The sequence below is a fragment of the Ictidomys tridecemlineatus genome, chromosome 3 (genome assembly GCF_052094955.1).
Source record: "Ictidomys tridecemlineatus isolate mIctTri1 chromosome 3, mIctTri1.hap1, whole genome shotgun sequence".
NCBI classification, from domain to species: Eukaryota; Metazoa; Chordata; class Mammalia; order Rodentia; family Sciuridae; genus Ictidomys; species Ictidomys tridecemlineatus.
Genome location: NC_135479.1, coordinates 24,814,363 through 24,884,908, shown reverse-complemented (window position 1 = coordinate 24,884,908; position 70,546 = coordinate 24,814,363). Strand labels below are relative to the sequence as shown.

Here is a 70,546-nt window from a genome sequence, read left to right as displayed (position 1 = left end):
GGGGCCCAGCTGTCACTTGAGTAGCTGAGCTTTGGGGCCTGGGCTGAGGCCAAAGCCTGGAGTGGAAGTCAAGGCCCAGAACAAGCACCTGTCAGATGGCTGCCACGGTCCCTGAAGCTGGGCTGCAAGGGCCCTGAGGGCCCCAGCGTCCTGGCCTGCGCCCACTCCACCTACCTGCACATAGTTGTCCTCGCAGTAGTCAGCCACCCGCAGCAAGGCGCTGTGGTTGCCTCTCAGAGCCTCCCGGCCCGTGGGGATCTCAAACTCTTGTAGCTGCTGCAGCTCCGCCATCGCCCCCAGCCTCGGTGGGGCTCCCCAGGGAGCCCGCTGGTTTTGAGCCTCACCCTGCCCTTGATTGGTCGCTCTGTCTGCCCTCCCTCTTACTGCTTTTGGTTTCCTCTGCGTGAGAGACCCAAACCTGCTCGCAAAGGGCAGGCAAGCTCATTCCGGGACAAGAGGAAGTCAGTCCCTGCTCCCTGAGCCTGTGCCTCTCTGTCCCCAGCCCAGAGGAAGGGGGAAGCCAGGGGGGCCTGTTTGGGGGCCCAGCCCCCAATCCCACCCAGAAGAGGAAGCCAAGGTCCAGGAGGCTGTGATTGCTCCCTGGTCCTGGAGAGGAAACTGGTCGGTGGGGGGATGGGGTGGGAGACTGAGGAGGAAGGGGGCTGGTCTGCTATGGGGGTGTGGATTTTCCACTCATGGAAGAGGGGAGGAAAGGGCAGAGGGTGGGGGCTTCCTTGGGAAGCCCTGGGATGAGTCACCAAAGGACAGGGGAGTGGAGGGTGGATACGATATGGAGATCAGTCATAGGGGGGGGTGGGGGGTGGGGACTGTGGACAGTGACAATGAATAACAACCCATGCAGCAGCAAGAGAAATCAGGGTTAGACACTAGGAAGACACAGCCAGAAGTTCCTGGAGAAGTGTTACCAAGCCTGCGAAGGGTCAGGTGAGATAAAGTTTTGGCTATAGAGATTCTGTGTCTGATGGAGGTTGAACAAGATGAAACTGACTGAGTGTGACACCTGGTGTGAGGGACTCAGAAATCAGACAACAGGAAGGATTTCGATTTGAGACAACACGAAGTTAAAGTTCCAGGTTAACTTGTGGATTGGGGGCAGTAGTGATGGACAGAGCATGGAGCCTCCCTCTAGAGCCACGGGCTCCATCCAGGTCATGTCTTCACAGGGGAGCTGAGGGCTGGGGATGTAGCTCAGTGGTAGTGTGTTTGCCTAGCACATGTGAAGCCCTGGGTTTGATCCCCAACACCACAAAAAAGTAAACAAGAGGGGAGAAGTTGGTGAATTCTGGGATTCTGTCTAATCCTCAGTGTTTGGTGGGGTGTGGTGGCACACGCCTGTAATTCCAGTGATTCAGGGGGCTAAGGCAGGAGAATTGCAAGTTCAAAGCCAGCCTCAGCAATTTAGCAAGGCCCTAAGCAACATAATGAGATCCTGCTGGGGATGTAGTTCAGTGGTAAAGGTCACTAGAGGGGTGGGGCTGATGCAGAGTCCCTTGGTTCAATTCCTAGTACCCCGCCAAAAAAAATTCTTAGGATTCACAACTTTATGTGGGTCTTGGAGTGGGCATGGACCTGCCCCTCTCACCCCTAGTCTGTCAGCCCCAAGGCAGAGAACAAGAGGAGAATGCATTGGTTCCTTAACAGCTTCTCCTTGAGAGAGTCTCTTGCATTTGACAGGTGTCAATCAGCGGCATGTGCTGGGAGGATACCAGGAGAAAGACCAGGATGTGGGCCCCTTATCAAGGACTACAGTAGATAAGGGAGACCCACACCTAGGGCTCAGGCCAGGAAACAAGGACATGGGCACTACTAGGGTGGCCATCACCCCTAGGCCTAGGCCTGTATTGTACACGAAAATTTTTTTATGGAATGAATGAATGAAGAGTGAGCCAGGAGCCCCTGCAAAGTGAAATTGTTGGGAGTCAAAGGAGGACACAATGGCTTCCAGATGAGGGGAGTCAGGAGCTGGTCTGGATCTTGGCCCCTGGGCAAGCAGAGCCTGGAAGCAGCTCAGAGGTGGGGGACGTCAGGCAGGGGCATCTAGGGCTGGGGGCAGGGAGCTGGGGAAGGAGAAGGCTGGGGTGGGGTGGGGCTGATGCAGAGTGCCAAGGACAGAGCCCAGAGGCACACACTGAAGGTGGCTTCTGTTCCCTACTCTATGGGCAGAATGTCAGCCTCTCTGCGCTGGTGTAGCAGTCTTGGAGGCTCAGGCGGTGCATGGGCTTAGAACCTGAGCCTATGATCAGCTTAGGCATCAGAGATTTGGGTTTCCAGACCATCTGCTTTATCCAAAGATTTTCAGCTGATGAAGAGCTAGGAGGCTCAAACACCATCTTGCCTGGGTCTTGGAGAAGTGACTTGGAGTGCTCTTCTCGGCAGGTGAGGGGGTTGAGGTCTTACTGGGCGGGGATCTAGACTTAGTATGATCGAGGTTAGGCACCAGGCAGGTCTTTTAGATTACCCTGCAGTGATGATAATGATGACATTGTTATCAGTGATAATAATAAGGAGAAATGTGTTATGTTCATTGTGTGCCAGCCAGTGTATTAAATGTTTCATATGCATTAGTTCCTTCTCCTTCTCCTCCTCTTCCTCCTCCTTTTTTTTTTTTTTCTTCCTTGAGACTGAATCTCCAGGGATGGTATACCCTGATCCCAGCCCTTTTTATTTTATTTTTTTATTTTTGTGAGACAGGGTCACCCTAAATTGCCAGGGCTAGACACAAACTTGTGATCCTCCTGCCTCAGTTTCCCAAGTCACTGGGATTCAAGGCGTGTGCCACTGTGCCCTGCCATATGCATTATTTTTCTGCTTCTCACAACAATCCTGTGAGGTAGGTACTATTATTATAATACCTATTTCACAGATGGGGAAACTAAGATTCAGGGAGATTGAATGTCTTGCCTTAGGCATGCAGTGAGGAAGCAGCAGAGCTGGGCCCCTGCTCCTAACACTAGGCTGTACTGTCCCCTGCCAGGACTGGAGACAACAAAAATGTTTACCTGGATCATTTTTGTGGAACAGTATATATGCTTCCCAAATCTTCCTTGCTGAAAGAAACTCATTTCTTTCTTCCTTCTCTGTTTCCTTCTTAGAAGGTCCTTATGCAAAAGCAAAGACTGTGCCTCCCCTATCAGACTGAGGGCTTCCTCTCCTTCTGACCCTACACTCAGGATGGGACAGTGGGTGGAGGGATGGAGTGAAGACATATCTAACAATGACCTGACCTGAGGGGTGCTGCAGGGGAGAGGATAAAAGTTGAGGTACGGAAGGAGTTGGAAGAGCTGATGGGATCCGTAATCCTGATTGCTGAACCCTTTCCAGGGCCAGGTCTCTTTAGGGCAAAATGGCGCAAGATCTCAGTGAAAAGGAGCTACTGAAGATGGAAGTGGAACAGCTAAAGAAAGAAGTGAAGAACACAAGAGTTCCGGTGAGCCTCCTCGTCCCTCCCTCCTCTCCTTTTCTCTGTTACTTCCTGTTCTGGATGGATCTGTGATATGAAGGAGGAAGTGATGATAAGGGGACAGAGGGGTCTTTCCTGGGTAGCAGAGGAACCAGGAAGTGCCTCTGGGCTGGGGTAGGATGTGAAAGGAGGCTGGATTTGATCCGTGGGAAAGGTGCCACAGTCCCCTGGGCACAGGAGAGATGACCATGGAGCCCTATGTGTGTCCAGGTCTGTCTCCAAGCTGGGTCTGGCCAAGCATCCCAGAAGGTCGGGTCAGGGTTTGAGGGCCAGGTCAAGGCCTCCTACCTACCTGGCCCTTTCACCTTTCTCCTTTTGGGCCTCCATCCCTACCTGGCCCAGAAGCCTGTATCCCTGGGACTGACCAAGTCATGGATCCTGAGGTATGATCATATTTTGTGTCCTCACAGATTTCCAAGTCAGGAAAGGATATCAAGGATTATGTGGAGGCCCAGGCAGGGAACGACCCTCTTCTCAAAGGCGTCCCTGAGGACAAGAATCCCTTCAGGGAGAAAGGCTCCTGCATGATAAGCTGATGGCTCTGGGCACCTCCCCCTGCTTGTCTGTCCCTCCTCAGCCAGGACCAAGTGTTCTGGGAACCCAGAAAACTAGTGATTGTTCACCTTCTCTTGTCACGGAATCAGTAAAGATACTTGAATGAAAGCGTTGTGAATCTCTTCCCTGGCCCCACCTTCCTCCCTGTCCTCCTGCTGGGTCACTGAAGACCCCACTTTCAAAACACCCTGAGCTTTGCCTGAGGAAGTACCCTGAGGCCCCAGAGGACAGTCCTGGGAAGCATAAGCTACTCCCCAAACCCCTCCATGCTTTCCCTTCCCCCTCTTTTAGGGAAAAAGCTTTTCCACATGGTTTGGGTTGGGAGCTGGGGTTGGGTGATCCTTTCCCACATGTCATGTCCTGCCTGTCCTGTGATCCTCTTTCTAGTCATTTAGACCCCCCCCCCCAATGGCCTGATGACACAAAGTTTTTTGTTTTTTTTTTTCTTTTTCTTTTTGGCACTAGGGATTGAACCAAGGGATGCTTTATCACTGAGCCACATCCCCAGCCCTTTTTATTTTTCATTTTGAGACAGGGTCTTGCTAAGTTGCTGAGTCTCCGTAATTGTTGAGGCTGGCCTGGAACTTGAGATCCTCCTGCTTCAGACTCCCAAGTTGCCCAGATTACAGGCATGTACCACTGTGCCCAGCCGACAAAGAGTTTGTAAAGTTGTGATTTCGTGATTTATTTAAAATTGCTGAGGGTCTTATGTGCTGAGCACTAGGGTTAAAAGTATAAGCAGGACGAATATGGTTCTATCTTCATGGAATTTGGTGAAGACATGAAACAATTTATAATTAAATCAATAAATGCTACAATGGGAAAAGTCAAGGGCAGTGCAGGAACAACAGTGGATGGACACTCAGGGCAATGAACAAGGTCAGCATGGATGACCCTGGAGGGACTATAGAACGAGGCTGGAGAGGGAGATCAGGGTCAAATCTTGAAGGGCCTTCCTAAGAACTCAGTTAAGAACTGTGTGTGTGTGTGTGTGTGTGTGTGTGTGTGTGTGTGTGTGTGTGTGTGTATGTGTGCCAGGAATTGAACTCAAGGGTGTTTAAACTCCTGAGCCACATCCCCAGACCTTTTTATTTTTTATTTTGAGACAGGGTCTCACTAGGTTGCTTATAGCCTTGCTAAGTTGCTGAGGCTGGCTTTGAACCTGTGATCCTCCTGCCTCAGCCACCCGTGAGCAGCTGGAATCACAGATGTGCAGCATCACATCTGACCAAGAACTTTCTTCTTCATTCGAAGGACAAGAAGAAGCAGAGCAAAGTATTTAAGCAACCAAGGGACAGGCTTCATCTATCAGAAGAGGCTGGATCATGCCAAGGGCTGGGGACACATGGTGGGTGAAAATGACTATCTGAAGGGACTACAGACAAGCAGACACCCAGGGAACCGTGTGCATGTCCTGTGCATGGAATAGGATGGAGCCCGCAGGAGAGCTACCTAATCCAGCTGAATGAGTGCATTAGATTCTGGCAGGGAGGGCAGGAGAGGCCTCCAGAAGGAAGTGATGGGGGTGGAGGGTTGTAAATGAGTGGCCAGATGGCACTTTGGCTGAAGGGGCAGTATAAGCACAGGCATCGTTAGGAGAAAAAGTATAATTGTGGTTTGAATGGAAACAACTAGCAGGTTGGAGTTGGAATATCAGGAGAGAGGCCCAGATTCTCAGGATACGCTGCTAGAGAGGTGGGGCTGGAGGTGACCAGGGGAGGGTCTCACTTGCTGATCTCAATAGTCTTATCTGCTGGGAGTGACTTAGTGGCCTCAGAAGGAGATTTGCTCTTGACACGATAGAAAGGGGAAAGAGGGAGGGGCAGAGAGGCAATTAAGGAGGTGACCATTCCATTGGGGAGAGGTGAGAAAGCCTGAATTAGGACAGTGGCCATGTGGCAGGTTGTTGGGTGGTAGGTTGAAGAGTTGGAAATAAAGTTTTCAGATCTCGATATCTTATCGAGTGGTGAGTTTTCAAGGATGGTATCCAAGCCCCTGGCTTGGAGAATTTACTAGATAGGATTGAAAGCAAATGTCTGAAAACAAACCAAATGTACACCATGATTGTAGGTACAGCTGCAGTCTCAGCCTCCCTTCCCCACAGCCTGAAGGCAGAGTAAGGGTAAGTTCAGGTGAGGTCATGGTCAGAACCCTGTATCTCCACTTCACGATAGCATCCTGGCTCCATCTCGCCACTGTGCAACCCAGAGTGAGTTCAGTCAGCCTCAATATACCCAGTTGAAGAGAAGGAAAGGAAGAGGACTGAGAACAACATTTATTGCAATAATTCTTATCTCAGAAAATGGGAAATGGAAATACTCCATATGGTTTTCCATTAAGAAAGGAGAAAGAGGCTGCTCTCTTCCTCTCCTTTTCTTCCCCTTTGGCATCCCCCCAATAAAATCTCTTGGTTGGAAAAAAAAAAAGAAAGGAGAAAGAGATGGGGCTGGCCTCATGTTTTCATAGGCCACGTGGCTATGCGTCTTTCTGCCTACCTGGCCTGGCCCTTCTCCTTCCTTCAGGCAGAACCTCCTCGAAAATGGGTGCTTGGTCCCAGAGGTGACTGTAACTTTCTTCCTGAGAGGTTGGAGCCCTCCTGGAACTCCGCACAGAGAAGTGGTTTATTCAGCTTGCTTTCACTCAGAGTGGCCCAGATGATCTCTGGCTCCTGCATCCCTTTCCTGGTCACCCTGAGATATGGTAACAGCCTGAATCTCAAGACAGGATATCAGCCCAACACTCTGACTCCTTTCCTGTCTTTTTTTTTTTTTTAATTTGTTTGTTTATTTGCCATCAAGAGCCTCAAAATGCCAAGTAGAGATCTCAGCCTCCATTTGAAGGAATTACAATGCTGTGTCCGACAGCAGCATTCCTTCCTGCCATGCCCACACCTCACTCGGCAGGGTGAGGATGGAACTGACCATTCTAAGAGTGAGCCATTTTTTTTAGAAGGGGAGGGGGTGGGGGTTCCGGGATCCAGGGGGCACTTAACTACTGAGCAACATCCCAGCCCTTTTTATTTTGAAACAGCGTCTTGCTTAGTTACCTAAGGCCTTGCTGAGTTGCTGACTTTGAACTTGCTGGGACTAAAGGCGTGTGCCATCAAGCCCAGCAAGAGGGGGCCATTGTTGTCATCCAAGACATCCATCCCTACCTTGATCCCAGAGATCCTTCAATATTTTAGGTGTGAAAGGAAAGCACCGTTTAGGGCCAGAAGTGTAGTTCAGTGGTAGAATGCTTGCCTAGTGTGAGCAAAGCCCTATGTTTGGTCCTCAGCACTAGGGAAAAAAAGAAAGAAAGAAAGAAAGAAAGCACTGTGTGTTGTCACTGGCTCAATTCGGAACACATCCAGCAGATTTTCAGACAGCACCTCACCTGTGCAGAGCAGGGTCTCCCAGCTGGGCTGGTGGCACCACATTGGGTCTTTTTTGTGGGGGCAACAGGTACCAAGGATTGAACTCAGGGGCACTGGACCACTGAGCCACATCCCCAGCCCTATTTTGTATTTTATTTAGAGACAGGGTCTCACTGAGTTGCTTAGCGCTCTGGTTTTTGCTGAGGCTGGCTTTGAACTCCCAATCCTCCTGCCTCAGCCTCCCAAGCTGCTGGGATTATAGGCATGCACCACCATGCCCGGCCACACTGGGTCTTTACCAGGCCATCCTATAGCTCTCTAGGCCACCTGCTTCCAAATGCTGGACTCATGATAAGATTAGTGAATGCTTTCAATATTACCCACTTTCTTTCTTCCTTTCCTTCCTTTTTTTTCTTCAGTGATTTTATTTTGAAATAATTTTAGATTTACAGAAGAGCTGCAGAGATACCATGGAGAGTTCCCCTATGTCCTTCAACTGTTTTCCCTGATGTTAGCCTCTTACATAACCATGGCACTTTCATTAAAACTAAGAAATTAACACTGATCCAATGCTATTAACTAAGCTCTAGACTTTATTTATACTTCCCCAGCTTCTTCACTAATGTCATACTTTTTTTTCCCCCAGGACTCACACTACATCTAGTGCTTTGCTTCTTTTGCTGGGAAGAGTTTTTTGGCTAAACATAGTATGGCCCAAGATGCCATGGCCATTAGAAGGCATTCCATAAATCTGTACATGTTGGTGTTGGCAGGAACATAACACAGAAAATGCAAACCCAATTTCTTTTTTTTTTTTGGTACCAGGGATTGAACTCAGGGGCACTTAACTACTAAGCCATATCTCGGCCCCCCTCCATTAAAAAAATATTTTAGCTGTAGATGGACATAATACCTTTTTTTCTTATTCATTTATTTTTATGTGTTGCTGAGGACCAAACTCAGTGCCTCACAAGTGCCAGGCAAGTGCTCTGCCACTGAGCCACAACCCCAGCCCATCGTCCCAGGCCTTTTTATTTTTTATTTTGAGACAGGGTCTCACTAAGTTGCTTATGGCCTTGCTGAATTGCTGAGGCTGGCTTTGAACTCATGATCCTCCTGCCTCAGCCACCCACTGCTGGGATTACAGGTGTGGGCCACTGCACCCAGTTAAACCCAGTTTTTAAATAAGTGCCTACTCCAATGAGGACAATTTTCTGTTCCTTCCAGGGAATTGGCTGGTTGAGCTGAGGTCTGATACTGTAAGAGTGGCTCATGGCTGTCACCACTGCTGGCTCAATAGGTAGTGGTAGAGCCAGGGTGGCCATAATGAAGAAAATTCCAAACTCTTCTTCCCATGAATAATCTCCTTTCCTGCTTCTCTAGAGAGCTGTTTAGTTTCCTGAGAACTAGCCAGCCCAGTGGTCACCAGGTCTCTGAGTTAGGAAGAGACTCCTCTGCTGGGTTCTTCTGGGAAACATCCACAGTACAAATACTTTCAGTCTGTGGACTTGCCTTAAAGTGAGTTCAGCCTCAATAGCTCTCCCCAGGTCTCCTGTCTTCTGTCCTTCAGTTATGCTCCAAGACCTTGATCACCTACCTAACCAGAACCTTAACTGCTTCCCAGGATTCAGATAGGAAGCAATTCTTTTCTCTGCTGAGTGCTGGGGCAACTTAGAGAACAGCAGTTTCCAGAGAAATGGGAAGAATTATGATCCAGCCACTCAGATCAGGAACTGAATTGGGCAGGTAGAGTTACAATGGAGAGGTGATAACTAATTAGAATAAATTTTAAAAGTTAAAAAAAAAAAAGAATGGAGAGGTGACAACTGAAGAAATCATCAGGGAGTAACATTTCCAACATCTTTTTTTTTTTTTTTTGGTGGCATTGGGGATGGAACGCAGGGCCACCATCTTGAGATTAAATAGAGGACAGAGAGAACACCTTTATCAAGGATGCCTTTACAAACTTAATCATTTCTTCCTGGATGACTGGGTGAATGGTGATGTCACTAAGTGGACCTCCATCCCCACCAGGTGATTCTCTGTGCCTCCCGTGGCTTCTCCTCCCTCCTCTAGGGCCCCCGTTGAGAATCACTGAGGGGTGGTAGCTGGCACTGCAAGAGTGGCCGAGATTGCTCAAGAGGGCTGTATGTGTGACAGGGGCCAAGAATAGAACTTGAAGGAACCCCAGCGGCTGAGGCTGGGTGGAGGGGGAAAAGAGATGAAGAGGACCAAGACGGGAGGGCTGGAGGTGTGAGTGAGCCAAGCAGAGACCCAATAATCGACATTTAGATGATCCCGGTCAGTAAAATGATGTCAAGCCAGGAGGAAGGAGGAAAACAGAAGGAATGCTCTTGAACTCTGGAGTTCCTGGTCAAATAATACAGAGCCAAGTTTCAAATTCCCTATTACCTTCCTTCCACACCCTACTGGGGACTCCCAGGACAGATCCCTCAGTGTCACGGAGGGGAGAGGGACAGCAGAGTGGTTAGAGTGGCCTCAGCTCGTGTGCAGATGAGGCAGTCTCACCCAGGAAGCTGGAAGGGGAGAGATGTAAAATGTTAGGAAGTAACATTTCTTGTTTGTGGGACAGGACTGTGTCTGTGTGGCACCTTGGTGCTGTGGGCAGAGGATGATTAATCCACCATGACATCAGGCCTGAAGAAGGTCCATTGTTGCCCTCTGCCCCACCTCCCCGATTCTCTACCTGAGCTTGATGCCTGGGACAGACCAACCTCATGTGTATTCCAGCTGTGGGGTTGCACAGGGCCCCATGCTTAGAGGGGCCTATGCTAGAGGGGGGTGGAAAATGCTCTACTGTCACTGTCTGGAAATTCTCAATAAGTTTTAAATAAGGACCTTACATATTATATAAAGTATATAACTATATAATGTAATATATGATATGTCTGGTCCTACGTAGGGGAGATAGATGCCCCAGGTGGATGGAGGTGGCAGGATGCTTATCCAGGGACTGGGTATAAGGGGGACTTTGGGTCAGCATGAAAATGACCCTGCTCCTGGGCTCCTCCAGCATTTCTGACAGTGTTCTTGGGAGAGGGAGGAATGGGGAGGTGGATACTCCATGGGACCCTCTGATTTCTGACTCTCCACAGACCAGGGAAATGGAAGGGGTGCATGACTCATCCTCCACAGTGTCAGGGCTGAGGAATTAGGAACCAGGAGGCCAGGAGAGCAGAGAGCAATGAAGAGTCTCACAAGGATTTGGCTCTTCCTGGCCCCTGCCCCCACCTAATCATGCTAATTCCAAACCACACTAATTCCTGTTGATTCTACCTTCTAAAGCTCTCACACATTTATCTGTTTATCATTTTGCTCCCTCTGCCTTGCCCTTAAAGATCCATGACCAGCTCCCAACCCCACTCATAGTTCCAGAGCCTCCTGAGAACTCCCCTCTGGCCCGCCAGCTGCAGCCTGCTCTCCACCTGGTGGCTAGCGTGTTCTCTGTGGCTCCTTTGCTTAAAACCCTTCTTGACTCTCCACTCTATAAGATCAAGTCAAGGCTCCTAGGGACCAAGGAAATCCAGGCCCTACCCCGTGGGGCCCCTGCTCACCCTAACCCCTGGCCTCCGAACTCATTAACATGGAGCACCTTTCAATTTATTGACAGATTCATGCATTAAACACCCTTTATCCTGTGACTTTTCTTTATCTGGCTAATTCACATAGTAAGTCACAGCTAAGTTAAGCATCCTGTGAGCTTCCTCTGGCTCCCTGAGTACCCGAGACTTTGTGACTGCATAGAGGAACTCAAATGGTAGATGGTTCCAAATTCAAGAGGTGTAAAAAGGATGCAGTAGCCAGGCACAGTGGTGCACACCTGTAACCCCAGCGGCTCAAGGGACTGAGACAGGAAGATCACAAGTTCAAAGCCAGCCTCAGCAATTTAGTGAGGCCCTAAGCAACTTAGTGAGACCCTGTCTCTAAATAAAATATAAAAAAGGGTTTGGGATATAGATCAGTGGTTAAGCACCCTGGGTTCAATTTCCAGTTTAAAAAAAAAAAAATGTCTGGAGGGGGTGCCGCAGACAGTCCCTTTCTCTTCTCTCTCCCTCTGGTTTCATTAGAGAAGCTAATGTTTCCAGATTCTGTTGTAACCTTCCAGAGATGTTTTGTGCAAACATAAGCCAATCCAGAGAAACACTCCCTATACAAATGGCACACTTATATGCTATTCTGAGATTTTTGTGGAGGTTTCCTTTTTGAAAGCTCACCTTGCTGGATTTCACCTACTTTTGTGCCCACATATACTCCTGAATCTACCATTGTATGCTGTATGTTAGTCTTTGTTTTCAATCAAGATTTCAAATTCCTTGGGCTAGGCTTGTGGTTCAGTGGTAGAATACTCTTCTCCCATGTGTGAGGCACTGGGTTCAATCCTCAGCACCACATAAAAAAATAAGAAATAAAAATAAACAAATAAAAAGATTTCAAGTTCCTTGAGGGCAGGGATCAAGTCTTGCTTTATTTTGTATTTCCTCAAACCTGGTGGGTGCTTGACTAACTGGTGTGAAACTAAGCATTCTGTAACTCACCCTGCCCCCTGGCACTGTGCACCAGGAAGTGTGAGTGTTGTACACACATTATCTCATGTACAAATGAGCAAACAAAGAAGATGAAAACTGGACAGCACTGGGAACCCAGCAGAAGGGAGAGTCCAGACTAGGCACAGACCTGGCTGGGCTGTTGGTCTTGGATGTCAGGTGCTGCCCTCTGCTGGTGACTCTGATCAGGGACGACGTACTGAAGGTACTTCTGGGGCTCCTAACCAAAATAGAACCTTTGGAAGGGGCTTCTTTGGAAGGGACTGTCTGAGGAGAGAGAAAAAGAAAGAGGAGAGAGGGAAAGGTAGTGGGAGAGGGAGAAGGAAGGAAGGAGGGAGGGAGGGAGAGAGAGAGGGGTGTGTTCTCCCCTCAGCTATTGGGGATAGAAAAAGAAGGAGAGCTTCAGATAATCTGGAGCTAGGAGGAACAGGACAGTGGGGATGATAGTGAGCTCCCAAATGTTTTGCAAACTGTGAGCTATAAGATCAAATTGGTAAGTTGTGAGATCGATAATATAGATAATATTACATGTATAAGGGCATATATTATTTTCTTAAACTTTTGTTTCTGTTTTGTCTCTGTGTATATGTGTGTACAGGCTTGTGAGATGAAAACAGATGATATTATTGAGGGTTTTGGTGCAAATGAACAAACAAACAAACAAAATGGTGAAAGTCCTGGGAGAAAGAAATGATGAAAAATCTCATGTTGAGGAAAGCCCTGAGCTGGGGGTGAGAAGTCACAATAGAAAGGAACTTGGCAAGAAGGCAACATATCTTTTTTGGAGCCCAATTTCCACCTTAGAACAGAATTTTCCTACAGGCACACTGACAAAGTGTTTCTTTGAGCCTCCCTAGAAGATTTCCAATCACTAGAAACCCAGTATTTCTCAAGACTGATGTGTTGATGGACAACTTGAATTGTTAGAAAATTCTTCCTATTTGCCCCTTAAACTTGCACTCCAAAGCAAGATTCATCTATTTTATTGCATGTAGTTGTTCATTTGTTTTTGTTGTTATATAATATCAATTTATGCATAGGCATTCTACTACTTAAGGACATTTAAGTTCTTTTCTTTTTGGTTTTTATATTGCCAATAACATTCTTAAACATGCCTCTAGGTGGACATGTACACGTATTTCTGTATTTGGACTGGAATGAAATTCTAGGTCATAGGGTATGGGCATCTCCAACTTTAGTAGTAAATGTTGAAGTGTTTCTCATCAATATACTCTTGTGAGGATTAAAATTATTCCATGTTCTTGATACCTTCAGGTTGTAACCTGGTGACTGTGTAGTGGTATCTGGTTGAACTTTTAATTTGTATTTTTGTGTTGATGAATGATCCTCTGCATATTTATTTATTTATTTATTTATTTATTTTTGTGTGTGTGTGGTGTTAGGGATTGAATTCAGGGCCTTGTGCATGTGAGGCAAGCACTCTACCTACTGAGCTATATTCCTAGCCCTGCATCTTTTAATATGTATTTTGGTTTTTTGGGTTTCCAATAGTGAAGTCCATTCAAACCTTTTGGTACTTTTCTCTTGGTTTTACTATTTTTCTGTAGGTCTTTTTTCTTATTCATTTTTAAGGACTTCTTTATAAGTTATGCATTAAAGTATCTTTCCCTATTCTGTGTCTTATTTTTTCAATTTTGTGTGTGTGTATGTGTGTGTGTGTGTGTGTGTGTGTGTGTGTGTGTATATATGCATTGGGGATTGAATCCAGGCTTCCGGTGGCTTGCATGCTCTACCACTAACGTCCATCCCCAGCTTTTTCCACTTTCTTTTGTTAAGAACATAGAGTATCACTCTAGTATGATGAAGTTTAGCAAGCCTTCAGAACCTTCTGTATCTTTTACAAAGCCTTTTCTTACCCTGAGATCATAAAGATATTCACATACCTGGTCTTTCAAAAGCTTTATGCTTTTTCTTGGAATTGAAGCCTATACTTTCTGGGATTTATTGCTGTGTTTGGGACAAGTTAAGGAGGAATCTGATATCATATGGGCACAATTGTCCTAGAACCATCTATTTAAAATCAGGTCCTTTCCCCCATTTCTCTGTTGTGCCACCTTTTAAATAAATCAATTGTCCAACTAGGAGGGGCTGTATTTTGATTCTCTTCTATTCTGTTCCATTGGTATATCTATCTATCGTTACACGAATATCACACTACCTTAATTCCTATGGTATACAGTTGATAATAAATTTTACTCTCTGGCACAACAAATCCGCCCACCAATCATGCTTAGATATTTTTTAAAGCTGGGATCGCTCATACACGCAGATCCATTCAAACGTTTAAGGAATGTGTGGGTCGGGTGGGGAGGAGGGGTGCTCAGGGGAGAGATGGGGAGACCAAGGATCCTTTGTTTCCATGGCATCCTCCCAAGGGTGGGAACAGATAACCACAGTGCCAATCACCCTGGAGGGAGATCATAAATGCGTCAACCAGCTCCCTTGTCACTTATCCCACAGAGACGAATACTTTTCAAAACCCAGTTACTAATCCAAAGAAGAAACACTCTATTACATCTCTTCCACACTGACCTAGAGGTACGCTCTTTCCCGCAAATTACATGCGCCATGTCCGCATCCTCAATTCCGCTCCTGGACAGATTCGCCTACAGGTGTGCCGGACCCTGCTGGGGATCCTTTAGAGATTTCCGTCCTCCGCTAGGGAGAAACATCCCATGGATATGAGACCGGCCACCAGAGACATCCTGACGGGGTTAGATGGGGTAAGCTCATTCTCTACGGACCTGCGTTACAACTGAACGACACAGACAATCTCGTAGGCTGAGCAGGGTCAAACTAGGTGAACACTGTCTCCCCACACCACCGTACACCAGCTTTGCGGAACCAGAGCCTGGTTATTGCTTGTGACCAATTGGAGTCCCCCGAGCGCCGTTTCCCCGCCTCTGGCTCTATCCGGCAACTTGATTGGCGGCTCACAGACCCCTCGCGTATAGAATTTGCACAGTAGCCAATAGGAGAAGGAGTCAGGCGGCTCTCGCTTAAGAGTAGGCCTTTGGGCGCGCTGATTGCTGCCAGGCCCCGCCTGGAGCTGCAGCTTCGGGATCTTTCGGGTTCTTTCGGCTATTCCCCTCCAGGGTAAAGTCACGTTCAGTCTCCGATCAACACGTTTATTTTTCACGCCCGATTCTCGCGCCTGCGCACTGTAACACCAATGATGGCCCTGAAATGAAAGTGTGTTGAGGGGGCGGGGTGTGACCCTAAACAGAGGTCCACCAAGTCTGGGAGCGCAGGGAAAAGCCCGAGGTAGTCCCTGCCGCCCGCGGTCCCCAAAACAGAAACTGTAAGACCAAAATGTCTACTGAGGTCCCACCGAGATTTGAACTCGGATCGCTGGATTCAAAGTCCAGAGTGCTAACCATTACACCATGGGACCTGCTGGCTGCTTTAGGCGGCCGGGAGTCTTCTCAAGCCACGTGGCCTGCTAGGCGGCTTTTCCAAAGTGCCACCGCCTAGGCGACTAGGTGCTGAAGCCCAGGACCAGACTGGGTGTAAGGAAGCGCAGCAGGGAAACCTTCCATGTCCAGACGTTCCTGAGCCGGGAGTGTCATCTTTTCCCGCTGCTCTTCCTGCATTCCTTCAGGGATCAGGCCCTGCGTCCCAAGAGTCCAGAGGCCGTGAGTTGGCGGCGTCGCTGGGTCGGACTGAGTCAAGAGAAAGCCCCTGGCCGAAGGAGCGGCACACGCAGTCTGATCTTCGTACTTTTTTATTTTATTTATTTATTTATTTATTTATTTACATCGCGACCTCTGTGTGCGGGACGTTTTGGCCCAGCGAGGAGGGAAGCGGACTGGTACGTTAGTGGGACAGCGGTTCAAACCCCAGAAGCACCTGCGATGGGCGAGTGCGCCTGGCTCCTGGGCTAGTATCATGACGCCAGGATAATAAGATTTGCATTTATGCGCCTTCTCCACTTTTGCTTGCGCTTTCAGAGTCGCTCAGAGGGACTCTTGCCCGGCCCTCCCGCCCAGCAAAATGCTCACCTGATGGCCCTGGCTTTAATCGCTTAGGCTACGACAAGATCAGTTGAAGAAGACACTCCCCCCCCTGGCCTGGCCTTTAAGAGATGTAAACACGTTTCTGCAGATCAGTCTGGCAGCAGATAGAATTTCGTGTACCATTTGACTTAACAATTTCACCTTTGGACTTGATCGTATTGGGCATAGTAAGACTAGTGCCAAGATATACGTTCAAGGATCTTCTCAACTATGGTGTTCATTATAGTGTCAATTGGTAAATAATGAAAATATCTATGTAATAAATACTGTGTGAATTTTAGGGAATATTTTATTGTATTGACATGAAAGACATACGTGCCCAAACAAACCAGACAGAACCAAAAATCTATTTACCAATTAGCATATATAATAAAATCCCACTTATATAGAAACAGAAAGGCTATACACATGTGTAACAAAAAACCTGCCATTTATTTTGCTGTATGATGTCTGACTCACTTTCTGGAAAAATCTGATTTTGTGTGGGTCAAGGTGACAGCAGGGCTGTGCCCCACGGTAGATATACCCACTCTCTGGGCTTCTGGCACTCAGAGCAGAAGTGCATGTCCTCAGTGTGAGCCACCCAGATTTGTAATCCTGATGCCTAGAAGCAGGGGTATTTTAGAACTTATTCTGCTGGTGATGATGGCTGTGGCACCCAAGGTCCACAGGGCAGTGTGAGCAGCCATGCCATGTCCACTGGAAACACAGCTGGCATCTTTAGGAGACTGCCCAGTATCCTGACCTTAGCTGGTGGGTTCCTGGCTGCCTGGGTCCCCTGAATTCTTGCCCATTTTCCTGAATTTGTTTTTTTAGTCTTCCTCTGATGGTTATGAGTGATCTGATATCTTTCTATAAATAAATCCCTTTTCTGCATAATTCTTTATTATGTCCTTTAGTCAAGAACCCAGTTAGCCCAAATCTGAAAAGCTCTGTTGATGATAGTTATCACTGAGAAGTAAATTTATGAGGGTCTTTATGTTTTATGATTGAAAACATTCTTATAACTTATATATTTTCAAAATAAACATTAAGGATTTTTCCTTTAGAGGAACATCCACCCCCCCCAAAAAAAAAAAAAAAAAACTATAGCAAGGAGTGTTCTTCTATTAAGACTGGGGTTGGGGGCTAGGGTGGTGGCTCAGCGGGGGAGCACTCACTTAGCATGTGCAAAGCCTTGGGTTCAAACCTCAGCACAACATAAGAATAAATAAAATAAATAAAGGTATTGTGTCCAACTCCAACTAAAAAAATAAATATTAAAAAAAAAAAGACTAGCGGGGAATGTCTACCTTCTCTGAAGCTCAGCTTCCCTGTTTACTTCTTTCTTACAAAGCCTCTGTGAGTACAAGTGAGAGTGCATTACCATTAATTTCTCAGAAGCTATTGTAGAAATCCTGGGGTGGGGGAAGAATAGAAGTTGAGTGGATTAGATAAAGGAGAATGAAGGGAAGAGTGGGGGATAGGGATATAAAAGACAGTGCAATGAATCTGACATAATTTTCCCATGTACATGTATGAATATACCACAGTGAATCTCAACATCGTGTACATCCACAGAACTGGGATCCTAATTAGAATAAGATATATTTCATGTTTCTAAAAATATATCAAAATAGATTCTACTGTCATGTATAACTAAAAAGAACAAATTAAAAAAAAGAAATCCTAAAGAGCCAGGATTATATCCTTTGACAATGTATTAGACATATTTATTCCTTTATCATATTTAAAGATGACCCGCACGCTCACTTTTTTACCTACTTACTTGCCCTAGTTCTTCCTTTGCCTTCCCCCCACCTTCTTTCTCAGCTTGAAAAAAAATCTTCCCAGCTCAAGTGAGATAATCACTGAGATTCCCCATCGTACGTTCTCCAGGTAGCATAAAAAGATCGTCTCCCTTAGATTTTTGTCTTTACTCGCTGGAGTTAATAGGTAATTGTGTAAACAACAAGGCTGTCCCTGCCAACCTTCCTCCCTCTCCACATTGCAGGACTGAATTCTTAAGGGCTGGCTCTAGGGTTTATTGGTCTTTGAATGTGGCTTGTGCCTTTCCAATCTTGGTCACTGAATCACTCCTTAGGGATTCAGGAATCCAGGGGCAAGAAGAAGCCTTCCAGTTTTGGGATTCAGAGACCTTTTACATCACATAAATTTATTTTAAATAACATGGAAAATACAAAAACAAACTCTAATCTTCTTTCCCTAGCATTGCTAGTTTACTTGAACATAAATCCATTATGTATGACATCCTAGAGATGGCAGAATATTCCTGGGATTAGCAATTTTTAAAATATTCTGTTAAGGGCTGGAGATCAAGTGCAGTTGTAGAGTGCTTGCCTTGTATGCACAAGGTACTGGGTTCAATTCCCAGCACCACCTAAGGAAGAAGCAAAATTCTACCAAGTTTCTTGCTCGATAAAATTGCACTTTGGAATAGTTGAAGTATTCCTATTGACTTACTCTCAACCTATCCTGCTCTATGTCCTCACCACCTAGGTTAGGTAATATATGCTACAAATAACCCTATTTCCCTCTTAGAGCCCTGTTTGAACTAGACAAGCCAACAGTGCCTCCTTGTGCTTGGTGACAAGGGACGCTCTGAGTCTTCCTGGACAGCCTGGCTTACTCCTTTTTTTTTTTTTTTTAACAAAGCATGAATCCACATTTCATTTTCTTAAATGTTTTCACTTTATCTTTTAAAAATAATTATGTTGGGGAGGGGGGGAGTGTGTATGGAGAGAGATGGTAGAATGAGATGGACATTATTACCCCTATGTTTGGATATGAATGCACGAATGGTGTAACTCTATGCCATGTACAACCAGAGAAATGAAAAGTTGTGCTCCGTTGGTGCAAAAAAATAAAAATAAAAATTGCCACAGTCTGGCTGGGCACAATTCAGGAGCCACTTGTCAAAAGAAACTAACTTTATTTTTAGAACTACAAACGCCAAACAAAACAGCTCCTTTAGGAAAAAACCCTCAGAGCCCAACTGCCACCACCAGCTTCCACAAACCTCTCACCCCGACACCAGCCTATCCACCTCCCACAATCCTCCCGCTCTTGAGGCCGATTGGCTGGGTTGTGTGGGCGGAGCCAAAAAAGTCCCCCAATGAGCAGCTCCGTGGAGGAGCCAATCAGCTAGATGTTGCTGGGGCCGCTGTGAGCCAATCATCAGCTGGCAGTCTGAAGGGCAGGGAAACAGCCCAATGAACATCACCGCAGAGGAGCCAATCAGCTAGATGTTGCTGGGGCCGTTGTGAGCCAATCATCAGGCGGCAGCTGGAAGTTTGCTGGCAGTTTGCTGGCAGCTGAAAGTTTGCTGGGGCCCCTTTGGCTGTGGCTCTCAACAAAAATTATTTTTAAAAATTATGTTATCTTTTTAGATTATATAGGTGAAACATTTATAATGGTAAAAGTAGAAAATGCAGAAAGGCATATCTACCTCTTTGGCTAGAGAGCTGGGATCTTTGCAAGCACAAAGGCACAGCAAGGGGACATATGCAATTATACAGATTACTCAATTACATTATGAAAACCTTGATTATCTCTTGGCAAAATTTAAAGACGAGAGAATTAGAATTAGTGCCTAACGTTGAGACACTAAGCAACTCAGTGAGATGCTGTCTCTAAATAAAATACAAAATAGGGCTGGGGATGTGGCTCAGTGGTTGAGTACCCCTGATTTCAATCCCTGGTACCCCCCCCACACACACATACAAAAAAAATTATAATAAAAGAGCTGTGTGTCAACGTCAATCCACTATGAAGGCCATTAGACAGAATAGGGCTAAGTGGAAGAGGTAGGGTGGAGGGTTACAGACCTCTTGGAATGTTAATGATCCTGAAACTGTTGCTAATATCTGGACAGTAAGTCTATCAAGACTGTTGAATTTGGGGCAAGGCTTGTGGCTCAGTGATAGAGCGCTTGTCTGGCATGTGCAGGGCCCTGGGTTGATCCTCAGCAGCACATATAAATCCATAAACTAAAGGTATTGTGTCCAACTACAACTAAAGAATAAATATTTTTAAAAGACTGTTGAATTATGGGAAATGGTAATGAGAGGGAACAGAGAGATGTGACTAGCAGGAGCATGAGGTTAAGGGAATAATTCTATAAACTTGGTATACTCTGCTGACTCACACGTACTTTTACTTTTAAAATGCAATTTAGCGCAGCCCTGCCTGCAGGATATGTTACATTCCTCAGCAAACTACCTGTAATCAGCAGGAAATGCAAGCTCCAACGCTTGATAAGAAAAACCTAAATTACCCTAAAGTGAGGGACTTTGGGACTTTTGCAACCCTTCCACAGACCAGATCCCAGAACTCAGGGAAATAGGAATAATCCTTCCTCACTGATAAAAAATCTGTAAGAACAGGTTCTATTACTCATTTATTTTATTTTTTTTTTTGGGGGGGGGCCCTGGGGATTAAACCCAGGGACTCATGCATGCTAGGCAAGCACTATACTATTGAGTTGCATCCCTAGTCCAGGACTGGTTCTAATTAAAACTGGTCATCATGGGCCAAAGTGACCTAGAATTGTCATGGTAGTAGGGATTTTAAAGTCTGATGTCATCCTACTGTCTGTCAAAAGTCAAGAGATGGGGTCAAGTGCTGTGGCACACGCCTGTAATCCCAGCAGCTTGGGAAACTGAGGCAGTAGGATCATGCGTTCAAAGGCAGCCTCAGCACCATCAAGGCATTAAGCAAGTCAGTGAGACCCTGTCTCTAAATAAAATACAAAATAGGGCTGGGGATGTGGCTCAGTGGTTGAGTATCCCTGAGTTCAATCCCTGGAAACCCCCTCCCCGCAAAAAAAAAATCAAGAGATGAACCTGGGTGAGACTCTGGAAACTTTCTTGGGACCCCCAATAAAAACTGGAGGGTAAGAGAGGCAAACTGTCTCTTTTTACTTCAAGAGGACTCACTCTCTTTCTTGAGAGTGTCCCCTTTTCCCCTGTCCTATCCCTTTTCAGAAACTCATGCCTTTCACTCTGAGAGACATCTGAAATCTTCTTGACATGACTGCAAAAATTAGGATGAAGGAGGGCTTTTTGTGCTCCGACTGGCAGAAGTCCCCATGCCCAGTAGGGAAAAAACCAGAATAACTGTATGTTTCAGTGATTTCATGCAGTGTTTAGAATGGTCCTGTAAGAGAGACAAACTTTATGCTGAAGGTGTCCTCTTTTAAGGTTTTAATTCTGATCAGAGTGCCTTGAAATACCAGTTTCCTGGCAGGCTTATAACTGAGTCTTGCAGACCGCAAAAACTGACTCTGCTTCAAGAGAAAGTTAGCACCAGCAGAGAAGGGGACTTCACAGGAGAATAATTTAAGCAAGAGACCAGCCTGCTGATTGCAATGTCTTAAACATTTTCTGTCCACAAAGAGGAAAAATGGGGCAAAGAGTACAAGACAGAGGCCATTCAACTGAGCATAGGTCATGCCTGTGGTTATGAGAACAGATAGATATTCTGGTCTTGGAAGTGCACAAATGTCTGGAATTGACTGAAAATGACAGGGAATCTTCGGCTTCCTCAATAACCTGACTAATTACTGTGAGTTTTTACTCCTTCTGTCACTTCCAGGCCCTTCAACATCACTAACAGGAAGGAGATAGGTGGTTATAGGACTCAGAAAGGTCAATCTGCCCAATGCCCACCAGATGTGGACCTGGAAGGTGAAGATCAAGGGAGCGCTTCCCAGGGAGAACCTGGAGCTGCCAGGTGGACTGGCAAGCCACCGCTCCACTGCCAACGCTTGAAATCCCTTCCTTCCCTGTGGATCATAGGACACTGCCATCTGCCTCACCTCTGGGCTTTAAATTATTTGAGATAGTTTAAGACAGTTTGGACCAAGTTTCTGGTGCTTGAAGGTGAAAACATCCTCAAAGATAAACTTATTGTTGTAGCATTTTGTATTTTGTATCTTTCAAAAATCAAAAAAACAGCAGGGCACAGTGGTGCATGCCTATAACCCCAGAAGCTGAGGCAGGAGGATTGCAAGTTCAAAGCCAGCCTCAGAAAAGCAAGGCGCTAAGCAACTCAGTGAGACCCTGTCTCTAAATAAAATACAAAATAGGGCTGGGGATGTGGCTCAGTGGTTCAATGCTCCTGAGTTTAATCCCCTGTAACTCCCCTCCTCAAAATGAAAAACAACCATGTTAATTGTAATGCATTCTGCAGTCATATATAAAATTAGAATAAAAATTTTAAAAATAAATAAAACAATCATGTTTGTATAAATATATCAAAATAGATTCTACTGTCATGTATGTCTAAAAAGAACAAATAAAAACAATAAAACACTAAAAAACATCAAAAACTATATGGTATGGAGGCACATACATGCCTATAATCCCAGCAACTCAGGAGACAGGAGAATGCCAGCCCCGGCAACTTAGTGGGACCTGGTCTCAAATTTTAAAAAAAAAAAAAAAAAGAGTGGGTGGGTGGGAATGTAGCTTAGTGGTAGAGTGCCCCTGGTTCAATTCTTGGTGCCACAAAAATTCCAAGCTGGGCATAGTGACACACATCTATAATTCCAGCACTGGGGAGGCTGAGGCAGGAGGATCACTTGAGCCCAGGAGCTAGAGATCAGCCTGGGTAACACAGCAAGATTCCCCCAACTCTCTTTCAAAAAAGGGGAGGGAAGAGAGAAGGAAAGGGGAAGAAGGAATAAAGATATGAAGGAGAAAAAAAAGAAAAAGACCATAACCCCGTAGCCAGTAAGTAAGATTCTTCTCTTTGAAGATCAAAGTAACTGGAAAAAGAGAAAAAAAAAAAAAAAAGAGTAGTCAGGAACAGCGAGGGCAGGCCTGAGCTCTCTTGGAGGCCCACACAATCATTTGGATATTTGTATCTAATTTGTCTTGGAATTTGGAGTTTAGTAGAAGGATACTTCTGTCATCAGTTTGGTCCAAGCTGTTGGTTGTATCTGAAATTCAAGGCTTATGTGGCTGTTATTATGACCTGATTTTTGCTTCCAAACCACTGGAGGAGAAAATCTTTTGTTCCTTTGTTTTGAAAACAAGCACACATCAGAAAAGCTGTGTTATTTCGGATACTGGTTATTTGCAAAAGGAGCCAACTCAAGTTAGGGTAAGCAAAAAGAAACGAAAGGCATGGTGTCTTCCAAAACCCTAGGGCAGTAAGATCCTTCCATTTGAAAGTCAAAAAAAGTGGGTAGGCAGACCTCATCCCTGCTGCTCTCAGTACAGCTGCTGAATTCTCCTCTAGTCACAGAATGGCACCTCTGCCCCTCAGTCCACACAGTGTCCAGTGCTCTGCAGCTCCTAGGTGTAATGTCTCCAGTGCAACCACCCACCAGCCAGATGTGGTGTTTCTCAGATTCAACTCCAATTCCAAGAAAAGACCATCTGCTCAGACACAGGATCAGGATTGTGCCTCTCTTGTCATATACGTTGGAGCTGAAGAGTGAGTCACACAGTTCATGGTAGCTTCCTGGAGGGGGGAATTATTGGCTCACAGGATAGGCAGCTTCATTTTGACTATTCCTCTCGACCAGATCTTGGGATAGAGAAGAAAATGTGTCTGAACACGCTGATACGTTAACTACAGCACGTCAAAGGGCCCTAGTGGGAGATGTTAGAGAAGCTATAATTGCCATAAAGGGCACAAGGTTATCACTTAAGTCAAGAATGTGAGTAATCAGGAAGCAGACATTTATTATGGAACTAGGCTTGGGATAAATGAAAACCCACACCCTTATGTTTAAATATTTAAAGCTATAAAAAATGAAGCTAAAAAGCTATTAAAATTTATGTTCTATCCTCTTACCTTTGTGGTAAAATGGAAAAAAAAATCTGTACTGGGAATCGAACCCAGGGGCACCCTTATCACTAAGCTATCTCCTCAGCCCTTTTTTATTTTTGAGACAGAGCCTTTATAAATTGCTGTGGCCAGACTTCAACTTGGGATCCTCCTGCCTTAGTCTCCTGAGTGGCTGTGATTACAGGTGTCCCCACCATGCCCAGCTGAAATGGAAAATATTTTAAATCTGTGGTTTAGGTGATCAAAAGTAGGCAATAGAATTTAATTATTATTGTGCGGGCTAGGGATGTGGCTCAAGCAGTAGTGCACTCACCTGGCATGCGTGCAGCCCGGGTTTGATCCTCAGCACCACATACAAACAAAGATGTTGTGTCTGCAGAAAACTAAAAAATAACTAGTAAAAATTCTCTCTCTCTCTCTCTTTAAAAAAAAAATTTTTTATTGTGCATATCTGGGGGTTTAATTGATGGGCTGTTGATGTTTAGATGAGTAAGAACAACACACATACACGCATATGTAAAATTTATAAATGATTATATATTTATCCCACTCAGTTTAACTTCCTTGCTTTCATTTCAGCAACATCCATAATTATATTTTTATAATCAAGGTTTTTTTTCACATAACTCTAAAAATAGTTCTAGTCTAAAGCAAAAAGCCACAGCCCGTGGGCCACAGGCAGCCTGTGGCTTGTCTTTGAATGGCCCCTAGAGCTCTCAGAATGGGCTCTACAATGTTTTAACAATAACATAAGACAGCTTATGTGGCTCAGAAAGCCTAAAATATTTATTATCTGGTCCCTTACAAAAATGTTTCCTGACCCCCTAACCAAAAGCAAGGCTACTCAAAGTGTGGTCACTGGTATGATCTCTGAGCTGTGAAGCTGAATGACAGTAGGGAATATGTTCCAAGACCCCAGGGGATGCCAGAAACCATGGTTAATACCAAATCCTTCATATACTATGCTTTTTCTTATGCATAAATATCTATAATAAAGTTTAATTTATTAATAGAACTCAGAAAGAGATTAACAATGATAGCTAGTAATAAAATAGAAGTTATAATGACATACTGTAATAAAAGTAAATGTGCTTTCTAAGTATCTTAATTTCTCACTGCTCTTAGCAATTATTTTCAGACTGCAAGTAAACATAGAAAGCAAAAACTCTGATAAGGAGCCCACCATACATCCGTAAGAACGTAAGCACAACTCTTAGTTGAGCTGACATTTTTTCATGGAAGACTTTCTTGATGAAGGAAGCTATATACTAATTAATTCAGACAAGGGTTTCTTATCTCCTGTGGACCAGCACTGAGCAATAATTATCTAAGGAATTAAAAAAATTAAGTGTAACTATGGTCCTAAGTCTACAGAATTGACCTCGAGGGTTAATTGAAGCAACTCTAGGAAATTTAGAACTTAGCATTCCTTTTCACATTTTTAGAAATTATTTTTCTTCTAGAATATTCAAAGTTATCCATTAAAAGAATTTACAATGAACAAATATCACATTTAAAAATCTAAATTACTTGAAGCCAGGTGCAGTGGTACACGCCTGTAATCCTAGCGGCTCAGGAGGCTGAGGCAGGAGGATTATGAGTTCAAAGCCAGTTTCAGCAAAATCGAGGCACTAAGCAATTCAGTGAGACTCTGAATCTAAATGAAATACAAAATAGGACTAGGGATGTGGCTCAGTGGTCGAGTGCCCCTGAGTTAAATCCCCAGTTACACCCCCCAAATTACTTGAATAACATCTTAAATATACTTAAAAAGAATATTATTAAAATATTTTTTATAAAAATAAGATTATTGTAATTTTACCTTGTAGAAGAAAATCTAAGGCACAACAAAAATTTAAAGTTTATTTGAAGAAGAGGCAATTCACATAATCATATGTTCGTTGGCTGCTTGTGTAAGGGTCTGGCAGAGCGTTGAAGGGAGAGACCAAACAAGAGACCAGCTTCATGCAATTGCAGGGGGAAGTTTTATTGAACCAGCATGCTGGGGCTCAAGGCTCACTCAGGAAGGGAGAGCAGCCCAGAGCCCAGAACAGAGGTCAAGCAGAGCTTAAGTACACTTTTTGGAGAGGGTGGGGGGCTTTGCATACATCAGAACAAATCATCTTGAGGCGCGGGAAAATTGAACAACAACCCTGAGCCATGATTAGTACATTAATTGGCGGGAACAGTCTGGGCAGGGGAACACATTTAAACTGATTGGTTTTGTGGCCTGGATGCTTACGTCTGAGCTATTTGGAGCCCTTAGCTAATAAACAACCAGGAAATCAATGGAAATATTTACTGGGCAGTTCAGGTATTGTTCTAACAGCTACAGAGATTATAGGTTCTGGGGGTAGCAGAGGAATTTTAACAATACCTGGCCTATTATTATTATTTTTAGCCCAAGTCTTTCAATTTAGAAACCTTACAATCCCCAGTCTTTTACACTTTAACTCAGACTCTTGCAGCTTAGAAATTTTTCCTTTACACTTGTGGTTAGCCAAGGTTAAGTTTTGTTTCTGTCTAATGTAAGCATTTACCAGAAATGACAGAAGTTTCACTTGTATTTTGCAGTGTAAGCAGCATTATGGCCGTCTTTAAGATCCAGTCGGTTTTGTTTGTGCAGGAATTCTTCAGGCCTGGTATCCTGCTTGAATAGCATTCAACAACTATCTGATTGCCAGTCGAGTTTGGTGTCATACCTCATGAATGATACATCTATACCTACACACACTCATAGTCCTTACCCACCAGCTGGTGCATCAATGTGCATCTTATTAGGAGTTGTTTTTTGGCAGCCCTAACTACCAGGTCCACTGCCACCTGAACCAGGCTACAAACTCCTCAAGTCAAGGCTGCTGGTCATTCACTTTTTTGGAGTCCACAAGATAGAACCAAATAAAAAAGATGTGTGGATGATGGTGAAGCTGGATATGATGTTTCTTTCTTTCTTTTAACATTCTTTTTAGATATACATGACAGTAGAGTGTATTTTGACATATTATACATACATGGAGTGTAACTCCCATTCTTGTGGTTGTACAGCATGTGGAGTTACGCTGGTTGTGTATTCACATATGGACATAAGAGAGTATGTCTGGGGCTGGGGATGTGGCTCAAGCGGTAGCGCGCTGGCCTGGCATGCGTGTGGCCGGGTTCCATCCTCAGCACCACATACCAACAAAGATGTTGTGTCCGCCGAGAACTAAAAAATAAATATTAAAAATTCTCTCTCTCTCTCCTCTCTCACTCTCTCTTAAAAAAATCAGAGAGTATGTCTGATTCATTCTACTGTCTTTCCTATTCCCATCCCCCTTCCCTTCTCTTTATTCCTCTTTATCTAATCCAATGAACTTTACCCTCCCCAACACACATGATGTTTCTGATTGTCATATGATTTGCATCAAATAATCCTCAAGGGTCCAGCAATTGTTCTCTTGACCCAGGACACCAACCAAGATATTCTTTTATGTGAAATCAGATGTGATGTTGTGATATACTCCTATGTGAAAATGCTTCATAAAAGGGAAGGCATCATACAAATAATTATTGTTATTAATGTAGTCTCCGTTGCCCTGATCATTGAGAATGACCCTTAACCTTTGATTGAGACATCCAACTTGCCCTATCCACAAGCAAATTCGCTGATATTCATCTTGTTAGGAGTCCGTAGCCCTTGCCAGTTCCATTGTCCTCGATACCCACAACCAGTCATTCTAGAGCTTTTCCTGAGCTCTGCGCCTTTATGTGGAGCACTGGAGATGGTTCTTGAAGTAGTGGAGAACCAGTTTGAACTGGACCCCAGCCCTGGTGTTGGTCCTGTATATGTTGTAGGTCTTCTCCAGGGCGGCCAACTCTGAATCCTTCGATGGACTGCGGGACTGGTGACCGACAACCACATCTGGGCATGAGCCCACCAGCAGACTCCCCAGCCCATCAATAAAAAACTCTGTGAAGAGAGGGAGAGCGGGAGAAGAAATGAGAGCTGCCGCCAGAGAGCCTCCTGCATGCAGCTCTGCGAGGGCGGCCAAGGGAGAAGCTAGAGAGCGGGAGAAGAAATGAGAGCTGCCGCCAGAGAGCCTCCTGCATGCAGCTCTGCGAGGGCGGCCAAGGGAGAAGCTAGAGAGGTCCAGCTCCGTGTAAAGCCACACCCGAACTCCAGGAACCTGCCTGTCCCGATGTGTTCGGAGGCAATAAACTCATTTCTCAGGCAGAGAGGCATGATCAGGCTTCTACGGAACAGAACTGTGGGCTCCAGTTTGGAAGGATTGAGAGAGAAAGGCAGGGGTAGTTAAAGGCAGCAGCGCTTTAATAGGAGAGGACTTCAGGGGAAAAGACTGCAAAGCAGAGCAGAGCTGTAGGGGAAAGAAGGGGAGGGGCATCTCAGATGGGCAGGGACAGCCTGGGAGAGGCTGGAAGACAGGTGAAGAGAGAGGGAGGCAAGAAAGATCATGAGCTCCCTAGTTTGGGGTGAAAGAGGAAGGAGACCCACTGGTGTGGCTCTTGGTGAGAACGCGCTGCGGAGGGGTACGCCCAGCCCAGCTCCCTTCCCGGCTTCTCCAGCCTCCCACCTGAATGCGCCACACGTTGCAGGCGGGGATCAAAGCCAACTCTAAGGAGTCGCTCCGTGTGGGCCAGGAAGAAGTTGGCAACGCCACTGGTCACCACACAGCGGGGGAAGCCGTCCAGGCGCTGGAACCATCCGTTCCTCTTGTGAAGACAGTCACCAGCCTCGCTCTGTTCCAGCAACAGCTTGAACTGGAACGTGTTCCCCATCAAGCTGCCACCCACCTAGCCAGAGGGCACAGAGATGTGGTTTGAGAGCATCCTGCCTCTTCCAGGAAGCTCCACTGGACGACACCTCCCGTGTGATGAGAATCGCACCTATTCTGGATTTGCCCTTCAAACCATCCCTCAGTTACTCTCTTTTTGCTCTGCAACCACAGTTTGTACCATACTGCTGCGGGGCCTTTTGGAGCTTTGCATTCCTGCCTTCCCTGATCTCCTTGATGTGAACAGCATTTCCCCAAGTCCAAAAGTCAGGCAACTGCTACCTTATGTTCTGATCACAGGAGCGGGAGCTCTCCTGTCCTGCAAGATCACTCAGCACTCCCTTCCATTATCGTAGTTCAGGCAAGAGGCAGCCTATTCTCAATGGTCCATTTGTGAAGTGTGCATTTGCCAGGTCTCCTTGCAGAAGGCGATGTACCTAAGCTGCCTTCCTCCCTTTCTGTCTGATCCTGGCTTACCTCTCTATGCTGCCTGTCCATGCACCAATGAGGGATAAATGCATTTAAATATCTGAGCTTCAGCAAAACAGGATGAGCAAGTACATCATCCTTGGTATCCATGGAGAGACAGTTCTCAGACCCTCTGCAGATACAGAACTCCACAGATGCTCAAAATGGCACAATTTCTGCAAATAACCTAAGCACATCTTCCTGTATACTTTACATCTTCTCTAGGGCCGGAGGTGTAGCTCAGTGGTAAAGCACTTGCCTAGCTGAGGTCCTGGGTTCCATCCCTAGCACAGAAAAAAAAAAATCATCTCTGAATTTCTTATGGCACCTAACACAATGTAGTTGTTACATTGTATTGTTTAGGGAATAATGTTAAGAAATGAAAATTTGTACAGGTTCAGTATAGTCGTGACCCTCGAGTGGTCTAACTACCTAGTATGTGTCAGAAACAAGATAACTCCACCCCATGCCATTTTTGATCAGAGGTTGATTAGGTCCTCTGTTATAGAACTCACCAATACCAGGGCAGACTGTATATCTAGTCCTGAAACAATCACCATCATTTAAAGGTGACACACTGAGGTCTACTCATTGTTCCTTCTCATCTTTTCCTTCTTCCTTCCTTTTTATAAATGAACCCTCTGAGTTTTTAAGTGGAATAAGTTAAATTAAAGTCAATTAGCCAACTAAAGATGACATTTCCCACACCCCCCTGGCATCAAAGTTTAATCTGGTGGCTAAATTCTGACTGGAGGGATATGATTTAGAACTAGTGTGTGCAACATCTAGATCATGTCCTTAAAAGAAACCTTTGCAGGCCAGGTGTGGTGATGCACACCTATAATCCTAGAGGCTTCCCAGGCTGATGCAGGAGGATCAGGGTTCAAAGCCAGCCCCAGCAATTTAGTGAGACCCTATGGAACTTAGCAAGACTTTGTCTCAAATTAAAAAAAAAAATTAAGAGGCTGGGGATGTGGCTCAGTGGTTAAGTGTGCCTGGGTTCAATTCCTGGTACACACACACACACACACACACACACAAAAAAAAAAAACAGAAAGAAAAGAAACAGAAACCTGTTTGCCCTGGACTTCCTTCTCCCCCTTGTTTCTGGCCTTCGAGGGTGGGGTAGGGGGATCAAGGGGTAACAAGAGGAAGCAGTTGTCTAGGATGCTCTTGGAAGCTGACCAGACTGCCAGCATGGAGTTTCAAAAGAGCAGAAACTACACCTTCCCTCTTGTGTAAGCTACTGTGACTTGTTGGTATGGGGAAACCAACATGGCTGAGTTCATTCAGATGCTCTGGGGATTTTCCACTGTGGTCATGCTACCTTACCTTAGGATCCATTTCCTTGTTTTCTTCTCTTTTCTATACTTAATTGAAAAACTTTTTTTTTTTTTTTGGTACCCTGGATTGAACGGCTTAATCACTGAACCACATCCCCAGCCCTTTTTAAAATATATATATTTTTTGTAGTTGTAAATTGACACAATACCTTATTTTGTTTTATTTATTTCTATGTGGGGCTGAGGATCTAACCCAGTGCCTCGCACATGCAAGGCAAACATTCTACTACTGAGCCACATCCTCAGCCCTCCAACCTTTTTTTATATTTTATTTAAAGACAGGGTCTCACTGAGTTGCTCAGTGCCTTGCTAATCTGCTGAGGCTGGCTTTGAACTCGAGATCCTCCTGCCTCAACCTCCAGAGCCGCTGGGATTACAGGTGTGTACCACTGTGCCTGGCTAGTTAATTGACTTTTGATGTTTTTACTATTTTCCTCTTTTTAAAATGCCACTGGGGTCATGTGGCTTTTAAAATTTGTACTACAGGTTTTAAAATTTGTACTAAGCTTTCCTAATACTGAAATCTAAAATCCTAAATGGTCCACAACCCAAAACATTTTGAAAGGCAACATGACCCTACAAATGGTAAATTCTATACCAGGAAATTTTGCCTCATGCACAAAATTATTTAAAATAGTATATAAAATTGCCAGCATGGTGGTGCATGCCTGTAATCCCAGCAGCTTGGGAGGCTAAAACTGGAAGATCTTGAGTTCTAAGCCAGCCTCAGCAAAAAGCAAGGCACTGAGCAACTCAGTGAGACCCTGTCTCTAAATAAAATACAAAATAGGGCTGGGGATATGGCCCTGAGTTCAATCCCTGGTACCCCCACTCCCAAAATAGTATATAAAATTATCTTCAGGATATGTGTATAAGGTATATATGAAACAAATGGATTTCACATTTAGAGCTGGGTCCCAGCCAAGATATCTCATTGTGTATATAAAAATATTCAAAAAGTTGGGGCTGGGGGCTGGAGATGTGGCTCAAGTGGTAGTGCCCTCGCCTGGCATGCGTGCGGCCCAGGTTCGATCCTCAGCACCACATACAAAAAATTCTCTCTTTCTCTCTCTCTCTCTCTCTTTAAAAAAAAAAAAAAAAGTTAGGGTTGGGGTATAGCTCAGTTGGTAGAGTGCTTGCCTCACATGCACAAGGCCCTGGGTTCAATCCCCAGCACCACCAAAAAAAACAAATATTCTAAAAGTTTTAAAAATCCAAATTACAAAGCACTTCTGGTCTCAAGCATTACCCTGTTTTTTTTAAAAAAAAATGTTCTGTGACAGAACCAAAGCTCTTTTAATCTCCCATAGGTCCTCTGAGGGAGTTGGAAGTGATGTACAAACACACCAGTTTAAAAGTAGAACAACCAGGGCCAGGGATGTGGCTCAAGCGGTAGCGCGCTCGCCTGGCATGCGTGCGGCCCGGGTTCGATCCTTAGCACCACTTACAAACAAAGATGTTGTGTCCACCGATAACTAAAAAAATAAATAAATAAATATTAAAATTCTCTCTCTCTCTCTTTAAAAAAATAAATTAAAAAAAGTAATTTTGCTCAAAGAAAAACAAGTGTGGAGGCAAAAGCAGAACTCACATCTCCCAGTTCCTTGGTTCCTTGTGCAGTGCTCTCAGGCCCAGAGCTGTGTGGACTTATTCATCTTTCACCTGTGGCATCAGCTTCTCTCCCTCCCTCCCTCGCGGTGCCCTTTCCTCTCTTTTTCTCCAGCCCTCCCCTTCGCTGCCACTACAGATTGCTGGGGGGGTAAAATTGGTAACTGTCCCTTACCACATCCAACTCCGTTTTCTCCAGGACATCCACCAGCATCTCAATCTTGGTCTTGTTGTTGAAGACAAAGTCATCGTCCACCCAAAGAACATACTTGGTGGTGACTTGAGATATGGCCAGGTTTCTACCGGCAAACCAACCCTGTAAGTGGCACAAGCTTAGATCAGCAGTTGCCCACCTTGGCTAACAAGGAGAATCGTTGGGGATGCTTCCCAATAACCAGGCTGTACCCCCTCATGGATTATGTCAGAATCTGTGGGGGTGAAGCCAATACATAGCCAAGGTTGAAAAGCTGGGCAAAGGGAGCCCATGTCTCAGGGAAACACAGTAAGAGAGAGTGACTTTCTGGACAAAGAAAAGTTAGAAAGTCTTCATTGGGGGGTTAGGGTTGTGGCTCCGTGGCGGAGCGCTTGCCTCACACATGTGAGGCACTGGGTTCGATCCTCAGCACCACATAAAAATAAATAAACAAGATAGAGATATTTTAAAAAAAGTCTTCACTGGCCTTGTGGACTCCATGAATGGACAGAAGAACTTTTTCACCTCACAGAATTCCTGTGATTCTTTTTCTACCTCCTAAGAGATGTGAAGTTTGGGGGACATCTGAAAAGTACTATGATCATTTCCTCCTTTACCCATGCAGGAAGGCAGTGGGGAAGAGAGAATTCTCTGCTGTTGGAGCTACATTTCAAGAATCCTTGGGATGTCAGAGACGGCAAGTAATTTATAAGGACCCCTTGTCATTTCCACACCAAATATAAAGGAAGATGAAATAACCACTTCTTAATGCAGAAATATGAGGGTGACCCGATTTCTTTCTGAATCTGGAGTTAGCAAAGGGACTCAGGGAGAGGCCCCAGGCCCTCCCACTCCAGGACTCCTCTTGTCTTTGGAGACCACTATAGTAGCCCCATCAGGGCAGAACTTGACTCTGGGGCCCTCTTGTCCAAGGAGCAAAGTACCCCGAGACCTGAGAGGGACATACCTTCCCAAAGGGCATTGTATAATACTCCACGTAGTCATCTTTAATTTCCAGGGGCTTCTTTCCATCATCAGCCACGATCACAGTCACATCTGGGTAATACTCTCGAATACTCTGGAGTAGGACCTTAAGCTTGTGGGGACGAAGGAAAGTCTTGGTGGCAATGGTCACCAGATTTCTGAGCTTCTTCTCTGAACAAAAAAAGAGTAGATGCCAGACTTTTGTCTTGCAGGAAGCCTCACTGTCTTGACTTGCTCTCTGATGTTGCTTGGTTTTATTTTACCAGTGCTGGGAATCGAACCCAGGGCCTTATACACTAGGTAAGTGGTCTACCACTAAGCCACACCCCAGCCTCCTGAGGGCTTCTTCTTCTCTCCCTTTTTTTTTTTTTTTTTTTGATACAGGGGATTGAACCCAGGAGCCCTTAACCCCTGAGCTACATCCCTAGACCTTTTTTATATTTTATTTGGAGACAAGTTGCTGAGGCTGGCTTTGAACTCACAATCCTCCTGTCTCAGCCTCCAGAGCCCCTGGTATTACAGGTGTACTCCATCGCGCCTGCCCCGAGGGATTCTTCATGCCACATGTCACTTGATTGGAAACTGAAGGCATTGACAACACCCAATTTGCTGAAATTTTACATCTTTTCCTTTTCCTGGTTCTGTGAGCTCTGCTATGCCATCTTCCTACTGTCTGTTAGCATGCTTCCTTTTTTTTCCTTTCCACTCACTCTTTAGCATTTTACAGGCACCCTGCTTCCATCTTAATACTAGAAGTTAAGATGCTCAGAGCTTCACCACTCAAGAGGTCCAAGGAGGAGAGTCACAGACCCCAGGTCTTAAGAAATTGAGACCTGTTCCTGCCATCAGATCCAAGCCCTAGGAGAAGCCTACCTGGTCATTCTCCTCAGGAAGATATGGAAGGAAGGAGGTCCATTTGGAGACTGCAAGGCCTGGACTAAATTGACCATCCTGAGGCACGTGACTTATGTAAAAGACTGGGGAAAGGTCAGCTTTTCCAAGGAGAAGATCCCCCTGGAGCCAGTAGGTGGTCTGGAGTCAGCCAGTGGAGGTGAAGCCCTACCCCCCAGCTGAATTTGGGGATATCAGCAGGGCTGGTGTGGCTCCTGCTGAAAGCCACACCCTACTACTGTGGGTAGGTGAGCGTGCATAACCCCAGGCAGAGCCACTTTTTCAGAATGACAGAAATCAGAAGTCATTCCAGAATCCCCTTAAAAATTTTGTCTTGCACCTTTACTTCAGCTCCTAGTGAATCTGATGGAAGGGAAAAGACACCACTGGAAAGAGGCAAGTAAAGCATCCTCAAGCTGGGTGTGGTGGTGCAATCCTGAAATCCCATTCACTATGGAGGCTGAGGCTGGAGGATGGGGAATTCAAGGCTAGCCTCAGCAATTTAGCAAGGCCCTAAGCCACTCAATGAGACCCTGTCTCTAAATAAAACATTTAAAAAGGGTTGGGGATGTGGCTCAGTGGTTAAGTGCCCCTAGTTTTATCCCCAAACCCCATACCAAAAAAGAAAAAAAAATTGTTCTCAAGACTCTGCTGAACCAATCCTCCCTCCCACCCCCTTTAAAGCCTTTAAAATTTTTTTTTCTTTTTTACCAACCTAGATGTCCTTCAGTAGACAAATGAGTAAAGAAAGTGTGGTATATATACATAATGCAAAATTACTCAGAATTATAAGAGAATAAAATTATGGTATTTGCAGGTCAATGAATGGAGTTGGAGAATATCATGCTAAGTGAAGTTAGCCAATCACAAAAATCCAAAGGCCGAATGTTCTCCCTGATAAGTGGATGCTGATCCATAAGGTGGGAGGGGGGAATGGGAAGAATGGAGGAACTTCAACTGGGCAAAGGAGAGCCAGGAGAGGGGAAGGGAGTGGGCATGGGGGTAGGTAAGATGGTGGAATGATAATTACCCTAGGTACATGTATGACTGCACCTATGGTGCGACTCTATATCATGTACCGCCAGAGAAATCAAAGTTGTACTCCATTTGTGTACAATGAATCCCTCCCTTCCTTCCTCCTTCCTTCCTTCCTCCTTCCTTCCTTCCGTCCTTTCTTCCTTCCTTCCTTTGTACTAAGGATTGAACCCAGAGTTTTGGTCATTCTAGGTGAGCTCTCTACCCCCGAGCTACTTCCCCAGCCCCCCATATGCACTTTTTTTTAGCATCAAATATTTTAATTGATCTATCCACCCATTTATTTATTTATTTAATATTTTTTGATACTGGAGATTGAATCCTGGGATGCTTAACCACTGAGCCATATCCCCAGCCCTTTAATTTTAAAATTTTTTTTTTTGAGACTGGGTCTCACTAAGTTGCACAGGGCCTGGCTTTGAAGTTGTGATCCTCCTGTCTCAGCCTCTGGAGTCTCTGAGATCACAGGCTTGTGCCAGCACATCTGGATTGAACTTTTTTTTTTTTTTGGTACCAGGGGTTGAACTCAGGGACACTTAACCACTAGCCACATCCTCAGCCCTTTTTTGTGTTTTATTTAGAGACAGAGTCTTGATGAGTGGCTTAAGGCCTTGCTAAATTGCTGAACTGGCTTTGAACTAGTAATCCTCCTGCCTCAGCTGCCTGAGTCATAGGGATTACAGGCATGTGCTTCTGCACCCAGTTAGAGCATGTATTTTAATCACTAAAAATATTGTGGAATATAATATTTTTGTGAACTGAGTGCTTTACCAAAGGCCTATTGGATGTTCTTTCCTTAATAATTTATAGGTGTTCTTAAATAAAATTAGATAGACTTCAATGTGTGTTGAAGATGTTCATTTCCCCCATGTGTCCATTGTCATTTGACTTTGCTTATGGTGGGCTTCTGCCATAAAAACATTTAAAAATGTTATATATCTTTTTTTGGGGGGAGGTACCGGTGATTGAATTCAGGGGCACTTGAACACTGAGCCACATCCCCAGCCCTATTTTATATTTTATTTAGAGACAAGGTCTCATCGAGTTGCTTAGTACCTCACTTTTTGCTGAGGCTGGCTTTGAACTCACGATCCTCCTGTCTCAGACTCCTGAGCCACTGGGATTACAGGTGTGGGCCACTGCGCCCAGCTAAAATGTTATATATCTTATGGTTTTAGTCTCTGGGCTTTGTGTCATGCCTTATATGCCAGCATTACTTTTTAAATTCTATGGGTTTTTTTTAGTACTTTAAAAATACTTAGATATCTAATCTATTTGAAATTTATTTTGCTATGAGTTATGATATAGATTCAACTTTTTACCTTTCACATAGCTACACAGTGATCCCACATGATTTCTTGACTAATCCATCTTTAAATTGTTAATTTGCCCCATTTAATTTGAAAAGGTACCTTTATCACACTGTGAAATTCCAACATGTATTGGGTCTATTTCTGGATTTCCAATTTTATTCCAAAGATGTATCTGTTCACTCTCCAGTACCACTGTTTTTATTACTATTACTTATTAAAATGTTATAAATCGCCAGTCACTCACACCTAAAATCGCCATGACTCAGGAGGCTGAGACAGGAGGATGACAACTTCAAGGACAGCCTCAGCAATTTAGCAAGGCTCTATGCAACTTAGTGAGACAATGTCTCAAAATATAAAAAAATTTTAAAAACATGGTGGAGAGGGCTGGGGTACAGTTCAGTAGAGTGCTTGACAAGCATGTGTGAGACACTGGCTTTGATTCTCAGCATCACATAAAAATAAATAAACAGGGCTGACATTGTGGCTCAGTGGCAGAGCACTTACCTTGAGTACGTGAGGAATTGTGTTCGATCCAGAGCACCACAATAAATAAACAAATAAATAAACAAACAAAATATAGATCATGCCCATGTCTAAGTAAAAGTAAGTAAGTAAATAAATAAATAAGCCATGTATAGCCAAAGGAATGAGAAGTTGTACTCCATTTGTGTACTATGTGTCAAACTGCAATCTACTGTAAAATAAATGAATTAATTTTAAAAAATTTTACTTGCAATAAATAAATAAATAAAAGTATTGTGTCCATCTACAGCTAAAAAAAAATTTTTTTTAATGAGAGGGAATATAGTTTAGTAGTTAATTGACCTAGAGTTCAATTCCCAGTACAAAAAAAAATTTTAAAGTTATAATTTTTTTTTTCAAAATAAGCAGGAACCACATAGTAAGTAAATACAGTGAAGCAATACTAGGGGAATGTGTTCTAAATTTTTTTTCCCTGGAACAAAACTTGTGCTCAAGAATCCTACCAGCCCTGTGGGTGTGATCAGTTTTCCTCCATCTCAGAGGTATCCCCTCCAAATTTCAGAGGTATTCCCTCCAAATTTAAACCCAGTTAACTCTACAATACCCTGGAACTTGGCCACTGGAGGATTTGATGTCAGAATCACTGAAAGGGAGAAAACAGGTCAAAGCCTGAGCAGCACCACATCTGGGTGGAACTCCACGGTGCCCCCAGGAAGCTGACTTGATGGGCTCAGGTGAAGGTGGTGAGGTGAGTCCTAGCAGGGACAAGATTGAGGACTCCCCAGAGCCTATGGCCTGTGGGCTCCTGACTTGTCCCTAGAGCAACCTGATGAATGCCTCCAAAGCTCTCATTCTCCCCCTGTGAGACTGTGCTGGGGGGAGTGGGCTATGGATCCCAGAGTGTGGATTAATATTGTGCTGTGTACTCTCTGAAACACCTTGAAGAAATCACTTCACTGCCTTCTCTGCCTTCAAAACCAGGATAACAGTACCTGCTCTGTTTCACCTCACAGGGCCATTTATGAAGGGAAATGTTTTAAAACTTAAAGGTGAGAAGAACTATCTTTTTAGCTAGGGGTCATGAGTGATCTGTCCCATGTTGCATTTGTCTTCTGTTGGTGTCCTGGGAATGCATCCTGTGTGGCTAGTGAAGAGAAAAGGGTGATTTTAACTGATCCAGAAGGAAACCGAGGCTGCCTTGAAGATGGCAGGAACTGTTCTCCCGAGGTTTCTGGAGTGGGGAGAAGAGACAAAGTCACTGCCCTTAGAACTGAGAGTTCCCCCACATGTCCTCTTTCTGCTAGAGCCCAGGCCAGTATATTGATGTACAGACTGGCTCCCTCCTCTCTCCTCTCAAAGCTGAAGACTGAGCTTTAAGACCCGGGGAACAGGAGACAGAACTGGATGGGAGACAGAAATGGATGGTGCTTTGGTTCAGGTAAGACTCTCCCAAAGGAAATGTGCTGAAGGCTTGCTTAACAGTGTGGCACCACCGGAAGGGGAGGAGCCTTCAGGAGGCGGGGCATGGGGAGGTCTTCAGATGACTGCAGGTGAGCCCCTGAGGGGATGGTGGGACTCTAGCCCCTGCTTCTTCTGTTCTCTTTTGCTTCCATATGCTCCATGCCATAATGTGCTGCCTCCCCACAGACCCAAAGCAAAGGCCCAACCAATGATGAACTGAAACCTCCAAAGCTGTGGGCCATGATAAGCCTTTCCTCTTTATAAGTTGATCATTTCAGGTATTTGTTATGACAGAACACTAATACAGGTGGTTTTCTCTGCGAGCCCACTGTTGTGTGATGGGAGCCTCATGAATGGTTTGTTCTGTCCTTGAGTCACCCTACGGGATCAATGGCAATGTAGGAATAGTATTGGATACAGTAATTGGGAAGTCTGGTATTAGAAATAAATGCAAATGAAGAATCTTAAACACAGGCAGGCTTCCCGGAGAAAAAAGACTGAAGAGGAATCCCAATGGTATTTTCTAGTTCCTTAGACATTTGCGGTCCAAAGACAGATTCTCACCCGTGTCCACTTTGTGGTGCTGGTACCCTGTGCTGGTATATGTCACATGCTGGAGAATGAACTTCAAAAGCTCCCGGCTACTGGTTGAAATGATCAGCTGCTTCTGGCCTCTGCCCTGCACAATATCACCTGGGACATCAGCGAGAGTGTTGAATGTCCCCAGAGAAGCTGTCAGGGTGACCTAGGGTAGTATTAAGTTTATTCACATTATTATGCAACCATCATCCATTTCTATAACTTCTTCACCAATCCCAACTGATTCTTTGAATCCGTTTAACAATAACTTCCCATTTTTCCTTCCCCAGGCCCCTGGCCCCTGGCAGAAAAATGCTAAATGCCAGGATAGGAAAGTATCTTTTCTCAGAAAAAGCACATGCACAGGATGACCAGCAGGGGGCAGAGCACAGAAGAGCTAAAGACAGGAGGGCTGAAGGACATTGTAGTTCTAGTTTTGAAGGGAATAGCTGCTGCAGCTGTATCCTCTCCACCCACTAAGTCCTAGACTAAGTATTAGGACTCCTGTGTGTTTAAGGAACTGTTTCTGCAAACATAGGGTATTTCTTGGCTTGCAAGATTTCTTCTTATTCTTCTTACTAAATTTGTTCTTGCTATTATTCTGTGTTACTGAAATCAAACCTAAGACTTCACACATTCTAGGAGAGTATTCTATCACTGAGCCACACCCCCAGCCGTACTCCTGGTTTTTTTTGTTTTTGTTTGTTTGTTTTTAAATATTTATTTTTTATTTTTTTTTTAGTTAGACACAATATCTTTATTTATTTATTTTTATGTGGTGCTGAGGATCGAACCCAGGGCCTCGCATGTGCTAAGCGAGTGCTCTACCGCTGAGCCACAACCCCAGCCCCTGTTTGTTTGTTTTAAGAGTACATTTTTATTTTATTATTTTTTATATACATATTTTTTTTTTGCTGGTGGTTTTATTGTTGTTGTTGTTGTTGTTTTGGTATTGGATGCTTAATTACTGTACATCTCCAGCCCTTTTTTGTATTTTATTTAGAGACAGGGTCTTTCTGCGTTGCTTAGGGTCTTCCTAAATTGCTGATGTTGGCTTTGAACTCACAATCCTCCTGCCTCAGCTTCCTGAGCTGCTGGGATTATAGGCATGAGCTATCATGCCTGATCTTACTACTGTTTTTGACAATTTGCCATCTCATTCTTACTCTAACCTTCAAAGGAGATTTTCAGGACTTGGTTGGAGACCCTTTCCCTTCTTACTTTATACTTTCCTGTTAAAGGATTTCATCCATTCTTATTACTTTAAAGAAACAATTATTTATGAATGGTTTCAAACCAGCTCTTGTCTTTTGGTGTTCTAGCTGCCTGGTTGGTGGTCTTGCTAGGAAATTTCCCAAGCAACTCCAACTCAGTGTCTTAGACACTGAATTACTGATAGTTTTGATACTGATAGAAACTACTGGATAGATACCCATTGCCCACTCACCCCCTTTCTCCCTGTTTGGTGAATGGCACTTTGTCCACTCACCTGCTCAAGCCCCCCAAAGGAAGTTTTTCTTGTTCTCTTCTTCTCCTCTCACCTACAGCCCATCATGGGCAAGCCCTGCCAGCTCTATCTTAGACATGCAGCTAGCTGTACAACTCTTCTCTCCACCCCCACTGCCCCCCTCCACGCTTACTCTCTGCTCTTGTCATCTGCAATAATCAAGTAGATTTGTTTGGTTTTGGTGCTGGGGATGGAACCCAGAGTCACTTTACCACTGAGCCACATCCCCAGCCTTTTTTATGTTTTATTTTGAGACAGAGTCTCACTAAGTTGATTAGGGCGTTATTAAATTGCTGAGGCTGGTCTTGAACTTTCGATCCTCCTGTTTCTGCCTCCTGAATTGCTGGGATTACAGTTGTGTGTCATCACACCCAGTGATAGCCAGGTATCTTTATGAAAATACCCAAAGGATTTAAAGTCAGCATACTACAGTGACATAACCACATCAATGTTGACAGCAACTCAATTCATAAGAGCTAAGCTATGGAACCAACCTAGGAGCCCCTCAACAGATGAATGGATAAAGAAAATGTGGCATATATACACAATGGGATATTACTCAGTCATAAAAAAGAATGACTTTATGACTTTTTTCCAGTAAATGGATGGATATGGGGACTATTATGCTAAGTGAAATAAGCCGATCCCTCAAACCAAAGGTTGAATGTTCTCTCTGATCTGTGAACATACAACAAGGTGTGTGGGGGGGAAATAGAAGTTCATTGGATTAGACAAAGGGGAATGAAAAAAAGTGAGCGGTGACAGGAATAGAAAAGACAGCGGAATGAATCTGACATAATATTCCTAGGTACATATATGAATATACCACAGTGAATATCATTTACAACCACAAGACTAGGATCCTAATTAGAATAAGATGTACTCCATATTTGTATAAATATGTCAAAATATTCTCTACTGTCATGTATAATTAAAAATAACAAGTAAAAAATCAATTGTAGGGGCTGGGGATATAACTCAGTTGGTAGAGTACTTGCTTTGCATGCACAAGGACCTGGGTTCAATCCCCAGCACCACACACATGCGCGCGCACACACACACACACACACACACACACACACACACAAAGAATAAACTGTAATCCCAGCAGCTTGGGAGGCCGAGACAGGAGGATCCTGAGTTCAAAGCCAGCCTCAGCAACTTAGCAAGGCCTTAAGCAACTCAGCAAGATCCTATCTCTAAATAAAATACAAAAGGGGCCTAGGGATAAAGCTCAGCATTTGAGAGCCCCTGGGTTCAATCCCTAGTACAAAAAAAAAAAAAATCAACTGGATTGTCACTCCTGCTGAAAACATGATTTAATCAACAGATACTCTCTGAGAATGAACATGGTATTCCAGTGAGGAAGACATCAACCAGCACAGAGCCACACACAGTTACTCAGCTACAGATAAGGACCATAAAGAAGGTAGCAGAAGGAACTGGGGCATAGCTCATGGGTAGAACACTGGATTCCATCCCCAGCACTGCAAACAAAAAAATGTAAAAATAAAACAAAACTAAAGGGGCTGGGGATACAGCTCAGTTGGTAGAGTGCTTGCCTTGCATACACAGGCCCTAGGTTCAATCTCCAGCACCAAAAACAAAACAAAACAAAACAAAACAAAAAAAACAACAGTGCAACAAGAAAGTGACAGTAACAAGGTTGGGGATGTGCTCAAGGGGTAGGGGAACCAGAGAAGACCCACGGAGGACAGAATTAGCTCACTCATCACCATTCTAGCCTCTGTCTGGCATGCAGAGGTAGGAAGACTAAAGTTACCTTTCACCCAGGGTACATCCCACCAATAAGATATCCCTTCAAAAGATCTCAACTTGGAGCATTCAGTAGGGAAAGAAGGACACTGAGCACTGTTGTCCTGCCAGCCCTGACCCCAACAGAGGCCACACAAGCCAGAGGCCACACAAGCCAGAGGCCACACAAGCTAGCAGCTTTCTCTGCAGCAGAAATAGCAGCCACCGTGGTGGCCCAATGCTTTGTATGGCCTTGGGAGTTCTCCCCACAACTCCAGCCACCCCCAAGGCTGAGAAGATCATGCTTCTACACCCATCCTCCTCATGGCCCACCTTGGGCTCACAGGCTATTTCATCTGGATAAGGGCAGTAACAGCAGGATGCCCAGTGCAAAAAATGTGGGAAGGGGAATCTTACCTCATAGACTGGGGCATCTGGACCTTCAAACTGGAGACCTGGAGAACACAGGGAAAAGGACAAAAAGCACCATCTGAGAGGATGCCAAGGATCCCTGATGCTCTCCCCTAACTACACAGCCTTGAGAGACTCTAAGTGTCACCAGCTTTCCAGAGTGTTGGCTGACAAACCTCTTCTCTCCAAAGCTGTCAGATGGTGCCACAGTCTTTCAAAAACTCAAGTGGTTCTAAGGCCTCCAGGGCCCTTCCTCAGCTTTGGATGCTGGGAATTCACTCAGCTCCTTCCTGGTACTGAAGGGAAGGCAGCAATGGAGACATCCTTAGACAAGGGATCTGGATTTGTAAAATTCACAGAGATAGAAAGGAGAATGGGGATTGCCAGAGGCTGGGGAATGAGGAGTTCTTGTTAAATGGGTATACAGTACCAATTGTAGCTGGGTACGATGGTGCATGCCTGTAATCCCAGAGGCTCTGGAGCCTGAGAAAGGAGGATCCTGAGTTCAAAATCAGCGTCAGCAACTTATCAAGGCCCTAAACAACTCAGCAAAAATCTGACTCTAAATAGAATATCAAAAATGGGTTGAGAATGTGGCTTAGTGGTTGAGTGTCCCTAGGTTCAATCTCTAGTACCAAAAAAAAAAAAAGTACCAATTGGAGGGCTGGAGGTGTGGCTCAGTGGTAGAGTGCTTACAGAGCATGTGCAAGGCCTTGAATTGCATCCCCAGCACTGTGGAAAATAAAAATAAAATAAAAAGTTTCATTTGGGAATTGTGAAGAAGTTCTAGAGATGTCTAGAGATGGGTGATGGTTGTACAATAGTGTGAATATACTCAATGCCGCTGAACTATATGCTTAAAAATGGTCAAAATGAGGGTCAGGGTTGTAGCTCAGTGGTAGAGTGCTTGCCTGTCATGTGTGAGGCACTGGGTTCAATCCTCAGCATCATATAAAAAATAAATAAAATAAAGATATATTTTAAAAAGTTATCTTCTGGGGCTGGGGATATAGCTCAGTAGGTAGAGTGCTTGACTCGCATGCACTAGGCCCTGGGTTCAATCCCCAGCATCAAAAAAAAAAAAAAAAAAAGGTTATCTTCTAAAAAAAATGGTCAAAATGATAGTTTGTGTTGTACATATTTTACCATAATAAAAAGTATCATCCAAAATAGAAAAGCGTTTTTAAATAGCTATTCAAAAGCTGGGGATGGTGGCACACACTTGAAATCCCATCTACTTGGGAGGTTAAGGCAGGAAGATCTGAAGTTCAAGTCCAGCCTGGGCAACTTGATGAGACCCTGACTCAAAATAAAATAAAAAGGGCTGGGGTTGCAACTCAGAGTTAAAGCACTTGTTCAGCATATGGGAGACCTTGGGTTCAATCCCCAGCACCAAAAAATAAAAAAATAAAAAAACAATAACAAACAAACAAAACAAAAAAACTATTCAAATCCATTATCAATTCACTCCAAATGTATTTACTTTAAAAATCTCTATTTTTATAATATGTTTAATTGTAATTCAGACACACCTTCTTTATGTGGCCTGAGTAAGCTTACTAGACTCTTACCATCTAGAGAATTGGCAATATAGATAGAGTTTATTTCAGGGCTGGGGTTGTATTTCAGCTGTAGAGCGTTTGAAAAGCAACAGGGCAGGAACAGAAATGAAGGGAGCCCGCTCACCTGGAGGAGGGGCTGAGGCTCCGCCCTGCTTCTCTCTTCCCTTTGTCCCATCCGGGAGGCTCAGCCCCAGCTCTGGTACTTGCCTCTGGCACTTACTCCTTGCTCCCTGTTTGACTTGTGATTTTAGGTAATTTGGCTCTTGCTCATTGATACAGGACCTAAAGAGGGCTCATCTGGCTCCAGGAGATATGCCCCATCCCAGCTGTCATTGCCACTCAGATATACTTGAAGAGTTCATGGTGGGGCTGTTTGCCTCAAGATCCCAGAGCAGAAGAGTCCATCAGCCCAGCCCACTGAATCCACCATCTCTGCACTGGGGGAAGACATGTGCACATGCAGGCTCATGCTTCTTGTCTCTTCTGGTAACACTGCACTTGGCTTTGAAAAGGGATGTGATGCTGAACTAGAGGGATGTGTAAAAATCTACCATGGAGGGAGTTCTAACCAGCAGAAATAAGCTTTTCAAAATGCCCTCCCTGGAGACCGGCTCATGTGTTGCCTTTGCCCTTCATGCTAAAATACTCCCAAGAGTCAGCTTTGCCCTAAGATGCTTAGAGACACACAGCTGTCTGTCCTCTTCTGTATTTTCTTTGTTCCCCAGGAAGATCACAGCCACTAAGGGAGATTGCCAGTGGTGGAACCAGGGAGGTTAACATTAAATGACATCACACCAAGCTTCTTGAGTTGTGCTATGTATACAGCTGGCACTCAATGAGTGACTCCTTTTTCTCCCTCCTTTTTCCCTAAGGAGAGTAAGAATAATGTCTGCAGCCTCTAGGATGCTGGTATACCTACCTGGGATGAGAATTGTGTGCAGGGGCATCACCTCTACTCCATGCACTGGGTACCCAAAGGGGATGTTGGGCTGGGCCAGCAGGGGTGGTGGGCGTGGCAGCCCTTCTCTGCAGGAGAATGCAAACATGAGCAGCTGCCCTGATGCTGGTCCTGTGGTTGGTCCTCAAAGTGGTCCCTGCACACACAGCTTTGCCCTTCCCATGTTGAGAAATCAAAAGTAGATTGTTCCTGTCACCCTCCCCCATACCTTTATTTTCACTCCTCACTTCAAGCTCTATTCTCAAAGGTACTGGGGCAGTATACAACAAAGCACATAAATATTAAAAATCATAACAAAAAAATGAAATTATCAGATGATGGGGTCAACCCTCCTGCAGTAGCTCAAAACCAAGGTCATATCTGAACTTCCTGGTAGCCAGGTATAAAGTGATTGACAGTACACTGTCCTTATTATCAACAGGGAGATGCAGATCCATTCTGGAAGGGAAGGAATCTTTATCCAGTATTAAACTAAAAAATTAGCTATATCACAAGAAACTTGATTGTGAGTGGTTGTTATCTCAATATTTGTAGAGCAAACCCAGTAACTATTTTTATAGTTTGCTATAGTTGTTGATATCCTTCAGTCAATGGCAAAAGCATACCAATCCAGGAAGAATGAGTCTTTGAGGGACAAAACTGTGGTTAAAATGTAACTTTGAGGGATCCAGTTAACTAAGCATATCACTTAAATTACCTTGGGAAATATTAGACCATTCCAGTGAATATGCATGCAAATAAGAAAAGGATAAAATTTTTAAATGAAAAAGGGCATAAATAGGCAAATGACAATAAACATGTGAAACATGCTTCACTACCATATCAATTAAGAAATGTGTATTTAAAAAATAATGAAGCTTGTAATCCCAGTGGCTCAGGAGACTGAGGCAGGAGGATCGCAGGTTCAAAGCCAGCCTCAGCAATTTAGCAAGGTCCTAAACAACTCAGTGAGACGCTGTCTCTAAATAAAATCCAAAAAAGGGTTAGGGATGTGGCTCAGTTGTTGAGTGCCCCTGAGTTCAATCCCTGGTACCCCCCCAAAAATAAATAAATAAATAAAAATAATGAAATACTTTTCAAATTGAAGTTTTAAAATGGTAAAAGCAGTGGCTGGGAAATGTGGCTCAAGTGGTAGCGCGCTCGCCTGGCACGTGTGCACCCCGGGTTCGATTCTCAGCACCACATACAAACAAAGATGTTGTATCCGCCGAGAACTGAAAAATAAATATTAAAAAATTCTCTCTCTCTCTCTCTCTCTCTCTCTCTCTCTGTCTAGAAAAAAGGACTGGGGATGTGGTTCAGTGGTTAAGGGCCCCTGGGTTCAATCCTGGGTGCCAAAATAAATAAATAAATAAAAATGAATACAGTGTAATGAGAAAATGGTAACAAATACTCAAAGCTCATCATTTCTTAAGTATTTTACTATTAACTCTGATCTTGAACCTCTTTCTGTACAGTGGAGATATTTTAGAATTGTGACCTACTAGATGTCTCTTTGCAACTCCACATCCAGTAACGTCACACTGGTAACTTAAAATCAGCTATGGTATGGATATTTTTCCACCAGGGAACCTGGCAAACACTCCAAATCAGGGTGGCCCTGCTTGGAGGCCATTTAACAACACCCTCAATAAATAACACTCACACTCACGAATATCCTTTAGACTTTAAAAAGCACAAATGATGGTATACTGTACAATCTTCTTACATCTTGCTTTTTTTGACCTAATAGAGCTCTGTTCCCTACCAATGCATCTAGATTTACCAAATTCCTTTTACTACCTGAAACTTTTGTCCTCAGAATTGCTCCTCTGTGCTGGAAGTGAACCACACTTAAGAGTTCTGCCCAGAGTCCCACATTATTTAATAGCATCCTGTCTGCCAGGCCTGTGCTAAACTGGAGACACAGAAATACACGAAGCCCCTTTCCTGGAAGAATGGGAACCCAGACCCAGGCCCAGATGCCAATAATGAGAACACTAAGCCATCTTTTCAATAACAAAGAGAAAGCTGGGCTTTGACTGAAAACTTGTTCTCGAATATTCTTTTCTCAATTATCAGATATGGAATCCATTCTCCCTCCCAAGATCTTCCATGTCACTCCCTCTAACTACTATGATAACACTGAGCTTTGAGTTGAACTCTTGAGCTTCCACCCAACTTGTTAAATACATTCCATGGACCACTGACTGTTCACATTCACTCACAATTCAACACTGGGTTCTGTCACTCTGTTGCTATAGGGGCACACAGGGAGTGTTAATGTGAATAGACACTTGATTATGGGTTAGGGTGCATTTACTATCATAAGCTCTTTGAATGCAGGGTCTGCATTAGATTTATCTCTATACCTAACTCATACCTTGCTCAAAGCAGGTATTCACTTATTTCAAGAGTTAAATAAGAAAGATGTGAGGAGTTGAGTGTGGTGGCACACATCTGTAATCCCAGCGGCTCAGGAGGCTGAGGTAGGAGGATCCTGAGTTCAAAGCCAGCCTCAGCAAAAGCAAGGCCCTAAGCCACTCAGTGAGATCCTGTTTCTAAATTAAAATACAAAATAGGGTTGGGGATGTGTCTCAGTGGCCGAGTGCCCCTGAATTCAATCCCCAGAACCAAAAAAGAAAAGAAAGATGCGAGGAATATCATGGAGGAGCTGAACTGAGCATCTCTCTGCCCAGCTAATTTTTACTTTCTTTCCTCACATAATAATTGCATCATGATTTTGGTATAGAATAATATTCACTGTGTATATTATTGAAACTATGTTCACATTAATCATGAATAAGCCAGATTGTTTTTTGCCAATTGCTACATTTTCTTTGCCAAACTTATACTTCCTTGTTTGCTTAAAAGCTTTTTTTTTTTTTGATAGAATTTTTTTTTAATATTTATTTTTTAATTCTCGGCAGACACAACATCTTTGTTGGTATGTGGTGCTGAGGATCGAACCCGGGCCACACGCATGCCAGGCGAGCGCGCTACCGCTTGAGCCACATCCCCAGCCCCTGCTTAAAAGCTTTCTGTACGTCCTTGATACTTGACCTTGGAAGTCTGAGCCAATGTATAAGTCTCTTGGTATATTTAAATATATTAAGCAGTGTCTGTTTCTCCTCTGTCACAGATATGTCTCCTACAGCCTTATTTCTGTCCCTCTGTTGACCACTTAGGCTTTGCTTGATGCATACCTGTCTTCACCACCATCCACGTCAACCATTATTATTGGGCTCTGTTGGCTTTTGTTCATTCCTATATTGTCTACTATAATCCCAAGAGCACTGGGCATTTCCACAGGGGGAGGAGGGGAAGATGCGGACATGCCCAGGAACTTCTCCAGCTCCATAGCCTTCCCTGCTTGGAATCAATCTCTTCTGATAATTCCTCTGCCCAGCTCCCTCCACCCTAGCACTCCACCCAGGACCCTTAACCTTTCCCTGGCTCTCCCCATCTCACCCCCCTGAGACTCTTCAAACACCTTCTCTTTTCTTTCCTTCCCCACCTGGGATATTCCCTCCTGGTGACAACCAAAAGTTCCCAGGGTGGAGGCAGAAGCTGGCTAACTATAGGAGCATGTCCCCTGTGCCTCCCCTTACACCGTTCTCTCATTTTATGCATGTTTACAGAGTATTTCTTTGTGTCAGCCACTGTCTAAGGTCTGGAGTCTCTGTGTACGGAAATGTCATGAATCAGTGCCAGAGAGAAACTGGGAGACGATCAGACATATGGTCTCAAGGTGAGAACTTGTCACACCAATGTATGGCCATCTCTATACTTAGATTGTTATTATTTGTTTATTTATTTATTTTGCAGTACTGATAATAGAACTCAGGCCTTACATATGTGAGGTGCGTGCCCTACCACTAAGCTGTATCTTCAGCCCTTTTTGTATTTCCCCACTGTCCTATAATCTCACAGAGAACAGGATGATCATGATGAAGGTGTTCAATCATATTACAAAGCAGATACAGTTTTAAGCCCTTTCCATCTATCAACTCCTTAGATCCTTAGGATGACCCTAAGAGCTAAGTACCATTATTGTGTTACAGAGAAGGCTAAGCAGATTGGCCAAGGTCACTAGCAGAAGGTGGAGGCTATAGGATCTGAGTGCAGCTGGCCTGCCTCCCATGCCCCAGCCCCATTGCTTTGCACATAGTCAGATGTGCCAGGTTCAAATCCATGGCAGAATCACCTGTGTATCCCATTGGCTATGTGGTTTTCAACACTCCCTTCCTACTGGTGCTTGAATCTCTCTCCCAGGGACTCCTCTACTTGCATGTGATTTGGGGATAGTGGCTCACTCCAAAAATCAAACACAGAGGGATTTGACTGGGTCCTTCTCTTACTTTTGATTCATGACTTTGGCTCAGTCAACAGAACACTAAGGCAATGACCTGGGGACAGTATATTGCAGAGTTAATGACAACATAGGCACCGGATGGCTCTGGGGCCTGACCAGACCTTTAGTGTCCCCTTGGCTCTTGTCCAGCTTCCAGCCTGCCCATCTTACCATCTAGGGATTTGGTGAAACTCCAGAATCCTTTCCACCAATTCCCTCTTGATATCAGCCAGAGAATCAATTTCTTCCCTTTTCAACAAAGAGTCTTGGTTGATACACCCGCTGAATGTTTGTACCTCTTGTAATTTAAAAAAAAAAAAAAGTGACATACCCCCTTGCACAAATGGCAGGTGAACTGTATGTTTCCAATATACAAATGAATAAAATAGTGCAACTTGGTGATGAGTACAGAGCGACCCGCTGAGATGCCTGGGTGCATGGAGGCTCTCCCACCATCACCCTAACAACTAGTTTCAAAATACCTCCATTCCTTTTTCTTCTTCTGTTATGAAATATTTTATGCATGTTCTATAAAACTTCTCTTAAGGACCATGTCCTCAATTCCCTTTTCATTTATTCCCAATAGCTTCTGCCAAGAGAAGGAAATCCTCTTTTTCTCTTAGGACCCACTCCAATTCTCCCCAGATCCACCATCCCCCCGGCCCGCATTACCTCCTCTGAAAGTGTTCAAATTCAGCTTGTCTCCTTGCCTTCACCGCTGGGAGCTCGCTTTGATTATAGGAATTCTGAAAGTTATAACCTCCTTGCCCTCGGGTGGTTTCACATTTGCACTCCTTTTTAGGAAACAACCTAGAGGAAGCAAGAGGGCTGTAAACTTGGGTTGGGTGGGAGGGAACCTGAGGTCCAATTCAGTGTGTCTTTCGCCCTAAGGATCTCCTTTACCACACCCTTGAGATCTCCTGGAATCCTCCAGCAGAGACATAGGTAGGGAGGATAGAAGATTCTCTCCTCTCTCTCATGATATTGACATTGATATCTCTCTCTCTCTCTCTCTCTCTCTCTCTCTCTCTCTCTCTCTCTATATATATATATATATATATATATATATATATATATATATATATATCCCCATCCATCCAAGGCTGGGCTTGCAATCCTCATGCCTCAACCTCCCAAGTCACTGGTATTACAGGCATGAACCCATCTGGCTTCCCCTCTCTTGAATTTTCCCCCTCACCTGGCCTCTTTCATCCTGAGAGCCACAGGAACCTCAGCAATGTCCCAGTCCCATGAGGAGGGGAGGGCAGAGCAATAGGAACGAAATGTCTCCCTTTAGTCTTGGCCCATTGGGTCCTCCAAGTATTAAGGGATTTTGCTGAGTGCTACAGAGAACAGAGATTGTGCTCTGTAGACCAGGCTCTCTCCTGGTAGACCAGGCTCCTAGAACTAGGAATCACTTTAGCAGATCAGCAGAGGTTCAGGAAGGCATGGAGCTGTCTGTACACTGGGCATAGCGGGGCTCTGTATACCACAGGAGAGGCAAGGAAGAGAGAGCAGGAGGGCGAGGGTGGAGAGAGAACACTCAATGGCTCACCAGATTCCATTATAGGAAAACAGTTTCCGGAGGCGCTCCTCAGGAAGAAGTTTCAGCGGCAGGTGTGCATGCTCTGGCTTGAAGCTGCTGAATGCTACTGGAAGGGACACACTTCTGAATACAACTAGGACAATGCTGAGTACCAAGATGAAGGCTGATGCCTTGAGGAGCCACAGATACCTAGAGATGATGGAAATACAAAAAAGCAAAACACTTTAACAACTCTTCCTCCTCCTCCTCTTCCACTTCCTCTTTCTATTCTTGGCGGCTGGGGATGGAACCCAGGAACTCTGCTCTTGCTACATCCCCAGACTCATTAAAATCTCTTTTTTTTTAACTTCATAATAAATGGCATGGTTATATGATATAAATGAGAACAGTAACTTGAGGAAAAATGCAAGTTGAACCTGCTTCTTATACTGATCACCAGAATTGGTTTCTGATATAGAGTGAAAGAATCAAGTTGCAATAAAAGTATTCAGAAACATTTCAAATAAAAGTGAATAAAACTGTCTCCAAAAAATGAAGAAAAAAATAGAACAGTCGTCCACTTTATACTGTGAATATAGCCCTTGCTGCTCTGACACTCTAACTTATTTTTTAAATGGACGTGTTTCTTTCTGTTCCTCTCTAGATCCTCCCCAGTCCCATGGGCAAACAGGATTATCCTCCTTCCCCATCCTAGGCAGAATTATCGGTACATACACACATGCCACAGGACCAATGTAATTCAGACTTAGGGATGGAACCAGAAGTTCTCAGAAACGATTGTCTCCCAAATCAACAAGTGAATTACAACTCCAACAGAGAACACATGGACTGTAGCCTTTGGGTCACCTCTTTAAAAACTGCCTGCTCCCCTGGATGGGCAGAATCACAGGCCCTGGGACAGGAGTTCCCTGGGTTTCTCCTTTGCTAGCAAAGCAATAAGACTTCTTTTTCCTTTTACTCAAAACCTTGTCCTTGTTATTGCATGGGCATCAGAAAGAAGAAGCAAGCTTTTGGTAATACTCGCCTAATATGTGCAAAGCCCTACATTTGATTCCCAGCACAAAGAAAAACAAAGATACCTTCTGATTGTGTGTTTTGTCACCATATTCATTTTATGATTCATGACACTTTGACAGCACAGATACATCAAAATGGAGTTGGGTGTGGTAATGCACACCTGTAATCCCAGCTCGCTACCCCAGAGAATGAGGTTCAAGATCAACACAGCGAGATCTCCAGTCAGAAGAAGGAGGAGGAGGAAGAAGAGAAAGGAAAAGAAACACCTTTAATAGGTGTAAGGTCCTTGCTTAGCATCTGGGTGGCCATCCTAAGTAACAGCCCCCATTTTCCTGCCCAAGGGAATATTATCACTCCCTCAAACCAACCTCACCCTTAATCACCCACATTCGGACCCACCTGGCTCTAATGCCTGAGCCTCTCTCATAAAAGTCCCAGAACTCGAAGCTGGGGTGTGACTCAGCAGTAGAGGGTTCGCATAGCCCATGCAGAACGCTGGGCTGGCTCCTCAGCACCACATAAAAATAAAATAAAGGCATTGGATCCAAGTACAACTAGAGACAAAATATTTTTAAAAAAAAAATCACAGAACTCAAGCTTGTGTTGCCTGTCTCTACTATGGAGGGATGTTGCTTTTATTTTCAGCTCTGACAAATGAACTTTCTCATGTGTATCTCTGGCTGGTCTCCGTGTTTCATTACTTGCTTGCTGGTTTCCCGCTTTCTCCCTTTCCTTTCAATAGGAAAGTCTAGATGTTTAAATATGTGTCAGAACTTTTAAAGATATCTACATGGTGAAAAATAACTCTGAAGTAAGAAGAGTAATGTTGCAAAATCTTGGTCCCGGTCTCCAATGCCAATTCAATAACCAGGACACGGTTTTGAGTAAAAGGAAAAAGAAAGTTTATTGTTTTACAGGAGACTTCTGTCCCAGAAGCTGTGATTCTGCCCAACAGCAGGAACAGAGATGATTCAAAGGCTACATTCTACTTGTTCTCTGTTGGAGTTGTAATTCACTCGTGAATTTGGGAGATAATCATTTCTGAGATCTTCTGGTGCCACCCCAAAGTATGAATTCCTTAGTTCCCATGGTGGGTGTGTACTCAAGGACAGATAACTCTGCCTTAGGTTGAGGAAGAAAGGTAATCCTGTTTCCCCTGAGATTAGAGAAGGGGAGACATAAGGCAGGAGCAAGGAGAAAGGAGGAGAAAGAAACATATCCATTTAAAAAAATAAGTCATAGTGGCAAAGCAACAAGGGCTATATTCAAAGCATAAAGTGGACCACTGTTACATTCCCTCATTGTCCATTTCTACATTCCATTTCTATGGAAAAAATGGGCAACAATATCTCCAAACTGCTTCCTGCTGAAAGGAGGCGAAGTTGGGGGAACCCAAAATTGTTTTCTATCAGGTGGGGCATGGACAGTTAAGGGTATTCAGCATCAGATCCATCCAGAGGTTCACAGTGGCAAATGGCAGGTGACTGACCAGGCATATAATAGGGCAGGAATCTTGCTAAGACAACAATAGATAGGACAGTAAAAGTCAAAAAAATTGACTTTTTGGGGGGGGGCTGGGAATGTGGCTCAAGCGGTAGCGCGCTCGCCTGGCATGCATGCGGCCCGGTTCGATCCTCAGCACCACATACCAACAAAGATGTTGTGTCCGCCAACTAAAAAATAAATATTAAAAATTCTCTCTTTCTCTCTCTCCTCTCTCACTCTCTCTTAAAAAAAAAAAAGAAAGAATTGACTTTTTTTTTTTTTTTTGCAAATAATTGTCCCAAAAGCAATTAGTGTTTCAGCCAGTCTCTGAAAACCATGAAGACAATAACTCATTATCACATCAGTGAAAAACAGATCAAGTTTATCAAAGTAGGAGTTTAGGAAGATTTATAGGTCTATGAAATCAGGCTCAAATTAACTCAGGACAAACTTGTGACTCAGTCCTTTCTGAGGACTTTCATTATTAGGCACTCCCACACTAGAACCCTTCCTTTTAAAGATATCTGCATGGTGAAAAATAACTCTGAAGAAGAGTAATGTTGCCAAAATCTTGGTCCCGGTCTCCAATGCCAATTCAATAACCAGGACGCAGTTTTGAGAAAAAGGAAAAAGAAGGTTTATTGTTTTACAGGAGACTTTTGTCCCAGAGGCTGTGATTCTGCCAAACAACAGGAATAGGGGTTTTTTAAAGAGATAATTCAAAGGCTACGTTCTACTTGTTCTCTGTTGGAGTTGTAATTCACTTGTTAATTTGCGAGATAGTCATTACCACTTACTTTTGGTAGGACTGACACAAGTTTACCTCTTAAGTTACATTAAAAAAAAAAAAAAACATTGTTTTTCCTTTTAAATGTCCATGTAGGACTGTGCTCAGCCTGTACTCTCCTGTCAGGTGTTTAAGACCAGGTTGGTCAAAACTGACCTTGTTCCTATCTATCCTTAAGAGTCAGCTGAGGGCTGGGGTTGTGGACTCAGCAATAAAATGCTCACCTAGCAGGTGTGAGGCCCTGGGTTTGATCCTCCGGTCCACATAAAAATAAATAAATAAAATAAAGTTACTATATCCAACTACAACTAAAAAATAAATATTAAAAAAAAAAGAGTCAGTGAGATTCCTCAGAGATTACTCTTGGGGACGTGTGAGAAGTCTCTTGGCTCCTTTAACCAGTGATGCCATCTTCCAGGATGGGCCAGTGTCTTGTTAACCATACGTGACTTCTCTTGGAAGCATCAATGATACTTCCATCTCCAATGACCGTCTTCTTTGCAGAATGTGCACTGGTTGGCTTCCATGGTCCCTTCTTTTTTGGGGGAGAAGATATCTTTTCAATTGTTTTTCTATTTTTTCTCTAGGGTCCTCCTGATCAGCAGATTGGGGGACTCATGAGACTTGCAGGGCCCAAAGAGGGGTTCCTTCATTTTCTGGATTCTGGCTTAGGGCCAAAGTAAGGGCAAGGCCCAAAATGTTGGCTGCATTTTCCTCAGTCCTTTTACTTCCTTGACTTTGGACTCCAAGTGTTTGGTTTTAAAGACCAAGCAGATTAGTTTCACCAATCTTAAAGTGGGAGTAACAGCTTATAACTTTAATATCTATGATTTTACAGTTACCTATTGAAAGGACACTTGTAGAGTCCACACAAAGTCCAAAGACCACACTATACACAAGAATCTCATGCAAGAGGGTCAGGGAAGGTTTCAGGTGGGGGGCAGAGTCTCTGGAGTCGAAGGAATTGACTATGAGACATAGATCTCTGTCTTGGGCATCAGGGGCTGGGAGAAGAAGTAGGCAACAGTTCTAAAATGTACAAGGAAAATACTATATGGGCAATGACCAAACAGACTCCATTTTGCTGAGACTCCATGCCATATAAGAAATGCTTCTTCCATGGGAAAGCCCTGCCTCTGTACATCAGTTGCTTAGCATAGCATGTTTGGCAACACAAAATGGCAGTTCTTATACAAAGTAAAAGTGTTCTCTCTTTGTTTCCCATTTTTCTTGGACTATGTACCCTGTCAGAGATTGATAGTCTAGATGTTAGTAACCATTCTTTAACTTGTACTCAACTAGAGACATTTTGGCCCCTTTTCTGCTTATGATTTTAGATCTCATGATGTTTGTTTATGGTTTTTGAATCACAACAACAGCCACTTATAATTAATATGGTTTTGAACTATAAAAGGTATACTCAAACCCGAGAAGGGGTTGAAGGGTGTAAACCACACACTGGTGAATAAAGATTCTATCTCCTGCTTTAAGATTGACTTGGTGACATATTGCAATCTTGCCTTAACAATATAAAATGAAATTAACAAAGAAAAAATACTTGGGTAATAACTATGAACCAAGAAAAATTATTTTTATAATCTTAAACTTTACTTCATTATATATTATATGCTCTTTTTATTCTGAGATCTCAGTAATCTTTATAACAAAATTTGATCTTTTGAATACAACTCTAAATGAGCTCAAGTCTAGCCTAGTTTGGAGCCATTCTAACATGGAGTAAGGTGGGAGGCATAGTCTTACCTCAGTTATGGTGGGGCTCTTGACAGATAACACAGTACAACATTACATCTAAAACATGAATCAAACAAAAACTAAGAGAGCTTTTCACTTTCTTTTTGTGGAAAAAGTGGCAAGATGCTTCCATGTCTTACAATTCTGCAACTTAAACATTCACAACTTCAGGGCTGGGGTTTGGCTCAGTGGTAGAGTGTTTGCCAAGCATGTGTGAGGCACTGGGTTCGATCCTCAGCACCACATAATAATAAGGATGTTGTGTCCACCGAAAACTAAAAAATAAATGTTAAAAAAATTCTCTCTCTCTCTTAAAAAAAATTTTAAAAAATCTCAGCACCACATATAAATAATTAAAATAAAAGCCAATTGACAACTAAAGAATATTTTAAAAAAATTCACAACTTCTTTTTTTGGGGGAGGGAGATACCGGGAATTGAACTCAGGGGCACTCAACTACTGAGCACATCCTCAGCCCTATTTTGTATTTTATTTAGAGACAGGGTCTCACTGAGTTGCTTAGTGCCTTGCTTTTGCTGAGGCTGGCTTTGAACTCGAGATCACAACTTTTTTTTTTTTAATTTAGTTGTAGATGAACACACAGTATCTTTATTTATTTTTATGTGGTGCTGAAGATTGAACCCAGTACTTCACATATACAAGGCAAGCACTTTACCACTGAGCTACAGCCTCACCATATGGAGGTGAGCTCTGCCTCCAGGGATTCACCCCTTTGTGTGGCCCTTAGTCTTTGTTACCAACATGCACATAGTATATGCCATTTTTAAGATTAGGCAATAAAAGGCACAAAACTTCCTTTTTCAGGGGCTCTTTCCAGTAACAATGAACAATCATTTGGGAGTTGTCCTTAGCAAAGTTATTTTGACTTCTTCTTCATTTGTTTCCATTTCTAATCCTTTTGATGTCCTCTCCTAATTCTAAAGAGAAGACACACCTACATGGTTAAGAGGTTAATTGCTAAATCTCTTTCATTAGATTTATAGAACCAGAGAATCCTGGAAACCTTCAGATAACAGGAGAAAGTGTCACTGCACTTCATGGTTTGGTTCGATTTTGTTTTTGTTTTTATTTTTGTTTTTTGGTACCAAGGATTGAACTCACAGTGTTTAACCACTGAGTCACATCCCCCAACCTTTTTTTAAAAATATATTTTATTTAGAGATAATTCTCAGTGCATTGCTTAGGACCTCACTAAAATGCTGAGGCTGGCTTAGAACTCCCAGTCCTCCTGCCTCAGCCTCCAGAGCCACTGGAAGTACAGGCCTTATCCATGGGCCCAGTATTGTAATTTATTTTTAATTGGTAATTGTCTAACAACGAAAGAAGGAGTCTATATCTGTTGCACATGCTTGTAATCCCAGCGAGTCAGGAGGCTGAGGCAGGAGGATCACAAATTTGAGACTAGCCTTAGCAACTTAGGGAGACCCTGTCCCAAAGCTTTAAAATAAAGAAATAAGCTGGGAATGTAGTGGTAAAGAGGCCCTTTGTGCCATTCTCCTGCAGATTTTTGTGCCTGATTCCAATTGTTTAAAAAAGGATTAGTTGGCATCAGTTTGAGTTTGGAGCCTGGGGCATTGAGTTCCAGCTTCCTCCTCAGTCACCTGTTTAGGAATGGGACGCAGTAAATGTTGGGGGAATGTTGGAATGAAAGTTAGCCAGGAACATGAGTAAATGCAACCGCTGCCTTCCTTCCCTCATTCCCCACATCCTGTGTTCAACGTGTGCTTCTTTCTAATGTTTGTAAAATGTCACCTCACGAACGCGGTTTTTTTTTTTTTTTTTTTTTTTGCATTTTCACAAGCTAACTTCCTGGTCGTATTTAATGATTGTTCTAGAATTTTGAGAAATATAAATAAAGTATACTTTGGGGAAAAACAAAAACCCGCAAACGACTTCTTCACAGTCTATAAAACTAATTTACACTTCCAAGACTAGTTTTCTGCGTTAATTATTATGCTAATTCTTAAAGCCGTGTTAGCGCTCGGATACAGAGCAGACTCTCAATCTGTCTTGTGGATGTGCGCCTGGATCTGAAAACCAATTTTTCAAAATCCCAGGCTCTGAGCAAGATGCTTTCAAAAGCTGCAGAAGGGACAAAACCAGCTCCTGGACTGCCCAGAGCCCGCGCGCCCGGGGACTGTATCCCTCTGATGGCCGGCCACTTGGTCCTCGGCACCGGAAAGAAGCCCCAGCCAGGTCAACGCTTGTGGGTTCCAGGCTGCGAGCCGGGTAGCTAGTGCCCCCAAGGCCGAATGCCATGCTCTAATTCCTCCACAAAGCGTTCCTGGCCACGAGAGGTTACCTCCATATGGAATTTTCTCACGGAAAAATCAGTTCCCCGTTCCTGCGGGCGCCGCGTTGGGGACCCAACCTGGACAGCAACCGCTTCCAAACGCGCGGTCCCCTGTTACTGAGGCTGCCACCTACCCGCGAGACGCATTGGACTTAACACCAATTCCCCACTCTGACTGCGCGGCGCCTGCTGCGCCCACATCTGCTCCTTCCGACGCAGTGCACCCACTTTTCTCTGCTTCGGGGACACTCACTTGCTTAAAGTCATCCCGAATCACGCCGCTCTTCGATGGCCGAGATCGTGAGGCGAGGCAGCTACTCCACCGACCGCCCAGGGCTGGTACAGACTCAAGCAGGTTCTCCGGAGGCCCGGCAGGTGTGGGAAGCCGCTGGAGCTTGGGGCGGTGCACGCCCAGGTCCTGGATCTTCCTGTGCGCCCAGGTTGTTCCCTGGCTCGTGGAAACATCTTTGTGCCTGTTTGGACTGGTTCTACTGGACTTCCCGGTGCAAAGAGCCGCCACTGGCCCACGCCCGACAGAACTCCATAAGGTAATGACGATGATCGCTGACCTTGTTTCTGCTATTTACTAGACAAGTAGTGGACAGGGCCCTAAAAACTTTGTCCACTTGTCAGTTATTCATTACAACAGCCCTAACCGGTGAGTACAAATGTTAGCCCCATTTTTCACTTGAGGGAATTGAGGCTACGTGGGATAACCGGATAGTAAGTGGGATTCAAACCGAATCTGGGTGACCCTGAAGCCCGCAAGCCGAGCGCTTTCTGTCCCTCGGACCCAGGGCTAAGAAAATAAGACGCCTTCGCTCTGCTTAGTGGTCTGAGTGGAAAGTTCGGGGACTCTCTGCTGGGGACCGCGTGTTTTCCAAGTATTTCCCAAACCTCAGGATCGAGAGGAACAGGGTGAGACTGGGTAGGCAGCACGGTCCGGTCCCCACTTCCCACAAGTCACCTTCCTTCTTTTGTTGCTTCTAGGCGTCCACCCCAGGCTTCGGGAGCCCGTCGCACCCAGAGGTTAACGCCCGCGCCTATTCAGCTTCCTCACTTCTCAGGTGACAACTCTGCCTGACCCCGTATCTATCTGAGGCTTCGTTATCCTTTTCTGTGGGTTAATGGGTTTCCCTTTCCACTTTACAAAGAAACAATTCCGGCGCGCACTCCTAGTTTCCCTGCCCTGAGGCGCCTACCTGTCCTTACTGGCTAGGCTCGGTCCGTGTGCCCACCCATCTCTCAGCCTCGCCCACAGCCCAAATTCGTCCTTTGCCCTACCTCCACCCTCTTCGCCCTACACTCCACGGAAGCTGTCTGGAGTGGAAAACTGAAGTGCGTTGTAATTCTTCTAAAAGGGACCTGTGCAGCCACATAATTCCTATATGCTTGGAAGAGTGAGTGGTGAATCTTGGACGAAATTAGAATAAGCGGGGGTGGAGGGGTGAAGAATAGAGGTATTTTGCACTAGACAAAGGTGAGTGAAGGGAGGGGAGGGGACATGGGGTAGGAATGATAGTAGAACGAATCGGACATTATTACCCTAGGTGCAGATATGATTACATGCCGGTGTAACTCTACATCGTGTACAACAAGATGAATGAGAAGTTATACTCCATTTATGTATGATGTATCAAAATGCATTCTACTGTCATGTATAACTAAGTAAAACAAATAAAATGTATTAAAAATAAATGAGCATTTTCAGGACCTTTTTCATAAGCCAGCTCAGTGTTGGGGGTTCCAAAAGCCATCTCTACTGTAACTGTACTGTATTTTACTCTGACTCAGCTAAGTGGAAAACAGGATTGTTTTTCAAGTAGACACAGTGGTGGTATGCAACATTGCCATGCTCCCATGTGTATATTTAATTATACCTTGCCAGTGTCCCAAAAAGGATGTAAGATAATGAAATATAAAATACAAGGTAGTGTAGCTAAAAGATAAAAGTGGCAATCAATAAGTTAACCAAGTCTGAAATGAGTGCAATAGAAAGATTCCCAGAATGATCTAAACCTTGGTGCCAGTGAGTTCCAGAATCCCTTGGGAATTTCTCTTTAGCCAGCAGACAAGATATCCAGCTAGAAGGGAGTTGGAAGTCACAGTTGCAGATAAGTAATTTCCCGGTTCTGGACTGAAAGAGGAATGTTATTCTCTCTTTGACAAGACCAATCAGCAAAATGTTGTACTGACCATGCGTGTGCATTAAATAAAGAATGTTGGTGCAAGACCTCCTTGCTTACTAAGGCTTTCCCTAACATTATTCATTATTCAACACTCCTAATAATACTGCCAGGGAAGACCCAACCTGTGAGAGATTGTAAGATTCATTTGGATTTTTGTGGTCAGTGAAGGGACCAGTGTTGGCTCAGCACTGTCAAAATAGAAAAGCTCTTTGCCCTATCACCTCTTCTTGTGACTTCTAAGTAGGGAAGGGGCTAATTCAACCCTAAACTTCCTCAAAGTAGTGCTGTGATTGGCAATTGTTCTGTGGTTGCTGAGTCTCTTCCTGCTCCAGGGAAGAATAGAAAAGAAGAGAAGGTGAAGGTCAAGTGAGGTTGTTCTTTTCCTGCCTGAACAGGGACTCTGCATCTGTTCTCCATGACAGAGCCAGTTGCCCTCCCAGAGCCAGGTGGTGTCCACTGCTGCTGCTCTGAGGACTAAAGGGGCCTCAAAACCCTTGGAGCCCCAAACCTGCCATGTCTGTGCACATCCCGTTAGTCACTCTCTGGGATCAGCCCACAGGTAGCCTCTCTCAGTGGCTTCCTTATCCCTATAGCTGGTAGTAATGTATCACCATATGGACTTCCATTTCCGCAAGGCTGTGGGCATTTCTGGCTCTCACCTTGGCAAACTGACAAATTCTTAAGTAATTGGAAAATTGCCTGGGTAATTTCAGCTACTCCCAGGGCCCAGAACACCTGCCTCTAACATTAATCTTGCTAGGTTAAAGGGCAAACTCTGTTCTTTTCTTTTTCTTTCTTTCTTTCTTTTCTTTTTTTTTAAGAAATGGTGCTTCACTAAGTTGCCCAGACTGGTCTCAAACTCCTGGGATCCTCCTGCCTCAGCTGCCTGAGTAGCTGAAGCTACAGGCATGAGCCACCATAACTAATAAGGTCAAACACCTTGTCTTTCACAGTTGGGCTCCTGTCTTCTTGTTCCTGTGGGAGAAACTTCGAGTGGTCTGCATGGTACTCAGATCCGTTTAGCAGATCCTGGTGTTGTGACTGAGTTTTCTGACAGGTGTTCTTGGAAGACCAAATAAACTAGCTTTGCATTCCAGTCCAGTTAAGATAGCACTTTCTACCAAGAAAAGTGTTTTGGCGGAAAAGGGAAGTCAAATGATTTTTGCCATACCACCAAAGAGATTTTTGTTTGTTTTGTTTTGTTTTGTGGTACAGGAACCCAGAGCCTTGTGCATGGGAGGCAAGCACTCTACTGAGCTATATCCTCAGTCCAGAGTGGGGCGTTTCTGAGTCAATGTTCAACGCCAAGAGACTTGCACAGGTCTGACTCAGAGTGGGCACCATTTATTGATTGACTGAATGAATAACTGCCAGGAGTGATGGGGTTGTTTTCTTAACACATAGTCTTTAACCTTTCTTATTCCCCAAATCCAGTCCTTGCTGATGCTCAATAATGTATGTTGAAAGAAAAAATAAGGTGATGTTTTTCATCAAGGGTATGTTCTTCAGAGGACTGAAGGACAAAATGCCCTGACTTGTCATAATCCTTAAGAAAAGGAAGCATTGTCACTTGCTCAAGGTTAATGATTAAGCTAGGAATGTGCGGTACAAATAGCATTTGATTTTTTTAGAAGATTAATTTTTTTTAATTTTTATTTTTAGTTGTAGTTGGAAGGTATTCAGGTACTCCCAGTTACCCGAAAACAAATCATTTTCTTTTGCATCACAGCCTGGTCACAATACTCTCCAGAAAAAAAAAAAATTAAATACCTTTATTTTATTTATTTATTTTTATGTGGTGCTGAGGATTGAACCCAGCACCTCATACGGGCTAGGTGAACGCTCTACTGCTGAGCCACAACCCCAGCCCCAACATCTGATTTTATTATATATATATAGTTTTGTTCACAGTTCCTGCTCATAACTCCCTCCCAAGGCAGGTGATTGAGATTCAAATTTCTTTTTCCGATAGACACTTCTAGAAATGTTTATCTTTCCTCCCTTTTTCTGGTCTACTTTGTCTGATAGTAGATAAGACCCCCATTTCAGAAGGGATACTGTCTCATTCCCAGGAGTAAGAAATGCTATGCAGAGAGGTCGAGAAGAATCTGAACAGACAGGCTTGCTGGTTTTTCCCACCCAATCTATTAGAGTTGAATATGTAGTAAATTCTCCCTAAAAACTCAAAAGGAGAGAAATCCAGGTAGCTAAGTATGTGGAAATTCCTAGAGGGTGTTGCACCCCGAGAAGGCACGAAATATCCATGCCCTTCTCCCACACCCTGCCCTATACATCTCTTCATCTGTATCCTTTGTAATATCCTTTATAATAAACCTACAAGTGTTAAAAGCTCCCCTGAGTTGTGTGAGCCACTGGAGCAAATTAGTCAAACCCAATGAAGGTATGCTGGGAAGTACAGGTAAAAAAAAAATCTGTGGCTTGTGAAGGGTATCTAAGGGGACCTGGGGGTCTAGGTAGCTTAGTAGTAATGTTAGGCAAAGGGATAGCCTAAGAAGTCAGGATGAGGCTTTGTGACATTTTGACATGGGTTGGAACATACCCAGGTATTTGGCTCACAGACTAAGAAAATATATACCTTTGAATTCATATACAGTTGCTGAACTTACAAATCAAATGTACATCCAACCAGATCTGAGCTAAGAATTGTAAGATTATTATAAACACCAACCTTGTTAGATTTCCTCTAGGTAGTTGGAGATAAACCCTAATCAGAGAACCTGGAGTCTGGTGGGGGTCGGGTATGTGGGAGGAGGGGGTCGGAAATGCAATTGAATCTGAAGGAGCCTGCTGGGGTATACCCTCCAACACTGGAAGGTATTCAGGTACTCCCAGTTACCCGAAAGCAAATCGTTTTCTTTTGCATCACAGCCTGTTCACAGTACTCTCCAGGAAAAAAAAAAATTAAATGATCAGAAAATTAATTTCTTAACTATAATATATTTCAGCTTTATTTTTTTTGCTCCATGAAAGGGCAGGAAAGTGAATCAAGATCCCTTCTATACAGAGCTTCATGGCTATATATCAGAATCAAGGTTTGAAAAAAAATGGGCTATTAAGCTCAGAGTTTAAACTGCCTACACTAGAAAGTCTTGTGAATAAGGAGGAGCTTTTATATGCCAGAGGCAAAAAAAAAAAAAAAAAAAAAAATCCCTCTGAGTCCCAGGAAACAGCCTCTGTCTCACCTGTAGCACTACCACAGACAAGTGATACGGGGGAAATCTTCCCCACCTATTCCCCAGACTCTGCTGTCAAACCCACAGCTCCTAACTCCTGCGCAGATAGAAAACCTAATCCTTTACTCTCCCTGCCAGCAGACCCCAGCCCAGACACAAGGGTCACCTACTGCCCCAGCCCTCCCCTGCCTGACAGTACAACTACAATAGGCACGAGGGATACGTTATACTGGAAGCTGATAGAAATCTAACCAAAGTGCACTTGCCTTTCACCACCTAAGATCTATACAATTGGAAAGCCCTGACCAGTGAACAAGAACAAACCCTGAGGACTTCATCGCTTCGATAAAATCTTTTCCATTCATAACTCCATCTGGGCAGATATCCAAAGGCTTTAGATGACCCTCTTCAAGGCTGAGGAAATGTCAGCAGTTTTGGCAACAGCTAAGAAGCTAACCGATGAAGAGTCCAACAGTCTGGAATCAAGAGCACGGGTGACAAAGCAGGGAACTGGGACCGGTGATTCGGGACACAGGGAGTCATGAAAGAGCTACCTCCCAGAGCTGTGAGAAAAATAAGCAGACCTTGGGTAAATTTGGGCAAACCAAGGGAGGAAAACTCTTCTGTCTTCTTAGATTAAGGGAGTGTCTCAAGCAGGACCCTTGTGCCTCAGCTAGTTGGGTGCTTCTATCTCTGAGTGATCCACATATCAGCATAAAACTGCAAAAGTTGTCCATGGGTCTGATATTGATTCTTCCCTATTGATAGAGGTGGCCCTTTAAGGTTTTCAATAACGGGAATATAACTGAAGATAAAAAAGAAGTTTTTAAAAATGAAAAACCAGGCTTCCCTGCTGGCTGTTGCCTCCAGACTACTCCGGAAAGGGACAGGAGGATGCCCTAGGTGAAAACTCTCAGCCTCCAGTGTGGTCCTGAGAACCACCAACAAGTTTGGTGTGTTAGTTTGTTGTGGCTGTGACCAAAATATCTGGAAAGAACAACTTAGAGGAGGAAAAGTTTATTTTGACTCAGAGTTTCAGAGATTCCATCCTCATCCAAGGCAGAGACATCATGGCAGAAAAACATGGCAGAGAAAAGCTGCTCATCTCATGGCAGCTGGGAGGGAGAGAGGAGAGAGACAGAGGGAGAGAGAGAGAGAGGTCAGGAACAAGATATAGTCTCCAAGGGCACACACCCAGTGACCTACCTCCTCCAGCCATGCCCACCTGCTTATAATTACCAACCAGTAGTCCAATCAGATTATTAATCCATCAAATGCATGCATTCACTGTTGAGACTATAGCTCCATAATCCAATCTTTTCACCCCGGAACACTGCGGCATTGCCTAACACATGAGTTTTTTAGGGGACATTCCTAGATCCAAACCATAGAGTTGGAGGTCTCACCAATGTGCTTACTGTAAACGAGAGAGACATGGACATGGAAGTGTCCAAACTGTCCCCAGAAAGGGAAGGAAGGGGCCAGACCTTATATTTACCAGTTGCCCCTGATCTACCCATAGGACTGATGGGAACTTGTGGTTTCACTAAGACCTATCATAACCTCTCCCAAGTAGTCCCAGTTTAATTTGATAAAGCTGAAGAGAAAATTAAATTTTTGCTTAGTACAAGAGTCACTTATCCTGTGATGGTGAGCAGAAAGCCTTCTCTTTTTTTAATATTGATTTTTTAGTTTTCGGGGGACACAACATCTTTGTTTGTATGTGGTGCTGAGGATGGAACCTGGGCTGCACGCATGCCAGGCGAGTGCGCTACCGCTTGAGCCACATCCCCAGCTGGAAAGCCTTCTTTGACTGACAAGAGATGTAACATAAAAGGATTATCAGGAAGAGGAGGGACTCAGTGATTTGTAGAGCAACTGTGAACTGGGAACTAGGATATTAAAGCACTATTTTATATATGTGCTTGAGTGATTAATCCCATGTTGGAAAGATACTTGATGGTTAAATTAGAAGCTACTGTAAACCTACAACATAACAGGGGAGGCAATTTACACTCCTCCTGCAAAGGAAATTCTCAGCCCCATCCTTAATATTGAAGGAGATTGGGGGTGAAGTGGGCAGTAATGGGGATTGAACCCAGGGGCATTCAACCACTGAGACACATCTCTAGCTCTTTTTTTTTTTTTTTGTATTTTATTTACAGACAGGGTCTCACTGAGTTGCTTAGGGCCTCACTAAATTGCTGAGGTTGGCTTTGAACTTGCTATCCTCCTTCCTCAGCCTTCCAAGCCACTGGGATTAGAGGCCTGCACCACTGCACCTGGAGGAGATTTTGGCTAAAGTTAACCCCAACATATGGTCACAGGGACAAGCATTCTGAGCCACAAATATCCAACCAGTGAGGCTTAAAACATATAGACAAATGGCCACAGGTAAAATAATACCCTTCAAGCCCAAAGTCACTGAGGGCGTTCTGCTTGTACCCACAGGTTGCTGGCATGAAGATTAACAAGACCCTGCAGATCCCCTATATTACCTCCATATTACCAGGAGAAAATCCTAAAACTGAGAAATATGAGTTTGTGCAGATCAGAGCTGCAAATGGAACAACATGGGACATACACCCCATGGTTCCAAATCCTTATATTTTGCTGGCCAACCTGCCTGGAGAAAGTAGATTTTATCTTGTAATAAACTTGAAGGGTTGATTCTTTTGATTCCTTTAGATCCTAAGTCCTAGGAGCTATTTATGTTTAAATGGGAGGACCCCAAGATGCGTCAGAGGCAACAGTACTGTTGGACTGTCCTACCACAGGGCTTTAAAAATTCCTCCACTATCTTTGGGAGATTTGGGAAAGTGATTTATGAAAGTTAAGTTTATAAGGTATATGCACCTTCAATTTAATTGGATTTTCCAAATTATTTTACCTTAAAATCGTGATAATTCTCATTACTGAACATCCTGAACATGCTAAGATATTAGAATTCTTTTGGCCAGCTGGGCATGGTGGTATGTGCCTAACGTCCCAGCTGCTTGGGAGGCAAAGCCAGGATTGCAAGTTCAAGGCCAGCCTCAGCAACACAATGAGGCCCTGAGCAACTTAGTGAGAATCTGTCTCAATTTTTTTTTTTAAAGAGGGGGTGATGATGGCCAGGCACAGTGGCCCACACCTGTGATCCCAGTGGCTCAGGAGGCTGAAACAGGAGGATTGAGAGTTCAAAGCCAGCCTTAGCAAAAGTGAGGTGCTAAGCAACTCAGTGAGACCCTGTCTCTAAATAAAATATAAAATAGGGCTGAGGATCTGGGGATCTAGTGATCTGAGTTCATTAGGGCTGGGGATCTGGTAATCTGAGTTCAATCCCTGATACAAAAAAAAAAAAGAGTGGGTGATGGCTGGGGATGTAGCTCAGTAATAAAGTGCCCTTGATTAAACCTCCAGTACTGAAAAAAAAAATCACAATAAGAGTTCTTTTGATCAGGGCTGGGGATATAGCTCAGTTGGTAGAGTGCTTGCCTCCCATGCACAAGGCCCTGGGTTCAATCCCCAGTACCACACACATACACACACACACACACAAAGGTTTATTTGACATTTTCTTTCTTAATTGATTTATAGGCATTTTTATTATATTCTGGACGGCAAATTCTTTGTTGATAATGTACATTAACAATGTCTTCCAAAAATATCTACCATCAAGGCCCTTAACTCTTTGGCTGATAGAGTGTAAAAGGTATCAAAAGAAAAGGCAGAGACACCTAAGGAAACTCTCAGGTACCTGGGGTTTATTATTTCACAAGAACAGTTCAGCATACCTTAGGAAAGAAAGTTGACCATTGCCAAATGTCACCACCAAAACTCTGAAAGTAGGTAAGAGGTTTTTGGGGAAGGCTGTTTTCTGCTGCATCTGAGTCTCTAACTTTGGCTTAATAGCTAAACCTTTAGATTATGAATAAAGAGGCTGACTACTTTGAGTGGCATGAACTATCAGATCCAGACTTTTAAGGATTAGGGACATGACTCAGTGGTAGAGTACTTGCCTGGCCTGCACAAGGCCCTGGGTTCAATCTCCAGATTGAAAAATAAGTAAAGGAAGGAAGGATTTGCCAGTGGAAGTTCCACTTTTTGGTTTGTATGTAAATAAGAAGTAGGAGACAGCAGTTGGGATACTAACCCAAACTCTGGACCCCTTTAAGAGACAGTTGCCAAAGGATGACCAGATTGCCTGTGAGAAGTGCCATCTGTCTTCCTGCTTATTAAGGAAGTATAAAAACTGACTTTGGGATAGGTCCTTGCCCCACACCAACTCAACAGTACCTTGGAAACCAAGGGTCACCTTGGTTGTCAGAGAGGAGATTGTTACAGTACCGGGCTCTGTTGCTAGACTCTTCCTCCTACTCCAACTTTAAAACTCTGACAGATACTTAACCCTAACATCTTGCTGCCTGCATCCCATGACTATATGACTGCTCAGAACTGGTCAGCCAGGTATGCTCCAGGAGAGACCTTCCAAGTGAGCCTCTACCTAATGTTGAAATCATGGTTTATAGACAGAAGTAACTCCATAATAAATGGCCACAGAGGGGCTGCTTACCCTGTGCTACCTCTCCATGGGACCACGGAAGCAAGAAACCTTCCAATAGCTTTGACTTGGGGCTTGGAACTGGAAAAAGAAAAGCTACTAAATGTATATACGGAATCTAGATATACCTTCTCAGTGATCCATGCTCATGGAACAATATGGGGGGGGGGAGAGAGAGAGAGAGAGAGAGAGAGAGAGAGAGAGAGAGAGAGAGAGAGTCATCTTCAATACCAGCAAGGGAAAAAAATGAAAAGGAGATTCTCAGAATCCTTCAGGCAGTAAACACCCCTCAAAGGTAGATGTTGTACACTTTAAAGAACATCAGAGTGGAGATTCAGAAATAATAAAGGAGAGGGGCTGGGGTTATGGCTTAATGGTAGAGCACTTGCCTACCATGTGTGAGGCACTGGGTTCTATCCTTAGCACTGCATAAAAATAAATAAAACAAAGGCATTTGTCCATCTACAACTACAAAAAGAAATTTAAAAAAAGAAATAATAAAGGATATAATAAAGGAAAACCAGGCAGCCCATGCTACAACTAAAGGTGCAGCGTTGTCGGGAGAGATTTCCCAACTATCTTTAATCCCTTCTTTGCCTCTCTACTAATTTGCCCCCTCCTATTTAGAGGAAGACAAAAAGAAACATAAAAGGAAAGATTTCAAATGGGTGTGGTTAGTAAGTTCCCAAGGCAAATTTTGACTCCCAAAGAAAGTAGTTTAGGAGAAGTTGTCCACCTGTACCAGATCATCCCTGCCCCTGCATGTGATCTCAAGTGACTACTCCTTGGTGAGTTACCTTTTGCAAGGTTACTGCCCTGTCAAGGTCTCGGCTTGGCACCAGAATCACGAGCCACCACACACCTTTGTAGGTTCAAACAGCAATTCTTTATTCCCGCTCTCACACTGCCTCCACACAGGTCCAGGGGCAATTGCGTTCTGCCGTCTGCCCACACAATTCACCTACTCCACGAGGCTATCTCCAAATCCCATTTTAATCTCATGAGAACTCAACGGGAACAAGCAGCAGGAACACCCTAATCCCAGCAATAATCTTCAACCTCCAACTTCCCTAAAACCCATTGTCTTAAACTGGCAACGCCTTAAACTCAAGGAGCCGGTTACTTCCTCAAACCTGATCAGCTCTAAACCCGGATCCGCCTTGGTCCTTGAGCAAGGTCACCTTATTAAAGCATGCATGCAATGTCCCATCGAATGTCCTCTAAGCAGCATGGAGTACACTTGGCAAGGAAATTTCGATGCATCATTCCTACTTGACAATGGCCCTCAGCACTTCCCCTTCCTGGTATTCTAAATTCTAAAGACTAATCACACCAACATGAGTAGAATGTTTACAGTTCAATAGTCTTTCTTTAGCTTGACAGATCCAGAATATCTGGATTACAGTACAATATATAACACCCCTCCTTAGTCTTTAGTTCTGTGCATTCACTAACAGAAAGTATGTAAATTGCTTTGAGGTTCAACTTGCAGAAAAGTAATACTTCCATCTAAAGAACTACAGGCTAGCCCCAAGAGGTCAAGGTCCACTGGGGTGCCAGTCAGAGAAAGGGGAAAAAAGGAGACACATTCCCTGATGAGAAAAATCTTGCCCACTACCCCCTGCATTTTATTTCCCTCCCTATAAGACTCTTTTCATATTCCTAAGTTCCACAAAATGGAGCTTTCAAAAGGACAGCCTTCTCCATCTCCTAGGATGCAAACCCTTAAATAAAACTGATTTCCTTCATACCAACTCTTGTCTCCATAATATTGTCTGTTAAGTGGTGACCTCCAGACTTGGGTTCAGTAACAAATTTGGTGAGCCAGCCAGGAGGGTGCCTCCTGAGCAGCACAGCCTTCTTGGTTTCTATGACAAGGAATGATGATTGCTCATGAAAATTCAGCTGCTCATGTGTGACAGGGGGACCACATATTTGGGATTGTGGGGACTTCCCAGCAGCTTTTGGGGAGTCTTTCATCTCAGGGGTTTTCCCTTCTCTCTTCCTTACGGCACCAGCTACTTATAAATGGAAGAGAACAGTCTGTGATCTTTTGGGGAAGTCAGTGGATTACAGGATGGGGAAATCCTACCTGTGTGCACACTGGGAATCCTCTGTCTCCCCTGGTTGAGACTTAAGTAGCCATTTGGACAATGCATGGGTCATTTGTAGTACCAGTTGATGTCAGATAAGAGTCTAAGAACTAGTATTCCCAGGTTCTCCTTTGGGGAAAATGTATTTGTTTGGAGAGTTTTCTTTTATTTTGT

The 70,546-nt window shown here is 44.1% G+C and overlaps 3 protein-coding genes and 3 non-coding genes across 9 annotated transcripts in view; 3 read left to right on the top strand and 3 right to left on the bottom strand.

Annotated features, from left to right (window-relative positions):
* The window catches only part of Abi3 (ABI family member 3), a 10,046-nt gene extending 9,422 nt beyond the window's left edge, over positions 1-624 (bottom strand). Inside the window, exon 1 of one of the 2 annotated variants that reach the window (XM_040268889.2) lies at positions 175-624. In XM_040268889.2, the coding sequence (XP_040124823.1) occupies positions 175-291 (117 nt within the window). In that variant the 5' untranslated portion in view covers positions 292-624. The remainder of the gene's footprint in view (positions 1-174) is intronic. The other variant, XM_005321700.5, reaches the window with a different exon arrangement.
* Gngt2 (G protein subunit gamma transducin 2) lies at positions 607-4,144 on the top strand. 3 transcript variants are annotated; one of them, XM_040268894.2, is made up of 5 exons: positions 928-945; positions 2,313-2,397; positions 2,713-2,851; positions 3,343-3,448; positions 3,892-4,144. In XM_040268894.2, the coding sequence occupies exons 4-5, from the start codon at positions 3,365-3,367 to the stop codon at positions 4,015-4,017; spliced, it is 210 nt and encodes a 69-aa protein (XP_040124828.1). In that variant the 5' UTR covers positions 928-945; positions 2,313-2,397; positions 2,713-2,851; positions 3,343-3,364; the 3' UTR covers positions 4,018-4,144. The 3 variants fall into 3 exon arrangements, 2 of the variants coding, with proteins under 2 accessions (XP_005321759.1, XP_040124828.1); XR_013436102.1 differs by lacking the exons at positions 928-945; positions 2,713-2,851 and adding an exon at positions 607-621 and having other exon boundaries at positions 3,892-4,026; XM_005321702.5 differs by lacking the exon at positions 2,713-2,851 and having other exon boundaries at positions 927-945.
* Positions 4,145-15,299: 11,155 nt separating this feature from the next.
* Trnaq-uug (transfer RNA glutamine (anticodon UUG)) lies at positions 15,300-15,371 on the bottom strand. Its single transcript has one exon. It is a non-coding gene; the product is annotated as a tRNA-Gln (tRNA).
* A 10,388-nt stretch (positions 15,372-25,759) lies between these two features.
* On the bottom strand, positions 25,760-59,063 carry B4galnt2 (beta-1,4-N-acetyl-galactosaminyltransferase 2 (SID blood group)). The gene is made up of 11 exons (XM_078041075.1): positions 58,607-59,063; positions 51,008-51,187; positions 50,125-50,262; positions 45,081-45,187; positions 42,606-42,643; positions 38,912-39,092; positions 37,486-37,529; positions 33,145-33,408; positions 32,160-32,300; positions 28,365-28,584; positions 25,760-27,742 (listed from the first exon to the last, which is right to left on the bottom strand). Exons 1-11 carry the CDS (start codon positions 58,618-58,620, stop codon positions 27,537-27,539), a joined length of 1,533 nt encoding a protein of 510 aa, XP_077897201.1. The 5' UTR covers positions 58,621-59,063; the 3' UTR covers positions 25,760-27,536.
* Trnav-cac (transfer RNA valine (anticodon CAC)) lies at positions 31,487-31,558 on the top strand. Its single transcript has one exon. It is a non-coding gene; the product is annotated as a tRNA-Val (tRNA).
* Positions 59,064-67,182: 8,119 nt separating the features above from the next.
* Positions 67,183-67,256, top strand: Trnag-ccc (transfer RNA glycine (anticodon CCC)). The gene has a single exon. It is a non-coding gene; the product is annotated as a tRNA-Gly (tRNA).
* The last annotated feature ends 3,290 nt before the right edge of the window (positions 67,257-70,546 follow it).

What these genes read in the sequence shown, in the direction of transcription:
- Gngt2 (XM_005321702.5), top strand. Translation starts at nt 3,365, where the DNA reads ATGGCGCAAGATCTCAGTGAAAAGGAGCTACTGAAGATGGAAGTGGAA. An exon ending in TGAAGAACACAAGAGTTCCG is followed by an intron (nt 3,449 to 3,891) that starts GTGAGCCTCCTC and finishes GTGTCCTCACAG; the next exon opens with ATTTCCAAGTCAGGAAAGGA.
- B4galnt2 (XM_078041075.1), bottom strand. An exon ending in GCACCACAAAGTGGACACGG is followed by an intron (nt 37,530 to 38,911) that starts GTGAGAATCTGT and finishes TCTCCCTTTCAG; the next exon opens with TGATTCTGACATCAAATCCT. An exon ending in GCAACGTGTGGCGCATTCAG is followed by an intron (nt 27,743 to 28,364) that starts GTGGGAGGCTGG and finishes CTCTCTTCACAG; the next exon opens with AGTTTTTTATTGATGGGCTG.